Source organism: Spinacia oleracea, chromosome 6 (assembly GCF_020520425.1).
Source record: "Spinacia oleracea cultivar Varoflay chromosome 6, BTI_SOV_V1, whole genome shotgun sequence".
In the NCBI taxonomy this organism is placed as follows: Eukaryota; Viridiplantae; Streptophyta; class Magnoliopsida; order Caryophyllales; family Amaranthaceae; genus Spinacia; species Spinacia oleracea.
In genome coordinates this window covers 84,728,716-84,800,804 of record NC_079492.1, presented here as the reverse complement: position 1 = coordinate 84,800,804, position 72,089 = coordinate 84,728,716, and the positions used below count along the sequence as shown (strand labels likewise).

Here is a 72,089-nt window from a genome sequence, read left to right as displayed (position 1 = left end):
GGGAAGGCACACATCAAATAGTATGTAATCTGAATTATGCTAACTGATTATGTGCAATTAATTTGGATTCTGGCAATTTATGATTTTTCCGCATGCAATTAGATTGTTTATAACCCTACAAGATATGTGTTTTGGGGGTCTTGACTTAATCTTAGAGTTTCAAGTTTATTCCACTCTTTTATCTAAAGATTAAGGGTTTAAGGTTGTCCACTCTTGGGCTTGTAAGTCAATGTTCCAGTTCACTAAGCATTTGGTTTCAATTTACTTAAATGTAACACTGTATGTTATGTATTTATCTCCTCTTATGCCCAGAAATTCATTTCCTTTCATCATTTCTTTTTTAAATGTTTAGTGGGGATTTTTTGGAGGTAAAAATTAAAAAATATTCCACCTAATGGGATCGGAGGATATCGCCCGAACGGGCGCGTGCAAAGTGAGAGTGGGGGATTAATTTGCCCGACCGTGTGGGGGTTCGTATTATTGCACTGTTGTGCACGCCCGATCAGGCAGAGGTCGTCGACCGAGCGAATTAAGGATGAACGAGCGCCTGACCGGGCGGTGCTCTCCCGATCAGGCGAAACATCGGGCGGAGGCGAAAAGTCACGATTTTGCGGTTTTGCTTTACTACCTTTGGATTCCTTTTTTTTTAACAACCTTATTAGGTACATTTTAATCACCATAACCTTTGTGATTATGATGAGTTAAGTTGGTTCATGATTCCTCTTGATTATGGAGGTTATTAACCCTTCATTATCAAAGGATAATTACCTTGATTATGGTCATTGAATTCTTTTGAGTCCCGTGACTTCCTTGGGCTGTTTCACCGGCCTCCTTCACTAATCCTATAAATACTTATCATTCTGACTTTGTTGGTACACAGTCATTTTCTCTTTTTCTCTTTTGTTTCTCTCTCTTTTGGGCATACATTCTAGTAACTCAATCTCACACCCAAGAGTGTCATTATGTGTTGAGAGTAATGTAAATCTTAGGGAATGAATCGGTGAGTAGAATTGTGCACCCAGGTTCCACCGAATCTCGTTTTCAAGGCAAGGGTTTGGTTACCCCGACACAACAAGTTCTGTAAGTTCTTACTTTCTTGTTCTTCATACTAGCCTTGAAAGCATTTAAATACAACACTCCCTCTGCATTTAATTAAAAGATATACTTTCATTATCAGTCGTATTTAAATAATAGATACAATTACTATCATTGGGACTCCCATGTTTGCCGGCAGTAGAGAGGGAAAAAGGAGAATGAAAATAAATAACTGGTAAATAGAAAAGAAAAAATTAAAAAAAAAATTGAATTAGAACAAATAGTTGAATGACACGTGTATAGATAAACTGCTATATCAAGTTGGTGAACGATAGAGTACAATAAAAATTAACGGGGTGTAAAAGTTGGATTATTAGATAATAATCTAAAGGTTGGATTATTGACGGAAAATCGTCAAAATGTTGGATTATTAGAAATAAATTTTCCAACCATTTATGGGATGAAGGGCGTAAAATTGTGGTACTTCAGTTAAACTGTATTAAAATACGGATTTTTCATGAAATACCCCCGAGGTTTAACTTAATTCACCAAATACCCTCGTATTTTCAATAATTCACCATATATCCTTGACGTTTCTGAAAAATTCACAATTTGCCATTTTTGTCTAACACCGTTAAATTTTCCATTAGTTTACAACATCTTGTTTCTCCCTCCTTCATTCACACCTCACACACCATAAAACAAGATCTTTCTCCTCCCTTATTATTGTGTTCATCCAATAGACCTCCATAGCTCCATTCTCTCTCCACCTTCTTCGAATTTTAATGGAGAAATTAAACAAGTAATTTCAAAAAATTAAAATATAAAATCAATTAAAACCTATATTTCATGATTTCACAATTTCAAAGTTACAACCCACCAAATCACTCGTTCTCCATATTCTCTCCCCACTTGCAATCAAACTCCATTAATTGAAACTTCCTTAACCACTAATTAATATCCTAGCGTTGCTCGAACTTCATCAATTGAAACATCAAACTTTGTCTTCTCGTCCACAACAAGATTAAAGATGATTAAAGATGCTGATGATTGGTTGATATGGAGGATTGATGATGATAGAGGATGAGATGGTGAAGTGTTGCGAAGGAGGGAGCAAAAGCTCCATTGGTAGTAGCGAAGAAGACAAAAGGGAAGGAGGGTGTGATTGTGTGGATTTTGGAGGGGGGGGGGGGTTTGTTTTAACGCCCGTTTTTCTTTCCTTTTTTATGTGGATTTTGGAGGGGGATTTTCAAGCTATTGAGTTTTCCAGCAAATCGTCAATCGAATCTGAAGCTAAGGTTGATTATTCGATATGGGTTTACCAAATTATTTGTTCTTGTGTTTTTTTCATATTTTATGCTAATAAAATTTTGATTTCAAGTTTACTTGTTCTTATTTCTTTCTTTTGGGACAACTTAATTGAATTAGATCGTAGGAGCTTATTGGGTTTGTACTTTGGGGTATTAAAATTTCATTATAGAGAAGTTGCAGTGAAAGTATGAATAAGGTGGAGAGAGAAGATGAAGAATGAGGGACGAGACGAAGAAGATGCAACTCCTAAGTTTTAACGGTGACTTAACGGCAGGGGTAAGTCGTGATTTTTTTTTTTAAATCCTCATGGGTGTTTCATGAATAATCTGATTAAAATAACATCATATTAGCGAACATCAACGCCAACATTATGTACGAAAGAAAATGTAGGAAACAGATTCCCGAGTGCTAAATACTTAGGGGGCGTTTGGTTGGGGGTTTTCAGGAAAGGGAAAGGGAAAGAGAAAGGGAATGGACTGATATCATTCCCTTTGTTATTTTTGTTTGACATGTTTCACCATTCCCTTTACCCAATTTCATTTTTGGGTTACCCCAAAAACCTTCTACCCTGATTCCCCACCCCCCCTATACTTTTCCATTCTCATTCCCCCAACACTTCTAACAAACGTTGACCACCATTCAACTAACCTTGACCACCTTATAACACCCAAAGGTTACCTGAACCACCACATAGCCACCTGCACCACCCCCACACGGACCTCACCATACTCAACCACCACTACCTGAAACCACCTCCAAACCCACCAACACCACCCGAAAACACCCCCTGACCCAACCCCACAACCCGAAACCACCCCCTGACCAACCCCCACCACCCGAAACCACCCCCTGGCCCACCCCACCACCCGAAACCACCCCCTGACCCACCAACACCACCTGAAACCACCCCCTGACCCACCCCCACCACCCGAAACCATCCTCAGGCCCACCACCACCACCCGAAACCACCCCCAGACCCACCACCACCACCCCGAAATCCATCCCAACCCTAAAAATTTGAAGAATAAACAAGAAATAGAATGAAAATTTTTGTGCAAATCATGTCTTGAAATGGTCAAATTCGGCTATGGAATCTTCAGATCTGAGGATTTCATAGTCGAATTAGAACATTTAAACATCAAATTCACCCATAAAATTGTGAGAAAATAAAAGGTAGAGGGAGGGAGACGGAAGGAGGGCGACGGAGGGGGACGTATGGCGGTGGAGGGAACAAGAGAAGGTGGTTGGGTGGGCGGCGGTCGGGTGGGCGGCGAAGGGAGGGAGAAAGAGAGGCATTGAGGGATAAGATGAATGGAAAATGAAAAAAACATCACAAACAACTTTTTAAATCAAAGGGTTTCGTTCCCATTCCCCTTCTATCCCATTCTTGATTCCATTCTGTTTATCTCGTGTGAACCAAACGCCCCCTTAAAGGATTAGAAATGGGAATCATAGTGATCACTAATCAGAATACCATCTTTGTTCGCTAACCTCTAGGCAATAAGCATCCCCTTTTTTACGTGTTACACTTTTTGTTCTATATTATTCTTTACTCCACATTTTTTATTTTATTTTTTAATTTACCATTGTACAGTGGTGTATATCTTTATTAAAGTACGAATTATAGGGTAAATGATTTACACAATCCCTTATAAAATCTCAAAATAAATATATAGAGCATGTTATGTAATTGGCTCTTTGTTGGTATTTTTTTTATTGGCTTTTGACTTTTTAATATGGTCAAAGACCTAAAATTGTGTTTTGTTAATAGGCGCTGAAAAAGCCATATTTTACACTAAATATGAAAAGGCGACGTCACTTGCTTTTTGGGTTGACTTTTAGCTTCTCACTATCTAAATTACTTTTCTATCCTTGTTTTTTTCTATTTAATTACTACCCCCGTCCCAGATTAGTTGTTACACTTAACTTTGCACAAAGTTTTAGGTGATAAGTGGTTGTTTGGTTATCAAATGATATTTTATTGAAAAAGTGTATGTGATAGGAGTTAGTGGGGATTTTTTTTAATTGAATGAGAGAGGGTGTGGAGACAAAAAAAATTAGTGGGAATAAAGAGACAATATAATAATTGTTGGGGTCATTCCTAATTTAGAAGTGTAACAACTAATCTGGGAGGGTCGAAAAGGAAAAATGTAACAACTAATCTGGTACGGAGGGAGTAATAATTAATAATTTAATACTCCATAAATAAATAAATAATTAATTAATAAAATAATGAAATAATTCATGATTAAAAAATAATATTAAATAGTTAATAATTTATAAAATTAATAATTAAATAATTATTGATTAGTTATATTTCAACAAATAATTACAATTTAATTAATAAATAAATACGAGCACTGATATTAATGATTATGAAATAGAGAATGATTAATAATTATTAATAATTTACTACAACTTTATAAATTAACATTAATCATCAATAATGAATAAATTAAAAACACTCAATATTGCCCGAAATACTTATATAAACTAAACTATAAATGGTAACAATAATACTCTAATTAATAATTTATTTTTAATTAATAATTTATGTACTAGTTATTACTTACTACTCCGTACCTAATATTATTTAAAAAACAATAAAAGTCATAAAATTTCCTCAAATGCCATTTTAGATAGCTACAACCAACGACCAATAATTGATTTTACCAAACATATTTGTAAACATTCAATAGGCAAAAAAGCAACAAAAACCGCAAACTTAAACAAATAGCCAAATCAACCAAGTGAAACAACCGACAACCAACAGCCAACAACCAATTGTCAAACAAGACCGTGTTGTACGAAGTATTTCCTAAATTGGAAGTAATTTATATATGAATGAGTGCGATCTTGTTTGACAATTAGTTGTTACTCCGTAGTATTTAGCTGGTTTGACTAGTTGCGAGTTGTTAGGTGGTAGTTGTTTGTATTAGTTGATCGACTAGCTAGTTGAATTAGTTATTCATGTTAAATTATTTGGTAAATTAGTTGTTAACTGAACGATTTTGGCATAATTAACTTGGGTTGCTAATGGTTGTAATTTTAGATAATACACTAGTGGAAAAAGGGTCATTTGCATCGCACTTTTAAGCACATTTGCGTCGCACATTGTGCGTGGCAAAAGATCTCGATGCAAATGACTAAAAGTCATTTGCATCGCACAAAAGTGCGATGCAAATGACCCTTATTTGCGTCGCACATTAAGCAAATGTGCGTGGCAAATGACTTTTCAGGCACCATGTTGAAAAGTCATTTGCCACACACATTAGCTTAAAGTGCGTGGCAAATGACTTTCAGGCGCCAAAAAAAAAGTCATTTGCCACGCACAATAGCTTAATGTGCAACGCAAATGACAATTTGAGCGCCAAAAATTAAGTCATTTGCCACGCACAATAGCTTAATGTGCGACGCAAATGACATTTTTGGCGCAAAAAAATTAAGTCATTTGCCTCGCACATTAAGCTAACGTGCGTGGCAAATGACTTATTTTTTGTTTTTTTTAAAAATTGGTTTTTTAATATTTTATTGGAAATTCCGACATGATCGTCTTTGAAAGTAGACGCTTCCCAATACCGGGAATACATTTATAAATAATACCTGTCACAATAGTTTACAACGTAATTAACGTTCCCAATAAAAGGCAATTAAATTCGTCATAGATCAACCAACATGTTACAGAAGATGATAATTGCAAAGATGAATCGAACATGTTGCAGAAGATGAAGAAGCTTCATCTTGTAGAGCTCTACCAACAACTTGGTATTGATGAAACTGTACCAAATATAAAATCCAGAAAATTAATCGATTAATTTGTAGAAGTTTGAGAAATTTAAATCAGAATTTTTAAAGTATAAACAATACCCATAACATCTTCATCGTATGGCCTTTGAGCCTCTGCATATGCAGATCAACAAGTGAACATCAGAACAAATTAACCAAGTTTTGTTTGTTTTTTTTACCATGTTAACAGTAGTCAACAACTCACAGATTTAGATATTAAAGCTAGAAAATCATAATAGCTTGCAAGCATTACCAATTCAAAACAACCTAAACAATGTGAAAGTGACACATTTTAGAATATAAACAAGAAGATTTGTTGGATTTTGACCATAAAAGCAGAACTCTGGAAATCATAAAACGGGACAGGATTCACCATAAAAGCAGAACTCTGGAAACCATAAAACGGGACAGGATTCACATGAAATATGGTTAACATTATATACAGGTACATATCTAGGTGACATCCTCAGCCATTTTATGGAAATTATGTGCATGTACTTGGTACAAACTGAAGTGTTAATGCACATACCACTGTCATAAAGAAAAGGATCCAACATAGATACCACTGTTGAAATAAAAAGTTTAAATAACATGCTGGGTAGGCTTATAAATTAGAATAGTGGCATAATTACATTTAGATTCAGTTTATGTGATGCTTACACATCTAGAGGAAAAAGCTAGCAGTTTAGGACATATATGTACACCTGTTCTACCAGAAGGATATCTATCATGATATCTGGTGAAAGAAAAACTAAATCAACAATCTTCTCGGTGGTTTGATTGCTTCTAGGCATGCAGAAGTAAAAACTTCACGAAAGTGAAAAGGCATAACAGAAACATTGCATGCATCAATACAGGGAAAATATCAGTTATATAATCCAAAGAAAACAAAGGGTTGTATGCTGGTTTATGGACTGATTGCTATCAGTTATATAATCCAAAGAAAACAAATAGATGACGATAATAACAAATTAGCAATTATGACGATGTCTGCAACTATAATGGGGATTCACTAATACATTAGCGTGGACACTTGGAGACTAACAGTCTAGTCAATGTATCAAGATCGGAGTATTGAATCAGGAAGTCTAATCATTACTAGTCACTATTATCCATCTTGTGAACTTGTGTTCTATACAAAAAATAATTGTCAAACTTTGCAGAAGAGAGCCCCTATTGGGGCATGGTTGAAATTCAGAGACTGTAAGAATTAAGAAACAGAAGGGAAATGCACAAGCATGTACGAATAATCTAATACTACTACATATTAGACTTAGTTGCAAGCAGCTAGAATCTAGACCTGGGGTGAACCAGGGTTTGGTAATGACTAATCCATTGAAATTCAAAAGTAAAAGAACTCAAACCCCACTAAACACGGTTAACTACTAGGGGTAATTAGTCCTTATTATAATAGGCATTTAAAGTCACAAAATCTACTTGTGTTGTACTCCATCACATAAATGCAGGTAAAGCGGAGGACATTCCAGAATAAAATATAATTCAACCGTGGAGAAACCATGGAGACAAGAAAAAACATGATACCCTACGCTGAAGTTGGCTTAAAAGATTTCCCTCAAAAAAAGAAAAAAAGTACTTCCATCACAATACAATCAGAGTTAGATCCAACAAGAGTTAATGTTTTTCCTAGTCCAGATCTTCTAGGAACACAAAAGACGATAATGAAAAGAGAGATAAAAAGACAGATAATGCAATGAATTGAACTGACCTATTTTACTGGTTTCCATGTAAGCATCAGTAACTTTACTTATGATCTTTTGTCTTGAGCAGACTTCCATCAAGCACCATGGCCGAGCCACCAAACTGGATATTTATGTCATATTATCCTTGCTTCTCACCAGTTGGATCCTCAATGTGAAATTTTCGCTGCGAAATAAATAGATGTTAAACTTCAAATAGATAAAGAAAAAAAAAGACTACGCAACCAGATACAAGGAGCTCCTAATAAAACATAACACTCTGCAACTAGATTCCTAATACTAAACCAAAGCAATATATATTTTGGTGGGGGTAACAGGAGAAGAGAAGAGGAGAACATTGGTTGGATGCAGGGTGTTGGTTTGATGCTTGACTGCAATAGTATCCGAGGGTTTCAACCAGAAATCCCTAAAACAAAACTCACATATGAACTTTAATGGGGTTAGAGTTTCCGCTAATAAATAGATGGGGAATGACAGAGAATAATGGCTAACAACCATACCACCCCTTCATACCACCCCTTATTTAAACCACAAAAATGGCTAACAAACCCCAATTCACCATCCTAAAATAGTATTAATGATTAAAACTAAGTGATTGCGAATCCAGAAACAGATCTACGGCACCTCAAGGAGTAGTTCATCACATCTTGATGAACCCAACTGCCGTTTTTACACCAAATTATCATTATTCAATAATTTGTTGGACATCAATACCAACAGATCTCTTCTCAATTACAGTTTAAAGAAAGAAAAGAAAAACAAACACACAACATTTGAAGAATCCCCAGCAAAATTAAAACCCATAAAAAACAAACCTAGAAATAGAAATTAAAATCAACAAAAACATGACAAAAGAAAACTAAAAATACAATAACATACCTTGCACCTCAAAGCAGATGAGCTGAAGTCAGCCTTAACACAGTCCGGCAGAGATTCCAAACAAGCTAGAGTCCTTGAGGGAAGCAGATGACTTTCCCTATACGAATTAAACGTTCATAAACATTTGTGTAAGATTAGCCTATGTTCCTTCTGTTGTGTATACAAATGTGTATGCATTTTGGTTGTCCTTAATTGCCACAATAGCTGTCCAACTAATTTTACATTTCAGGTAATCCATGATTTCAAATTCTAGTTACTAACTACTAAGTAGTAACAAATCTAGCAATTCAACATCAATAAAAAAAATGTCACATTACATCAAATTCAATTCAACACTTAATTTATCATCAAATTCAAATCAATCACTTAATTTATCATCAAATTCAAAGCGAAACTCATAAAAAATTGAAAAAAAAATACTTGAATTCACAAACTAACCAACATAACTAAACCCTAAATTCAAATGAAAAAAACCAGAGAAAATTAATTGAACATGGAAATCAAGATACTCAAATTAACAATCCAAACAATCGGGCAAAAAGATACTCAAATTCACACATTAACCAAAATAATTAAACCCTAGATTCATAAGATTTTTTTTAAAATGTGCAAAACTAATTGAATTTGGAAATCAAGCAATATGACCCAGCGTGTTTCTTACCCTTCAAAAACCAAGCAATATGACCCGCCGGAAAATGCAAACCAATCGTATTGACATTTTCGCGGCGCCGACACCTAGGGTTTGCCTCTTCGCGGTAGTTTAGCATGTTTCTTAGAGGCAGTTCGGCGTATTCGGCGTTTCTTAGCCTTCTTCGCGGCAGTTCGACATGTTTCTTAGCCTTATTCGCGGCGCCGACACCTAGGGTTTGCCTCTTCTTGACATCGCAGATCTTGAATTTTCAGAGAAACCCAATTGACTATATTTGTGACAGCTTTGGTGAGAGGAGATGTCGAAAAATAAGGTTGATATTGTGTTGTTGGAGGAGAGATGAAGAGGTGTTGGAGTACCAACAATGGAGATTCTAAAAGAATAGATGAGAGAGAAAGATAGAGGAGGCGGAAAGTTTGCGGTGTTGGTGTGGTGTGCTGGGTCAAAGCGAGAAAGTACATTCCTAGGTGGACACGCATTACATCGTAGATTTACAAATCTGCGTGGCAAATGACTCTAGGCTCCTAGAGTCATTTGCCACGCAGATTTGTAAATCTGCGATGCACTTGATTGAGTCATTTGCCTCGCAGCTTTGTTAATCTGCGATGCAAATGACTCTGGGGGGCATCCTAGAGTCATTTGCCTCGCAGTTTAACAAAGCTGCGACGCAAATGAGTAAATTTTATGCTAAAATTTGTTATTTGCATCACATGTTCAGAATGGCGTGGCAAATGCGGGGATGCAAATAAGCCTTTTTCCACTAGTGATACTTTGTATTAGGATAAACGGGTCATTTTTTTTTTGTTCTACTACTAGGAGTTTCCACCGCCTTCGACGAGTGGACTAATCTCTCGCTGGAGTTTGCATGTGTATCTCCATGGGTAGCATCCCTCGCACTTAAATTTTTTCCATACCCGAGACTTGAAGTTAAACGGACCATTTTATGGTAACACATTCCTAACCAAACATTTCCATTAAATTTAAAATAGTCTACAAATCTTTCTTTTTTTCTTTAAAACTCTCCTAACCAAACCCTCGGCCTAAACCGCCGAGAATCAGAAGGTAACATAATTTAAAAGGATAATGCTATCCGTAATACCAATTCATTATTAATATAAACAGGGTGGGCTCAAATTCCAAAGCTTTAATATTTAGTGCCATTGACAAAGTAATTAGTTTAGATAATCTAACCAAAACTAAAACTTGATTAATTAATCGGAAAAGGCTATACGTACACATAGTGTACAAGACATTTGTAGACCTAGTGTACATGACATTTGTACACCATGCTTTTTTATTGGTTGAAATGACATATTTATTGCCTTTTATTCTAATTTTTTAGTGGGTTTGATGATGTGTCAACAAATTAATGGTGTTGTACAAGAGAATCTTATACACTAGGTGTACATGTAGCATTTTCCGATTAATTAATCAAGTTTTAGTTTTGGTTAGATTATCTAAACTAATTACTTTGTCAATGGCAAAAGTTTACTTTTATCGGAAGTGGGAATTCACAAAATGGGATTGAAATGACAATTAAGCATATTGGAATATTTTGACAATTTAGAGCCTCAAATTTTTGAAATTCCATATAGTACCACTATAAATGTTTTTGTGGTATACGTGTAATAGTTCTTATACCTCTTAATGATTTTATAACTCTTTTAGTCAACTATTTTAAAAGTATTACTTCCTCTATTCTTATTTATATGACACGATGGAATTTTAGACACTATTCACACAAACACCTTTGACTTTCTTTTGTGGTTTCTACATAAGAAAAAACATAGTCGTGTGGGGTTTTATTAGATTTGTATCAGTAAATATTATTTAAATATCAACTTTTCATAATTTTTTCCGATCCACAATTAGAGATATTAGTGTTTGAAATCGTATGTTAGCAAACGTGCCTAAATAATTGTGTCATTTAAAAAAGAACGGAGGAAGTATTACATTAATTCCCAGTGAATTTTAAAGCGTACTTTTAATTTCTAGGTAAATTGATTGTGCCTTATGTATGGCTTACACGATAAATAACCGCCTTTCGATCACAAATTATGTATGTCCATTTATAATTAGTAATCATACAATCACAAAATATTTAAGAAAATCTATTTTTGGTGTTAGCACCCGGTTCACCCTTAGGGCTAATCCGGATTCGGGAGGAGTTCTGGGTGTATAGGTTCCAGTCTCCTCCCAATTGTTATTACGGGGATCGAACACAAGTTCTCCCTACCAAGTTCAGCCCCAATCACCACTGAACCAACAGACAATTGGTTAAGAAAATCTATTTAGGCGATTCACCACTGAACCAACAGACAATTGGTTAAGAAAATCTATTTAGGCGATGATTACTTTGGTTAGCATTCAATAATACTCCGTAACATCTTTGTAAGCAATCTTTATATTTTTGAAAGCCAACTACGTAATTATACTCTTGCATTTTTGGTAATTTGCAAAAGTTTTCTTACATAAGCTCACTCTCCTAAATCTATTCAGCCCCAATTTAGAAATTGGGGTAGTTAATTTCGAATCTCCTCTCCCCATTTATCATTTGTATAGGTTTTTTGACTCATTTGTACAAAAAGAAAAAGAATAAAAAGACTATAACTGATCATGATGGATTCGAATAAATAAAGATATAATGCGAGTTTGCGAAAATACAAGTGTGAGCAATGAGAAAATGTGTTGAACAATGAATTTTGAGTTATTGAAAGAGAAAATCCTAAATACTTGAGCATGTGATTATGGTCATAAATCATTAGACGGAATAGAGTGTCAACAAATGAACAGGAAAACCCCCTTATTTAGGTATACTTGTGATCCCATTTTTTAGGTAGCGACAAGGCTTTTGTATACCAATATTTTCCAGGCTGCTGCCCAATCATTCTTGTCCTTTTCTCTCTCTTAGCTTGCTTCTTTACAATCTTTGTTTGTGCTAGCTCCATTTGAAATAATATGGACACTTTGACTTTTTACAATGATGGTTCCGTGAATTGATAGAATTAGGCCATAAAGGTTCTAGCTACACATCAATACGTAGTACGGAGTAGTTTCCGTAAAAGAGAGTAAGCTCTATGTCTAAAATAACATATACAAGTTTAAGATAAGTTGAGCTGAATAACAAGAAATTGTCAAATTGTCGTAGTATTAGGCTGTATTTTTTGGGTCTGAATGAATCTGAACTGAATTGAACAAAGAATTACTCCACTTTTTTTCTTTTTTTTTTTTGTGAGGGACACCACGTGTTGATGGTTTTATATAGATAGTAATATATATCATGTCATATATGACATGATATATATTTTGCTATCTTTGTTCAGATAATGAGTTTATTAAGGTTTTTTTACATGAAATCACATATGGAAGTCTGTTGTGGTGATTATCACTCTTCTAGGTTCATCACTCTCTTTGAAAATCGGGTTTTCCACCGCCGTTGTTCCTCACCGATGGTGGCTTTTATCCACGCTCCGCCCCTCCGCCCGCTTATTGGTGGTCTGCCATCGCCGTCGGATGCCTCGGCCCTGTTCGTCACCATTGTTCCTTCCACCGATTCGATGCCTCGTTTGTTTGACCGATCTCTCTTCAATGGTAGTCTGCCGTGAAGATTAGATCTTTGTCCCAGTCGGTGGTTCATATCCAGTTGCCAAGTGTCAGACGTTTGTTAAGAAGTCTTAGTTTAGTTATTTTACTTTCTTTTTTAGTTTAGTTTGTTTTAGTTTCTTTTTATTTTTATGTATTTTGTTCTTATCTATTAGCTTTTCCCTGAGATAGGGAGTGGCTTTTAGATCCTTTGATCTTTCCCTGTGACAGGGAGGCCTTAGGAAACGTGTACCTTTCCTTATTAAAAAAAAAAAAAAAATTACACAAATATATAATCCATTTGTAATAATATGATTGTGATACTTTAATAAAGTAGAATTAAACATAAGTTGAGAATAATGGTATCCCTTACCCTTTTACATTTGGACATACACTATATAATAGCATAATAAGTAAATAATACAGCATAAAAATAAGAAGAAGAAAACAACAGAAATTAGGTAAATATCGTTTTAGTAAGCTGTTTATGAAGTAACAACTCGAGAATAGTCAACAGAAGTTTGCCAATGATCTTCAAGTAACAACGAACATAAAAACAGTAAAAGTACTGTTCACCAATTTAATCTTCGATGCCAACTTGACGAACTTACATTTTGACTCTAATTTTGAGACAAGAATTCAAGGAGATGAGATGAGATGATTCTAGTTGTTGTATGCCCAAATCTCCACGTTTCGGCTCTTTTTCTTTTTCTGAATTGTTTTAGGGAGACTTCCGTTAATTAAAAGAGTCAACTTTTGGCATTGTGGACATCTAATCTATTGCACTTATTACTAATCCAATCCAAAAAAATTGGACTTGAATGTTTGAGTCTAAGTCCGAACCAAATTAATTTTGAGTCCGATCCACTCTGATTCATCCGAAAATTCTTGAGTTTGAATGCAATCCAGTTCAATCCGATCTATTTTAATTTTTAGAAAAAAAAAATTAATTTTATAAAAAGTTGAACTCAACGTTTCGAACATAAATGAAAACAACATGTTACCGGCTAAATCATCTACGCATAAAATAAAAAACATGAGTATTAAATATTGGGTATGAAATTTTTTAATACCTATAACTACAAGTCACTCTTCCATAAAGGGAAAATATAAAGTCAGAATTCACTTAAGTAATACGAAGTAGATATAATTGCAAATAACAATATGTCTTGCACATCTAAATACTTAGTCGAAATTAATGTTTCAGTTCTTAAAAAATCATAAATTTTAAAATACATTAGCCAACGAGAGAAAAGGGCCTTCACTCGATCGATTAATTTTTTTGTGTGTCAAAAAACGAGTTGTCGTCTTAGCCTTCCCTGACTAGGCTCTAGAGGCTCTAGAGAATATTTTTGAGTTATGGGTTTATTGTGCAGTGTAACATTTGGGTTTTTTTTTTTTTTTGCACATAGTAAATAAAGACCCAAAATCACATACTTCAATTTCACAATAGTTTTAAAATTACTATATAAATGAAATGTTAAAACTTTGGACTTAATTGGGTTTATGGACTCCAAAAGGCTGAGGCCAAGTCCAAAAATAACTGGACTTGGAAATTTGAGTACGAGTCCGATTTAAAAATTTCCAAGTCCGACAAGTTTGGACTGGACTGGATTGGATTTTGGAATTTTATCATTCCACTTACACCCCTATTGGTTAATGATAGTTATTATACGTATTATCCGGTGCAACCATGATCTGCGGTTGTTTAATTTAAAATTTTGATTATATTGTTTATGTACCTGCTTCTTGCGGGAGCCTTTTTGAGGCAATGGGGTAATGATAATGAAGATTGTTTATGTACTACCTTCGTTTTATAAACATCTTTACGGTTAATATTTACACAAATATTATGACAAAAATAGAAAATTTGGTTAATATAATTAAATAAGATAGTAAGAGAAATGTGTAACAATGTGGGTGTATAAAAGAAAGTGAATGAGAAATTACATTGTGGGGTAAGAAATGTAAGGTAGTAAAGTTACATGTAAAAAAATAGAATAAAACAAAGTGTAAAGAACATTAAACAGATTAAAACGAAAGTGTAAAAAAAATTTTAAAACGGAGGTAATAATATAGAGGACTAATACAAGGTAGGATACGGATTTTTTTTTTAAACCAACAAAATAGGATTATTTGGAGTGTGATGAACATTGGAATTGGAATATAAAACTAATACTCCCTCTGTTTCTTTTTGTTTGTTACGTATTTTTTTTAGGGTGTTTCACAATGTTTGTTACGTGAGAGAATATTTTCTTTCATAAACTTATTATACTGTCATTTTTTGTGCCAGCTTTTAATTTTAATTGGTCCAATTTTTCAACTCATTACTTTTTCAGTTCTTTTAGCCAATGATTCCTACCAACCCGCAATCTGTGTGCTTTTTCCATTATTGGTTCATTTTGATAAATAAAATAATTTTATTGGTTGTTGTAATGATTAGTGGATTGAGGTTTTAATTGGGTTTGATTTTTTAATATAAATGATGGAATCTAAAACATTTAAAATTAAAAAAAATACCTTTATTATACGTTAATAAACATGCAATAGTCCAAACATTAAAAAAAAAAAAAAAAAAACGAAGGGAGTAAATTAATGTATGGAGGAAAAAGAGGAAAGGATAGATAAAGAGTAATTAATTGTTACATCTTAGGAAAAGAGGAATGATAAATAAAGAGAAGTTCATTATAACATCTTAGGGGAGAAGAGGAAAGGATAGATAAAAGAGAATACATAGAAAATGAAATACCTCCGTTTCAAAATGATCTTTGTTCTTTTTGTTTTAGTTCGTTTCATAATGTTCTTTAAATTGTGTTCTATTTTATTTTAACATAAAATTTACTATCTTACCCCTCTTACCCCACAACATTTACAACTTTCCACTCACTTTCTCTTATTGTATTTACCTCTTACACCAACCCACATTTTCTACACATCTACCTTGCTTTATCACTATTTTATCGTATTCACCCACCTTTTATGCACTCTTTCTATTTTGACTTAATATTCATGCAAACAGTAACCGTAAAAATCATTTTAAAAGGGAGGTAATACGATTTAAAATTATATATACTTCCTCCGTTTCGGAAATATTGCACCATGGTTGACTTTTATTCCTCTAACCATTAGTTTGACTCTTAATATCTCAAATCGTGTGCAAATAAAAATTATAAAAAATTAATATTTAAAAAATATTTATCGATACGTATCTAACATGACCCTACATGACTAAAATTCCCTTATGTACGAATCACAAAAAATGACCAAAGTCGTAGTGTGAATAGTGCAAAAAACAAATGATGTGATATTTCCGAAACGAAGGAAGTATATAAAAAATACACATTAAAAAGAATGTAAAGTGTTATTCAAAATTTCAGCAGTATAGAACTTAGGCTCCGTTTGGTAGGGCGTAAAACGTTTTCATGGAAAACGATTTTCCCCTTTTCAATCATTTTACGTTGTTTGGTTGGGTAAGGGATGTAAAACAATTTTACATGACTCCCTCAAATGTGGAAAACCCTTTTCCATTTGAAAGGGAGGGAAACCCCTTTTCCTTCTTTCCTCCCTACTCCCCTCTCCTTTCTTCCCCTCAATCTTCACCATTTTCTCCCATTTTCCTTTAAGTTACCAAACAAAGGAAAACTAGTTTGGAATTGTGTTTTCCCTTGAAAATTGTTTTCCATGGAAAATCATTTTACGTTGAAAACGTTTTACGCCCTACCAAACGGAGCCTTAGTGCTCAAAATGTATACACCTGTATTTGGAAGTGATAGTCACATTAGGATATACGGAAACATAGTTACATTTTCTAAACAATAACTCGTACATGTGTGCGACGGATAGTTATGATCATCATATACTCTTACTTTGTAAAATTAAAGAAAATGGGTGTTGGTGATCATGGGGGCGTGCGGGTTGGTAGGAATCATTGGCTAAAATAACTGGAAAAAATAGTAATTAAGGGGGTTAAATAATTTTGAATGGGGGCCATGAAAAGTGTAAAAAAAGAAGATGGTGGAGGAGAAGGTGCATGGTGGTAACTGGCAAGTGACAGAAGATTGGGCATATACTGTAAGAAATAAGCAGGCAGATGGAACAAATAAACAGAAACATTGGGGGAAAAAAAAGGCAATAACGTGTTCCAATAATAACCATTAAAATTGTATCCCTCTTTTTAGAGCAATGTATTAAGGTGTCTCTTCAATGGGTGCACAAATGCAAATGCTCCCAGTTTCTGAGGCACCACCCCTTAAAATTAAGGACCCTCCCTCCCCTTGCTGCCCTCCTCTGCTTCTGCCTGCCACCACTTTGTAACTAGCACTTATCTCTGTGCACAACCTCCCATTTATTATTTTTTCTCCCTTGTTTGACAGTCTGCATTTCACTCTTCTCAAAAGCTCCAGTTTTCTTGTATTTTTCTGTTATTTGACAATTATTTCCATTGAAATACAAACAATCCCCCCTCCCCCACCTTCTACTCTTTTTTTAAAATTTTTTCAATGAAAAATGTCAGATTTTTTTTTTATATAAATCTCCATTAAGTTGCACTATAGTGCTACAGTGGTCAGTGATTCTGCTGATCATAAACATCAGAAAAATATTTGTGAGGTTGAGATGAACTCGGAAATTACTTTTCTGTATTTTTTTCTAGAAAAGAAAGTGGGGTTAGATGATTACAATATACAAGTGATAGAAACAGACAAGGATGTACTGCAGTAAGGCAGAAGAGAAATAATTTTCTGAAGCTAGAAATTTTTTTGGGAACAAAAGTCTATGCAGCATATTGTTCATTTCCTAATTAGGGTTGTTGGAGACTTGGAGGGAGATTAACAAAGACTGAGTTTACAGTCTTACAGATATTATAAGCTACAAGTTGAGTGTGTCAAAATAATAATATTACATGGCCTAAAGGATGATTAAGGAGGAAATTATTGTACTTAAGACAGATAACCCCCTCTGTAAGATGACGAACACGTGACTTCTTGTAGTGTTGAACTTACTGACACCCTGATCTGAGGGAAACTCTTATGCAAGTTGATGGTTGGTTTAAGTGCAGGATACGGTCATGCTTACAGCACGATGATCGTCTGTTCTTCTCCACCTATTCTAGTTTAAGTAGTCTAGTTCGTGATTAAATCTTGTTTAATGTTTTTTTCTAATCACATGTTAGCAATAACAAGTCACATGAAATGATTCTGCAAGCAGGGACACTGAGACCATCACAAAACAGGATTGTACAGTTAACGGATATGATCTAAGGAATCGATTCCATAATTCCTGAAGCGAAAGGTAGAATATGATAATGAAGAACATTCCCTTGATAAAAATATCAAATAATGTGCTAAATCCTGGAGCATGAAACAAGGGGTCTCCATCAAAGTTTCAAAATACGTAGAATTTAACATTTCAAGGATTCCCCACCACTTGGGCATATATTTCAACTTACATTCATGCATGAATTTTAAGCAAAACACTGCTGAAGATTCCAGCACCAAGAGAGAATAATGAAAAGGACATCACAAAAAATGTAGGGTAAAATGACATTTTTATCATACAAGAATAAATCCTAAACCAACAACAGCACATCTTGGTTGGCAAAGATGTTGAAATGGGGGAGCAATACTTCCCCGTATCCAACAGCATATGCTGCTGCTGCTTTTCTTACAACGATAAGTCGTCAATAAAGATAACTAAAAGAACATGGCTCGTTCTTTTTTTTCAAAGTGATTCTCCATTAGATGCTGGAAAAACTTGACCTATACAACAACCAATAGCAACAGTTGTACCAAGTGAAGATCCATTGTTTGTCTCGGCCATTTAAAGTGATGGGTCTTATTGTGCTAGAACTTACTCCTCTCCTAGTGGTATAACATGCATATCATGTCACTTTAACCTCCAGTATCCTGTCTATGTTTACGGTGTGTACCTCCATAAATACCCAAAATGATCCTCCGCAGTTAAAAATATATAAATAGGCAACATAATTATTGCTGAGTCTTTATGAATGTTTTCTTCCTAAAATGTTGTCTATATCTCAAAGCAAAGAGTGGCTGGAATCTTTAATTTTATCCATAACCTACTGAAAAGTTGTGTAGGGCTCATGGGCACACAAGTATAGTGGACGGCCTAGTGATTCCTTTTCCGTCACTGCATAATACTGTGGTATGCCCTCACCAACAACTCTTTCTGGCTCATGCATTTATCCTTTTACATACCGAAACATAGAGAAAGATCTTACCTCTATAAATGGCACCTACAACACTGCTCCCAACAGTGCATCAAGCAGAAATGTTTTCATTTTCCCATTTCTTTGCTTTTTTAAAAGTTACTTTTGTGATAGATTTTCTTTATTTTTTGCAAATACTCGATAATGTCTAGGATGTGTTTGATTGGACGAAATCAATTTCCTCCATATTTCTTATCCAGTAGCATTTTACCAAATCCTCTCAATTAAGAAAACATTGATTCTATTAGCAGAAAGGCGCTGATATCTTCCTCACTGTACCTAATCCTTATTATACCCACTTCCCCTCCAAAAGGGACCTGTGAGATATAAACAGATACAAAATGCAAAGTAATTCAAATTGCTTCCTGAACAAAAATAGAACTTCTGTGAGTAGAAACTTCAGTTTCCGATTGAAATAAACAAATTCGAAACAATTTTACCAGAAAACTATGTTCCAAACAGCACCTCAAAGAAAATACAGATTGAATTAGAAAATAAGTGAAACTGGAAAGCCAGTAAGGACTGCCTCTCTTTAATCTGAACAATAAAGTTCAGAGAATTGAAAAAAAAAAGGTTCAAAGAAATCAGTGCATTGATTCTTCATTCTATGTCATATATGAACACAACAATACCAAAAACAAAAAGCAATATAAAATCACTAATCTTAGCAACATGACGTGCCTTGCGTAACATTGGTTCCTATATCATACGCATGCAGCCACACTTGTGCAGCATACACAAATATCAAAGGTAGGTTTTAAAACTCTATGAATGCTTTGAGGTGTTATCCGCAAGGACGGTCCTATTTGATGTTATGAGCCTACATCTGAATGTATAAAATGCAACATGAAAATAAAAAAGATTCCATTCTTTGAACACCAATCAAACAGACATCTGATAAATAATGCAAAGCTGCAAACCCAATTATGTGTTGCATTGGTAATAACTGAACCATTTTCGAGTGGAACATGTTCTTATTTTATAATAAAATAAATGGAGGTATCACTATGTACAAATCTCATGATTCACAGTTTGCCATTCATATGCATGAATAGCTATACAAAATCGAAACACTGAAATACCTCATACATGCATCACACGAACTTTGGTTTTCTCAGTTCTTGATCGAGGCAGAACTAATATGGCCATGAGTCCACTAGCAAAGGCAGCAACTCCCGCTATAGCTATGGCTGGTGAGTTTCCCCCACCAAACAATTGATCCCATGGCCCACTTCCCAATGACACAATCACCTGCATGTTCACCAGAGCATTTATTAAGGCACAAAGTTTGACCATGAAACTTACATGGAAGCTCCAAAAAGAAAAAGAAAAAGCTAGAAATTCAAAGATCTTATAGCAATATTTTCTGTTGACAAAAGCCAATAGAGCACAAGATCTAGAATGTCAACAACAAAAGTTTCTCTAGAAGTCTACAACATCAAAGAGAAAAAAAAAATAGTTCAAACTAATTAAGAATAGCAACGTTATGGCACCAACAGGGAATTTTAATTTTCAATTGATATGATGCACCAAATAACATTATGAAACACAAAACAGGTGCTGTTAATCATACGAGAAATTTGCAATGAAGAATGGGGATAAATTTTCAGATTTAAAAAAGGTAATCAAAAAGTGAAACGGAATCGTACACACAAAGCTTTAAATCAAAAGGAGCTTATGACTAGTTGAAGCATCAGACTTAGTCCATCACCCCATTGGCGTTCCATCATTGTCAACTAATGATATGGATCTAAGATCCTTAGGCCTTCTTTTATTTTTATTTTTGTAAATTTAGCTTTTTAATTTTAGTGTTAGATGGATGAAACATTAAAGTGGATTGTTGAAAAATCCTAACATCAATTTTCATAAGCACGCAACTAGAAAATCCTGTAAACTATAGACGTTACACACCCCTATTATGATGCCTAACTGAATAAAACTCCTAACTCAACCATGCCTTAGATTTCTACTTAGTAAGTAGTGGTGATTTAAACCAGTTCATTTACCACCCTTTTAACACTTAATGGATACTCCACCTTCAATTCCATGATGCATACTCTCCTATCATACGGGAAGGATATCATAAAAGTAAAGAACATGCAATGATCATAGGTGTAATATCCCGACATTATAAGTTCCCACTGAAAACAAAAACCAATGCTAGTTTGCACACCCAAAGTCCGCACAAATAATCTATATGGCCTAGGAAGATCTTTGGTAGGAAATTTCTTCTTTCTTATTTTCCCCTTGATTAGGTCCATTCTCATTTCTTTAACTTTCGTTTCCGTTCTCTCTACTCCCTTAAATTATCGTGGTCCCCAGTTTCTATCAACTCAATAAGCACTGCTATTTTTTTGTTCACTTGTATTGATCAAATCTCCTCTATTAAGGTGCACTCTCTTCACCTTGAAAATAAATAAGTGTATAAGTTCTGGTAAGTTCACAATCATGTCCTATAAGTTCCAATCATGTCATATAAGTTTTCTTCTTCAAGTTAACTCGTTTAAAATCAGGTGTTATTAAGTTTCGATCAGCTACTATCAGGTCATTTAGGATCGATCATTAATACAATAAGTTACAAGTCTAGGTGTTATAAGGTAAAGAGAACGCACCCTAATACTCTCCTAAATACAATGCGCCCCTGGAAACAAGAAGCTTTTAGCATCTTCTATCATTCATGAAAACTAGTGTATTAAAAACTCAATGGAATACTAAGACAATAAGGATCCTGCTGTGCTACAAGTGCCTTGCGCAGTCTCATTAGAGTGAGGCGCACTTAATAAAATATAAAAAATATGGTGAAAAACGATGTTTTGCGCCTTAAGTGTTCAGAATTAGAAATTATATTTGGTAATGAGCCTTCTTGTTGATTCCTTAAGTATCTCATACATATACCTATAAGTGGAGATTGTAGATTTGTGGTTGCTTACTAGCGACCACCCGACAATCATTATAAGCACCGCTTAGTGGGAATCATGGGGTGGTAGTCACTTGGCCTAGAAACTACCCAGTAGTTACCATGATCATGGATAATGTTACCCTATGATGGAGCTTGGGCTTGGAGGCTGTAACCAACTGACGGTTATTCCAAGATCCATGCGCTCCTAGAACAAGAAAGCATCCTCCTAAAATACACGAGTCTAGTATGTAGTTATAGAGATTGGAGTGTGAATAAGATCAACGTATCATTTGTAAGGGAAGAAAAAAATCCTCCAAGCCTTGTATTTGCTAAGCTTGTTCGGAGATCAATAAAGTTACACGTCTTGAAGTTATTGTTGCTTTCTTTGTTCGTCGAGTGGTCACTCGGGCATTCGAAAAACCGGAAGGTTGGACCAAAATGTTTTTTCAAAGACATCTTGACAACCTTACACTCGAACAAGAAAGAGAGGAATAACATGGACACGACAAGGAATAATACACACATTTATTAATCTTCGTACATGCTTAGCTCCACCAATGATACTTAGTCTATTAGTTCTGGGCACAAGGGGTGTTAACTTGACTATTCCCTAGCCAACTACTCCCTCGAATTACTCGCCCCAATTTCCTTATAAAGCCGTCCTAATTTACTTGCCTCGTTTCCATAAATGTCATGAATTTACTAACTTTATATAATTTCTCTGACTTAAAGGACCCACATGTATTTTTACTTTCTAAAAAGCTTTGACAAATTTTGTGGGAAAATAATGTCTCACCATTTACTAAACATAGTAAAGTAGTTTACTATTTATCACAATTCAAATTATGTGAATTATCTACTTTTGCGTGAGGAATGTGTGCTTAACCATTCCTATAATTAGCTATGCTGTTTTTATCATTGTTATGCTATTATAAATAGCTTAGTGTTTGTTTAGAATTAATTTTACTACAACAACATTGTATATTATTCTCACCTTATTTATTAACATTCCCATTTCATATTTGTGGAATTAATATTGCATCTTTCACTAGTATAATTTTATCATCTTTATTAATTTCTCTTAATCTTTTGTTGAATTTATTGCTTCCGCGCACTCTGAATCCTACAAATTGGTATCAGAGCTTTATATATTCAACTGGGATTTTTTTTTTTTAATCATGTCTACAAAATTTGATATTGAGAAGTTTGATGGTAAAATTAGTTTTGCCATATGGTGAATTCAAATGCAAGCCATTCTTACCCAGAATGGTTTAAAGAAGGCTTTGGATGGAAAGTCCAAAAAGTCATCCACTTTGACAGATGAACAATGGGATGATATGGATGAGAAAGCGTTGTCTGTAATTCAGTTATGTTTGTCTCGTGAGGTGTTACGTGAGGTCATGAGTGAAAAGTCCGCTGCAGATATTTGGGCTAAATTATGACCAAAAGCCTTGCAAACAAACTTCGCCTCAAGGAAAGACTCTTTACACTCAAAATGGCAGAAGGTACTCCTATTCAAACTCACCTTGATGAGTTTAATTCTATTATTGTTGATTTGGAGAACTTGGATGTCAAAATTGATGATGAGGATAAAGCCGTTTTACTTATTATTTCATTACCACTCTCATATCGACACTTTAAGGAAATAATGTTATACGGAAATTATGTTACATTATTCTTTAAAGATGTCAAGTCTCACCTATTATCAAAAGAAAAATTTGATACTGATATAAATACAGAACATTCGGGTGAAGGCTTGGTTGTTAGAGGAAGAAGTTTTGAAAAAGGTAGTACAAGTAAAACAGGTTTAAATCAAAATCTAGAGATACCAAATCTAAATTTTGCCGTTATTGCAAGAAAAAGGGACACGAAATATGTGATTGCTATAAATTGAAAAATAAGCAAGAAAAAGAACAAAAGGGTAAACAACCCGAAACTCACGCTGAAGCTAGTGTTGTTGAGTCCGGGTCAGATGGGGATTTATTATTAGCGGCTGACTCCGAACAAAGATTTAGAAATGAATGGATTCTTGATTCTGGTTGTACATTTCACATGTCACCGAATAGAGACTGGTTTACCACCTATGAACCAGTTGATGGTGGTCTTGTTTTGATGGGCAATGATGCCCAATGCAAGGTTGTTGGTAAAGGTACGATCAAAATTAAGACAAATGATGGCATTACTAGAACTTTGACCGGTGTTAGACACGTTCCCGATTTGAAACGAAATCTTATTTCTTTAGGCACCCTTGAATCACTTGGGTGTAGGTACTCAGCTGAAGGTGGAGTGCTTAAAGTGTCCAAAGGTGCTCTTGTTATACTAAAGGCAAATCGATCTGGTAGTTTATATGTGCTGCAGGGATTTACTATTACAGGATCTGCAACTACTGCCTCATCCGATAATGATAATACAAAGTTGTGGCATTTGAGATTGGGCCACATGAGTGAAAAAGGAATGCATGTCCTTAACAAAAGAGGATTCCTTGGCAATCATTGTACTGGTAAGGTTGGTTTTTGCGAGCATTGTATTTTTGGCAAGCACAAAAGAGTTAGCTTTTCAAAAGGCGTTCACCGAACTAAAGGTACATTAGATTATATTCATTCGGACCTTTGGGGTCCTTCACAAGTTCCTTCCACAGGAGGACGTCATTATATGTTGACCATTATTGATGATTTCTCAAGAAAACTTTGGGTCTATTTTCTTAAGTATAAAAGTGAGGTATTTTCAACTTTCAAGGATTGGAAATCTTTAATTGAAAATCAAACTGGTAAGAAATTAAAAGGCTAAGAACAGAAAATGGTCTTGAATTCTGTTTAAATGAGTTTATAGGTTCTGCAAGAAAGAAGGTATTGCAAGACATCATACCATTCCAGGTACTCCACAACAAAATGGAGTTGCAGAACGAATGAACAGAACTATTTTGGAGAGAGTTCGTTGTATGCTCTCTCATTCTAGCTTGAAAAAGGGATTTTGGGCTGAAGTGGCAAACACGGCAAGCTATTTGATAAACCGCTCCCCAAATAGTTCACTTGATGGTAATATTCTAGAAGGAGTTTGGTCAGGTAATCCTGTTGATTATTCTAATCTTAGAATATTTGGTTGTACTGCTTATTCACACGTTAGCGAGGGGAAATTCGAACCTCGTGCTAAAAAGTGCATATTTTTAGGTTATGGTTCAGGGGTTAAAGGTTATCGTTTACATGACCCTGAGTCTCGTAAAACCTTTTATAGTAGGAACATAACATTTAATGAAAATGAAATGTTATCTTCTAGAGAAGAAAATTGTGTTTCTCCTACCATTACAGATTCTGAAAATATCGGAGATAAGGTGGAGTTTGAGGTCCCATCCTCAAAATCAGAGGAAGATGTCCCTACTTTCTTAGCTCAACCTGATTGCGATGATAATATTGTTACGACTGAAAATATGAGTCCACAACGTCTACCACAAAGACGAGGTTTACCAGATCCATGGTCTATGGCTCAAAATCTGCCCGATCAAAGACCAAGAAGACAAAATCAAAGATATATTGGTCAAAGTGCTAATATTGCTTATGCTTTGGTTGCTGCACAAGAAATTGATGACTCCAATGAGCCTAAAAATTATTATGAGGCTATATCTCGTGCAGATTCAGCAAATTGGATTGCAGCGATGCAAGAAGAAGTTGAAAGTCTTCATAAAAATGAGTCTTTTATATAATTATTACTCTATGTTGATGATATGTTGATTGCTGCCCAAGATAAATCTTTAGTCAGCAAGTTAAAGACTCAATTGAGTAGTGAATTTGATATGAAGGACTTAGGTCCTGCCAAGAAAATTCTTGGAATGGAGATAAGCAGGGATCGTCAGGCTGGAAAACTCTTTTTATCACAGAAAAATTATATCGTGAAGATGCTTGACAAGTTCAATTTGAAAGACAGTAAACCTGTTAATACTCCTAATTGCTGCTCATTTCAAATTGTCCTCTGAACAATGTCCACAAACAGACGAAGACAAAAGGCGCATGATTCATGTTCCTTATTCTAATGCAGTTGGAAGTTTAATGTACGCCATGGTGTGTACTCGACCAGATTTGGCTTATGCAGTAAGTGTTGTTAGTCGATTCATGCACAATCCAGGCAAACAACATTGGGAAGCTGTAAAATGGATACTTCGATATCTTAAGGGTTCTTGTGATATTGGTTTGATATTTGATAAAGGAAGAGCTGATCCCGGTGGTGTAGTTGGTTATGTGGATGCTGACTATGGTGGTGATTTAGATCGGAGAAGATCACTCTCATCTTATATTTTTACACTTTGTGGCTCTGCTATTAGTTGGTATTCTTCACTTCAAGCTATTGCGGCTTTGTCTACAACTGAAGCAGAATATATTGCTGCCGCTGAAGGTATGAAAGAGGCTATATGGCTCTGAGGTTTGGTGTATGAACTTGGTTTACAACAAGATATTCTTGTCGTGTTTTGAGACAGTCAAAGTGTTGTCCACTTGACTAAGACTAGTAAACATCATTCAAAGACCAAGCATATTGATATCAAGCACCATTTCATAAAAGAAATTGTTGCCACAGGAGAATTAGTTGTCGAAAAGATTCATACAAGCGATAATCCTGCTGATATGCTTACCAAACCACTTCCCACAGCTAAGTTTGATCATTGCCTTAACTTAGCTGGAATCACCCGGTGATATGGCGAGCCAAGGTGGAGATTTGTGGGAAAATAATGTCTCACCATTTACTAAACATAGTAAAGTAGTTTACTATTTATCACAATTCACATTATGTGAATTATCTACTTTTGCGTGAGGAATGTGTGCTTAACCATTCCTATAATTAGCTATGCTGTTTTTATCATTGTTATGCTATTATAAATAGCTTAGTGTTTGTTTGGAATTAATTTTACTACAACAACAAACATTGTATATTATTCTCACCTTATTTATTAACATTCCCATTTCATATTTGTGGAATTAATATTGCATCTTTCGCTAGTATAATTTTATCATCTTTATTAATTTCTCTTAATCTTTGGTTGAATTTATTGCTTCCGCGCACTCTGAATCCTACACATTTCCCACTAATTATTATTACTCCCCCTGTCCCTTAATTCTCGCCCCGGTTTGACCGACACAGAGATTTAGGCAATTTAATTGACTTAATAATTTCTTAGGTGGTAGTTGATAGTGGGACATTTTTTTTTTAATATAGGTAGTGGGGAAATGTGTCAAACTTTGGAGTGGAAATGTAGGTGGGTCTTTGATTAAGTGAGAGAAATGATATAATATTAGTAAACTTATATCAATTATAGAAACAGGATGAGTATTAAGGGAGGGTTTCATAAGGAAAACGGGGCAAATATTAAGGAACAGGGGGAGTAAAATAATATTCCACTATCAACTACCACCTAATTAAATATGAAGCCAATTATATTGTCTAAAACCATGTGACAGTCAAAGCGAGGCGCGTAAGTCGGGACGGATGGAGTAGTTGTGTATGAAATAATAGTCTTTATTCCCTAATTATCACTTACGTTGCACGGGATTAGGGGCGGACACCAATTTTTTTTTTTAAGTTCAGAAAGCATACAATGTGAAAAAAAAAAAAGTCTTCTTGGCTACCAAAAGTCTGAGTCATGGTGAAAGACACGTGCAGCAATGGCAATGTAGTTGTAGTTTAGACTCAGTTTTCATGAAATACCCCACGGTTTTCAATTACTCCCTCCGTCCCTTAATACTCGCACCGGTTTGACCGGTGCGGAGTTTAAGACACTTGAATTGACTTATTAATTTAATGGGTGTTAGTTGATAGTGAAATATTTTTTTAATATAGTTAGTGGGAAATGTGTAAGCGATGGAGAGTGGTGAGTGGGGTATGTGAATTTTTAAATGATTTTTTGTAGGGAGTAGTGGTGTAGATGGTTAGTAGGTAAGTGTGAGAAATAATATAATATTGGTAAAAATTTCCATTTATAGAAGCGGTGCAAGTATTAAGGGACGACCCGTAAAGGAAAGCGGTTCGAGTATTAAGGGACGGAGGGAGTAATTCATGAAATACCCATCAAGTGTTCAAAATTCACCAATTGCCCTAAGTTCCAAATATCCTTCCTACTAATAGAAGTCTAACTCCATTGACATTATCCCCTAATTAAATTTTTTTCTTATCTTTTTTCTCTCCCCTTCCCTTCTCTTTAGCTTCCACGGTAGCTTGAACACCATGGTCGTTCTTTCTCTTTCCTCAGCACTTATCAATGGCAACCGCCCCTCTCCCTCCTCCTAGGTTGCATTGAAACGGCTACGGGAACGGGTACTGGGACGGGTACGGGGACGGAAAACGGCAAACTCAAAATTGCAAAAAAAAGGGTACGACATGGATTCGGCAAAAAATCAAAATATTAAAAAAACTCAGAATAAAAAAATATTCACCTACTGTGTTCAATGTATAAAATAAATAAAATAAATACATGAATAACCAAAAAAATATAAATAAAGAAAAATAAATACATGAATTACCAAAAAAATTATAAATAAACAAAAAAAAACAAAGAAATCTAATGCAGCCCCAAAAAGGATAACATCTGTCCATAAATAAAGGAATCTTTCTCCCTTTAAAAAGGACAAAACAACCTAGCTGTACATTCTACAGTAAATAAAAGAAAAATAAAATAGTAAAGGGAATGGGCCTTGAAGTCCTTAATCACGCCGGTCTTCTTCGTCTTCTTCCGCCAGTCTTCTTCATCTTCTTCACGCCAGTTTTCTCTTCCACCGCCATTGTTAAAATAAAAAGCCATCTTCTTCCTTAATCAACCGGTGACGAGGGGTTGCAACGGCCGACAAGATCTTGACTGCTGGTTGCTACGACCGCGGCGAGATGAGAGATCTTGAAAACCCTAAAATGTGAATTTGGCCTCAAAAATATCATAATACTTGTTGGGTACGTCCATTCGTATTCAAATACGTACCTATGCCATACCCGAGTTTACCTAAACCGTAGCCATAAGCTACCCGCGTACCCGCCGGTTTGGATTCGTCATGGGTACATATCCCGGGCGTACCCGTACCGTATCCGTACCCGGTACAGGAAACGGTACCCAGGAGCCGTACCTGTACCTGGGCTTCATAGCCCTCCTCAATACAACAACATAGATCTCCCCGTACAATGACATCCTCCATGCCAACCTCTAACAGCATCGACAACCGCTCCCAGGATTACCAGATTCGCGGTTTGCTTCGGGTACGGGTTCGGGTTTTAGGTTTGCTTCGGGTACGGGTTCTTTTTCCCCGACTTTTTTTAAAAGATGTTCAAAATATCATATATTATAGAAATTTAAATTATGCTCAAATAACGTGTAATTCCATCTCAAATAAAAACCGTTAACATAATTTGTTTCTCCGGACCTTCAAGAGCTCAAACTAGGGCTTCGGGTCGCTAGAGAACCCGATCCAGTACGGACAAACCATATTTTTTGACAACCCTAGCCATCAAATAAACCCCAAAATTCGGTGACTCCCTTAGACCCTTCCCAAGAGTGCATTGGCGAGCAAGAAAAGGAAAATTGCAGCGACGAGCAAGAGGAGGTAGCAGGGGTTCGCGAGGATGGAGGAGAGAGAAAAAATATTTTCAATTTAGAGGAGTATTGGAAAAGGGAACAAAGTTGTATTTGCTTATTTTTGTATTTTATGGATTTACAGCAAAACTTAAATGAAATAAATCAGAGAAGTAGGCAACGATGATTTGTATTAGCTCAATCAAGAGTAATTAAACAAATTACAAACCTCCTCACTTTAGAGAGGTGAGAATTCTCTCCTCATACTACTCTTAACAATTTAGCACTGCCTTTCTCTTATTATTACATTGCCTTATATAGCAAAAGCGTAACTAACTTCCTGACGATAAGGACTGATATTGTCTTGCCCTTGCCTCTTCTTTTGTTGTAGGTGTGTATGAGAGGGGTCTAGTTCGATTCCTTGCATTACCTTCCTCCCAAACTGCCACCTTGTACTCAAGGTGGAACTTAGGTAACCTTGTGAGGTAACCTTGTGAGTCAGAAAGTGTAGTCTTCACAAGTAGCTTTGACCATTTGATCACCACCTCTGTGTGGACTTGGGTGGGGAGCCGCACATCAGGCACAACTTCAGGCTGCACCTCCATAACCGAATAATTGTTCTGGAATTGAGGGAGAAACCAGCACATCCCCTACTGCTGCCTTCAATTGTGAGACATGGAAAGCACATCCCCTACTATTGCCTTCAATTGTGAGACATAGAAGACAAGGTGGATCTCCTTGCCGTTGGAGGTAACCACTTCAAATGGACCATAGATTCTGGGAGCTAGCTTTTCTGACATTCTGGTTGCCAAGGAGTGTTGTCTGTGAAGTCACAAATACACAAAATCTCCGATCTGAAATTCTATTTCCCTTCTCTAGGAATCCTCTAAAGCTTTGGGGCATGTCAAACACCTGCTAGACTATCCAACACAAACGTGGGTTCACCTCCCTCCAATCTGTCCTTCACGCACTCTCCCTCTAACATATATAAATCCACCACAAATCCACCCCCTTCCTTCCTCAAAGTTCTAATCATTGCCTTCAAAGAGATGAGAGTTCCAACCAAGGAGGGGTTTCCCCTTAGAGTCACGGTCTCCCCCTGACTTTGAAAGGTAAGGGTTTGTGTTTTCCAGTTTATGATCATGGTTCCCAAATTTTCTAATCACTGTATGCCCAAAATATGTCGGAATTGCCCAAGGTGAATGGAAGAAAATCCTCCACAACTTCGACTTCTGGGAAAGACAACTTAACTCCCTTGCATTCACCTTCAGCCCGCACTGCCTCCTCTGTTCCGAATGATACATCGAAGGATTCGATGGCAATACAGTTACACCCGATTTTTTAACGGCCTCGAGAGAAATAAAATTATGGGTGGCTCCTGGGTCCACCATCACTACCACCTCTTGGCCGTTAATAATTCCCACCATCTTAATGGTTTTTGGATCCGAAATCCCCATCACAAAATTCAAAGAAATATGGGGTTATGTTTCCGACAAACTGTACTTGTTGTCGATCTCCTGCATTCTCATCTCCCTTATTTACATTTGTGCCCGATCACCCATTTCTCATCACAACGAAAGCATAGCCCCTTCTTTTTATTCTGCCATTCTTTATCACTCAACGTTCTTATCTCTCCAAAGGGTTTAGGTTTGCACTGATTGTACGTCGGAGTAGTTGGGTTTGAAGGGCTGCAAGTGTTTAGGCTTGTGTTTGAGTTGGGTTTAGAATTGTCAAATAAGGTTGGCTCCCTTATGAGGAGTTGAGTTTGGCCCACTACTTTGTTTAACACTGCTAGCTCCATGGCTTGATCCAACGATCTGGGGCTATGTAACCGGAGCTTCGTTTTAATTTCTGGATTTAATCCACTCATAAATTGGCCAAAGGGCCACCTCCTCATATTCTCCATTCAATGGTGCCAACAACTGCACAAAACGACGCCTATATTCCATCAGGCCCACTACTCATGGAGAGATCCAGCGGCGTTAAGGCGAAATCGACACAGCAACATCGACTTCATCTCATCCCATGAACGCAAGGGATGCCGTTCATTCTCATATTGGAACCAGAGAAGAGTGTCTCCGTCAAGCGCCACCTCGGCTGCTTCCAGCTGGTCCTCTTCGCTTAACCTATAAAATCGAAAATATCGCTATGCTCATCCACCCATCTGGGTTGTCTCCGTCAAACGTGGGACTAGATCCAGCTTCTTATGCCTCCATGATCCTCCCTAATAATTGTTCAGCCCACTAAATGCACTACCGGTTTCTACGTCATCACCATTAGTCATTAAGGATATTTTGTGTGTTTGTTAAGATTTTGAGGGTATTTGGTGAATTTTGTAAACTTGAAGGGCATTTCATTAATTAATTGAAAACTAAAGGATATTTCACGAAAAACCGTTTGGACTAAAAGAAATTTTAGTCGACTTGTTAAAGAGAGATTTTATTTTAGGTTTGAAATAGAGTTTTTGTACAGTATTTTAGACGGAAATTGTTCTTTTTTTTCCACGTTGGATATATTAAGTTATTTGTTTTCTTGATTTATTAGTTTGTTGGTTTCGGTTAGTTATCTTGATTATTAACATAAAATAAACCATATTTATTCCCCCATCTACTGAAACCTTTCAAGCCAAGACCAACGGAATAGTAAATAAGAATTCCTTTTTTGGCACAGCTGTTTACGGCATATTCTAAGCAAAGAACATCAAGGCTTGTATTAGATGGAGTACTTATAACTTTTTTGAATATGGTGTATGCATTAGTTTTATCAAAGGAAAACAAACATACTAGCAGATTAGGAAGAAAAAGAGTGACATGTGTCTTAGAAGTAATACATAAAGACATTTGTGATCCTTTCCCAACAACTTCTTGGACTAGTGAGCAATATTTTATAAAGTTGATGGTGGATTAATCTCAATTTTGTTCTTAGTTTTAAAAAGCGCGAAGCGCACAAGGGCCCTGGAACCTAGGCACAAAGCGCAAAGCAAAAGCGCACGCTTTTCGTAGATGAAGCTCACCGTCAGTGCCAAAAACCTTTACAATCATTTCTAGAACATATTTGTACTTAAAACAACATGATACTTATATTATAAATTCACAAATTAACATAGGGAAGCATAATTCATTACTAGACACCAAACCGAAATACCTCTAAGAGGCTAAAGTACTACCCAAGATTGAGTAAGTGACAAGGTCACAAAAGTCACAACCAACATAAAACAAGTAAGTAGAAAGACTAGAAAAAGGAAAAAGAAAAGCAAACCGGTTCTTCAAGCTTATAATCGCCCCTAAGCTGAAGAATCTGGGGAGAAGGCCGGAGAAATCCGGCAAGAAGTGATGAGAGAAATCCCACGAGAAGGTGGGGCGGATGCTTGCCGGAGAAAACCTCACAATTCTCACTAGGGTAAATAGTGGAAATATTTTCTCTTTCACTTCCTCGTAGAAAATAAGTCACGTGCTTTTTTTAAAAAAAAAACAAACATGTGATACTTTAAAAAAGAAGGAAAAGTCACATGGTTTATTAACTTTTTAAATGCTGAGCTCAGATTATAGGAAGCCCACGCCTCCATTGCCCTTCGCTTCCCCAGAAGCGCTTGGAAGCGCGTTGTAGTTGCGTTGCTTCTGCAAGACGCTTCTGGGATCTCATCGCTTTAAGCGCGCTTTCTAAAACTAAGATTTTGTTACCTGTATTGTTACATTGTTACCTATATGTGATTCATGACAAATGCCATGCACGGGATTCGTTCAAATCTTTAATGGCTGAAGGGGAAAAAAGACTGAAAAAGTAACGTGGTGGTGAATAGTAGGAAATAAATAGATACGTATATAATTTTTATTTTTATTTTGAAGGAAAAAATGACACATCCCGGACCGTTTGCTAATTTAGCAGAGGAATGTTACATCTTCTCTAATCATTCCAGGAAATCTGTAACTGAATGGTGCTTCTGAATGAAGAAATAGAACATTAAAGGATATGGTAAGAAACCTGATTAGTCATACTACCTTACCAGATTGACTCCTGAACTCTGTTACTAAAGTTAAGTCCTTATGGGTACAAGTTCTATACTTCTATGATCATGCTAATAATTCAGTGGTCTGAGGTTTCAACATTGAAAAAAAAGAATTAACTATTAAGTTTACAACACTGTTAGTCTGCTACACTTATGATCCCTCATTTGGTAATGAATGTTCTTTTATACAAAATTGAGGATGAATACTCCATTGCCTTTTATGTCAAATAAATAAGACCAATAAAATAACAGGGGTTAGAAACTGACCTGAGGGATGACAATCGCAAGATTTAGCACACCCATTGATAATCCTGCAACAAGGAATTATAAGCACATGCAGTTGCGGTAAAGAGAAAAATAAGATAATATACAGCAAAATTTACCCTGGCCAAGACCCAAAGACTCAATCCTGGAAGAAATCAGTGCATAGGGGACACTATAAGTGACCTGCAATCAGAAAGAAAAAATTATCCCTCAAAAAAAAAAGAAAGAAAAAATTAGATCAACTTACTGCACATTGGCCACATTGTTCAGAGGAAAAATCAATCTAAACTAATTCACAGCATAGATACTGTCAAGTGATGGAGAACCAATTTTAATGAGATTCTAATATACATGCAAATGTCCCTCGCTTGCTCCCTTCTTCAGATATCTACAGTAATTTTGTCTGCAATTTTTTTCCTTCTTTGATCGCTCCTGCTGTCAATATTTTTTTGTGATTCACTTATAACACCCTAAATATTTGATATTAAAGAAAATTTAATGCCACCTCTCCACACAAATATAGCAGGATCCACGTTCACCAGCAATAAACTCAGTTCCTAAGATGCAGACATATTCAGTTCATCACTCTGATAAACCTGATCTCCAAAAGACCACGTATATATTTCCCCACCACACCACCTTTATCATCCCCTTTGCCCCTTATTCCCATTTTATCGTTAACAAATTTTGCGCATAATTGTTAGAATTGAGCACAGTTAGTTCACTAGATTGTTCAACTAAAGATTTAATGTGTTTCATGCTCAAAGTCCATTATTATACTTCTTTTTGTGCACACCGCTGCACGCCCACACCCACACTGAGATATGTATAAAGAACTTTACTTACCGCCAGTGGCATACCCAGAATCGTGAAAACAACCACTGCTGCAATAACAGCTCCATTTGGGGGCCTCCCAGAACCAAAGGACTCTGTTTTGCTCACTACAAATGATATGACCAGCATTGCAACAAAACACAAGGACATAATAATATTTGAGATGCCCCATAAAATACCAGAACCCAACTTCCTGCAAAGCTTTTCCATCAACACCGAAGTTATACCCAGAATAACTGACTGCAACATTAGGCCAAGAGCACCGGTACTGACTCCTTGATGGTAAATTTTACCTTCATCTGGATTACCACCATAAACCTCACGACCCATCCAGTCCGTGTCAAAGAGAAGGAAGGGAAACCACCCGATCCAAGTCAGTGCGGTAACAGAAAGGATTAACCAAACTGCTCCAGGAAGAAATCTAAAGGTTCCAAATAGCTCCCAAAAGAAGGCCTCCTGATCATTGCTAGATGGTTGAGATCCTTCAGATATGTTGGTAACTTCATTACGAGAACTTAAAGGAACTTCGTGGGAAGCCGTGATGCTTATATATGTCGTTATTACTATAAATATAATGTCTATGAGGAAAGCTGACTTGAGATTGGCACAACTTTCCTTGCAGGCATGAGTGAGAGTGAATGGAAGAATAGTGTACCAGCTATTAAATGAGCCTGTGGCAAAGCCAAGGATATTTCCAATAGCCATAAACAAAGAGTAATATGCATTTGCCACTCTGTTCCTTCTGTGATCCTTTCCTAATACAAAATCAATATTACAAAGATAATCCATTAGCTTCTACACATATTCTTAATAACATCTACTTCAATTTATCAGTAAAAAAAAGGTAAAATTATTATAACTTATGGATCTTAAACAGAAGCCACACAAAGAAGGAAGTTAACAGCAAAAAACCAGAAACATTAAACTCAGACAACAGTTAATAGGGCTAGGTTTCTTATTCTTTGCATTTTAGTTTCATATTTTCATTCCTTCTTTTCTCTCCCTTTTGTCATCACTCTGTCATAGACTTTGAGAAAACAATTATGACTTCAAGATATAATTTCCATATGTAAGCCCAAAATGTGGAAGAAAGAGAAAGCGTGCAAATTTACTCATGAGCATGTTTTGTTCAAACATGATTTTGGATGCTCAATAGGATTGGGTTTGTTTTCCTCTTTATTTTTTGTTTCATATAAGTAATCCTCTTCGCCCTTCTTTCATCACTCTCTCACAGTGGCTGAAAATCAAGTTAAAAGATGATGAATCTAGTACATTACTCCAACTAGATATGTTCGTCATCTTCACCAATATAGGCCCAATAATGTCAATCATCCTAAGGTAATATCAATTTTATTACTATCTATCCTATATTACAACCTCCCTGGAGATTTCTACCTCTTTCATTTTAATACTTGATTGCAGAGATATGCAAAAAATATTTTCATGCAATTTATGTAAATGCATTAAACTAGTTAACACATGAAACCACATCCATTAAATGAACCCACATCCATTCTACGGCCTAGGAGGGCTAGAATAACTGAACTTCTAGTTTCTTTAGTTATGGGTCGCATCCTCCAATTTTCAATATTAAATATGATACATCAATGTATAAAAATGCTCAATGCGCACAAAGGCGATTGGGAACTCCTCAATACGCCTGATTAAAAGCGTATTTTTTAAAAACTACGATAATGTTAGAAGCGGGGTGGGAAAAACAAAGGCACTCAATATATATTATATAATCTCTTAATGTGTGTGTTCCAAAAATAAATTACATATTTCGTTTATATAATGCTATTGCAAACTAATAAAACAATGATATTCCTAATACTTCACTCATTCTCACATATTAATAGTTTTCCTTGATTTTCTCCTTCTCATGCAGCATATTGTCAAGTTTATCAAATTTTAAGACTCCCCCTTAAACTCGACTTACTCACTATACCAATTAACTTTTGCATCCTATTAAAATCTTTAAACTTCAGCGGTTTTGTAAAGATGTCAGCAATTTGATCCAATGACATTACAAATTTCAATTCAATTTCTCTATGAAATCTTGTGTCAATATGTTTGCTTCGGTCATGAAAGACTGGATTTTTCACCAAAGCAAGAGTTGACTTGTTATCAGTCATTATCACAGTGGGTTCTATTTGTAGTAGTTGAAGTTCAATAATCTACTTAGTCTTAGCCATATCGAAAGACATGCAGCAAAACCACAAATCGGTTGTTTCTTTGAACTCCATGAGACAACATTATTTTCTAGTAAAAACACAAATCCGGTTGTACTCTTTTGATCATCTATGTCTCCAACAAAATCATTATCACAATATCCCATAAGATTAAAATCTTATGAAGTTGAATATAACATTCCATGATCCGACGTGCCTTTCAAGTAGCGGAGAATTCTCGTTGCTGCTTTTAGATGTGAAACCTAAGGATTCTCCATAAAGCGACTTACTAGCCCAACAACAAATAAGATGTCTATTCGATTACAAGTTAAATATCTTAAACTTCCTACGACACTCTTGAATAAAGTTGGATTCACCTTCTCTCCATATGGATCATTCCTTGACAATTTCACCCCACATTCCATTGGAGTGATGACTGGATTGACATTCTAACATATTAATTTTCTTTAATACTCCTATTGATATGCTTCTTGTGAGATAAAGATTCCATCATCACTTTGTATGACTTCAATTCCCAAACAGTAGGACATGGGTCCCATATTCGTCATCTCAAATTCACGTGCCATTCCTTTCTTGAAATCTTCAAACATTTCAATACTACTTCCTGTGAATATTGTTGGTAATTATAATGCAATACGGACCCCTTTAACATGATAATGTTTGTGGGCCGTTTAAATGTTTGTCGTGGGTATTGGTTTTGGAGTATTTTTTCGGAGTTGCGGTTTACATCAGATTCCTTATAAATACTCCTTTATTTATTCCAGGAAATATACCCCGACACAGAGAAACGAAAAAACCCTAAAATATATTATCTTTGTCATTAATGTCAAATAGAGATCTGAGCAGTTCTTGAAGTAATTCCAGCTTTCCAATCGGGGTACAGAGTTGGAAGGTAGTTGTGTTACCCTTGGGGAGCCATCATCACTGAGAACCTTGTACCGGTGGTGGCGAAATATGCTTCTAGGGCAGGCGTAAAACCCATCACAACTTTTGAGATCAATTATTGAGTATTGTGTTCTTCCCTATTATTTTATTGTTAATTTTCATGCTTACAACCTATTATTTACAACAATCTAGAAGCGTATTTTGGTTGTTACCATAATTAACGATCGATTTTGTGACTTTTGTCTCGTATATTTATGTGATTTCGGTTGCGGCATAAATATTTATTCTTTTGATCTGCTTCCCATACTTTGGACTTGCCGCTAGCTATTGAGTTTTGATTTTGGTGGAATCTCTATGCTTGAATCTTATTGAAACCCAAACAGTTACTATAGCCAAGTCATGTTCGTCTTGCAAAAGTGTGGAAACTGAATCTACAAGATACGAATTGGACGGAGGTAAATAGTTGGGTGGCCGAGCTTTTTCACTCAATGATGATAATACTGTCTAGTGGTGTACTATGACAAAATTAAGTGGAGATATTGAGAGGGGTTGTCTATATCTTTTTTATGGTTATTCCTTATATCTCTGTCAATAATACAATTGAGAAGGTCTGGTGGGATCTTCATCAAATTTGAAGGAAAGTCAGTGAACTTCATGTCCTGATCCTATTAATCGGGAAATACAAATTTATATTATCTGTCGAAAATCTCATATTACATATTTATTTGATTATTGTAAATTAACAAATCAAGGTGCTTTCGTTGGGAGCTGAGGATAGATTTGGAGGGACTATTGTATTAAGGTAAAAGGGTTTGCAAGGTATTCAAGTGGATACAACCACAGTCTACTTCACGGCTTGGGTGTGGCCAAATCCTCTTGCCGCGGGTAGGTTGTGGCTCGTCTTATTGTGTCGCGAGTAAGTCGTGGAGTAGGCTGCCCCATGACGTATTTGTACGAGAATAAAAGCAGAAAGCACTCTACAAGCATGGGTTAAAATCATCGGTTGAGAATGATCAAGTTCGTATATCCGACCTTTGCATTCCAACAAGTTTGTGCGGAAAGAAGGGAGTTCCTTATTTTAATTCACCTTTGTAGAACTTTAATTTATTTACATAATTTATTTTATGTACTCTTTTGTGCAAAAGTGGACATTGTGAGGGTTAAAGCTAAAGTTCGAAGACTAACAAGTGTGTTAGTTGTGATTTTGTGCGTTGGACACTAACAAGGTTGTGCAGGTTCATTATACTTGGACGCGTAGCTAATGTGAATACCTGTTTGCAAAGCTAGCAATAAAAATGAGGATGCTCGTCTACTACTTTGGAGAGCACTATCAATAATGATAGTGTATCCATCATGATTGATGTCAGGGAAGTTTCTTATCTAAATTTATGTTGGCAAACTCTAACTTATTTACATAATATGTAGATATGTCCCCTCCTTTGATGTGTGGTACATTATTATCTGATACTTTGTTGGTCAATGTGGGGGTGTGAGTTAATGTTTGAGGCCAGTGGGCTAGTTTACTAGCTAGAAATGAGGAGTATGTTGGAAAACGAACACTTAAGCATTGGTATGAGTAGTTTTATTAAAATAAATTCATGCTATTGGTTTTTTATGAGCATACTTGATGCATATGTGTGTGTTCCTATATGTGGTTGGCTTTGATAGTGTTCATATGCCTTGTGTGAATCATATGTTGTTGCATGGTACACACGTTAGTGCTTTAAATGAAACTAAAGTTTCTATTTACTCAATTTAAGATAAAAGACAAACTGAGACAAATGAATCGGTAAAGGTACGTCCTAACTACATTTGAGTTTGTAGAGGCTTTTTGGTAAGTACCAATTCTTAATTGAGTGGCAATTATACTATTGTTTTATCCTAGCATATTGTGGAAATTTATCTAGAAATAGTTTTTCATAAATTGAATATGCTAACATGCTTGAAGTTCTAATATTGTGTGATTAATTCATGACTTGATGATGCTTGTGTTGTAAGCATACCTTATAGATAATCCTATATTGCATAGGTGGAGAGCGTGAAAGTGATCTTCATTGTTCACCAAAAGGTACAATGGGAAGAGGATCAAATAAAACGAGTAGGTTTGAGATGCCCATTGAGTCAATATGAATTTATGGCAATATCATTGGATCCTACAAGTCAAGATTCATACAATTAGAAAAGGCTATTGGATGATGACTCATTGTGGGGGTAAGTAATTTTATCGCATCTCTTTATACTGTCATTCACTAGTTACTGTATGTGTGAGTTGTCAGGTACAATGAGTTAATTGGCAAAGTGAGACACATTCGTGCAATTTAGACACGGAAAGATACAATTATTGGTGAACGTGATACCTTCTTTGAATATGTGAGATTAAAGAAAAATATTGTTTAAGTAAGGTCTTGGCACGAGTTGGTGTCAAACTAGTTACGAGGAAGGGTTTCTAAATCTATGTTGTGCTCAATTTCTACGGAAAACACTTGTTAGGATGAGCTTATGCTCTTAATAAATCTATATTCCAAATTTGGGTGGTTCTATGAGAGAACTTGATGGATTCACCTTTTTGTGTGAGGTTGAGTATTTTACTCTTAATGTATCTAGCCTTATGGTCCCCTAGAATGGGTGGTACTATAAGAAGCCTTGATAGTTACACCGCTTTATGATTGGGAAGGTTAATCCTTGTTGCTCTTATGAGTCCATAGTCCTATTGTGTGGATGGTTCTTATTATTGAACTTGATGGATTTAAGATTAAAGTATCTAGCCTCATTGACTTCACTTACTAAGTGATTTCATGAGAATGATACATTGTGTAATTCGTGAGGTTGAACAATATGTTCTTAATATATCCATAGCTCCTTTGAGTGGTCCTAATAAAACGGACTTGATGGATATACCGATGGGTAAGGTTGGACGTTTAAAGTTCTTAATGTCTTGGTATCCCTTTTGGGTGGTTTATGTGGTAAAATAGACTTGATGAGACAATTATGTGAGTAAGAGGGGATGACATTCTTCTATGAAAATCATGTTTGTTGTTTTTCTGATAATACTCACTAGAATCCAAGGGAATGTTGGCCTCGTATGACGTTTCATGCGGTCGCGGAAATTTTCAAGCTTCTAAAGGTGAAGCGTGTGGTGTTGGGTTTTTTCAATAGTCGTAGTGTTCAATCTTCGGATACTTTATTGGTTGTAGAATACCTCGCTCCACTAATGTGTTAGTTCAAGTCTTTAGACACTAACATTTATGCGCTAAACCTTTCATTTACTGCTCAGGTTTCAAGATCTCTTGTCTGTATGCATTAGCGGGGGATTGTTGGTAATTATAATGCAATACGGACCCCTTTAACATGATAATGTTTGTGGGCCCGTTTAAGTGTTTGTCGTGGGTATTGGTTTTGGAGTATTTTTTCGGAGTTGCGGTTTACACCAGATTCCTTATAAATACTCCTTTATTTATTCCAGGATATATACCCAGAGACACAGAGAAACGAAAAAAACCCTAAAATATATTATCTCTGTCATTAATGTCAGATAGAGATCTGAGCAGTTCTTGAAGTAATTCCAGCTTTCCAATCGGGGTGCAGAGTTGGAAGGTAGGTAGCTGTGTTACCCTTGGAGAGCAATCGTCACTGAGAACCTTGTACCAGTGGTGGCGAAATACGCTTCTAGGGCAGGCGTAAAATCCGTCACAGCTTTTGAGATCAATTATCGAGTATTGTGTTCTTCCCTATTATTTTATTGTTAATTTTCATGGTTACAACCCATTATTTACAACAATAAGATCATCCACATAGATGCATACATAGAAAATATCATTGTTTTTCTTCTTCACATACAGTGCACACTCGTGAATGCACCTTGAAAAACCATTTTCATGCAGGTACTTATCTAGCAAACTATTTCAGGCTCATGGTTCTTGCTTTAATCCATACAAAACTTTCTTCGGTCCAAGTACCTTACTTTCATGCCCCTTTACGACATAGCCCTCTGGTTGCTCATTGTACACCTCTTCCTCTAGAAATCCATTTAGAAAAGCAGATTTTACATCCATTTGATGAATCTTCCGTTGAAATTGTGTTGTTATTAAAATTAGCAACCTTACCGTCTCTAGTCGAGCAACTGGGGCGTATACCTCTTCGTAGTCAATGCCTTGCTTTTGCTTGTAACCTTTAGCAACAAGCCTTGCTTTGTATCTCTCTACATCACCCTTGGCATTCTTCTTGATTTTGAATATCCACTTGACTCCTATTGCCTTCTTTCCTTTTGGAAGTGTTGTCAATTCCTAGGTTTTATTTTTCTTGATGGCATAAATTTCTTCAGTCATTGCTTCATTCCTTTCTTTCTGTCTCTTTGCCTCATCAAAGCTCATTGGCTCAATATCAAAGAATAAACAAAATAGAGAAGTATTATCTTCTAGTCTTTCAGTCACTTCATAAAACTTCATAAAGATCAGAAAGACTTTTATATTTCTTTGGTCGTTAACTTGAACTATCCACTTGAATGCAATAAAGGTGATGACGTGTGAGGAGAAGGCGGTGGAGTAGCTGGAGCCTGGAGGAGTCTCCAACACATGGTTAACTGAATTTTCTTCCTCAAAATAAGGAAGAAAATTATAAGATTCTTCTTCTTCTTCCAATCCCATATCGCTTCTTCATCAAATTCTACATCTCTGTTAATTACCGAATTACCGACTTGTTCATGCTTGGATTAAACAACTTATAAGGGTGAGTTTATCCCAAGTCCTAAGGTGAGTCTCGAGTATAAGTCTTTGGATAATGTGGTAAAAGACTACAACAAGTCTTGAAGTTATTTTGAAAATCCAAGACTCACTTAAGACTCCACTTCTTCTCCAACCAAATCAAATTATACCATATCATCATACTTTATCCTATTTAATTATCTTTTTTTAGGAGTTTAGTCGAGTCTAAGCCGAGTCTAGGGATAATGTGTAAAAAAAGGGAGAGTCTTATGTAAGTCTGGATAATGAAAAAGTTAGTGGAAAGCTGATGTGGAAGAGTTTGAAGATTGGGGGTGAGCCTAAGGGATAAGCTCACCCTAACCCTTAGATTTTTCATCATATCAAATGAAAACTAATTTCTCGCTTCGATCATCGAGTTTGGACCTTACTTGCTTAGGAATCTGTGCATAACCAATAGATCCAAATACTCGAAAATGTGATACACTTGGTTTCCATCCACTCCAGGCTTCTTTGAGGTGTCACATTCTCCAAACTCTTAGGGGAACGATTCGATAAGTATATTGCACATGAAACTGTTTCAGCCCAAAATTCCTTTGGCATTTTCTTATTTTTCAACATGGATCTAGCAATATTGAGAATGATCTTATTCTTCCCGTCAGTTACCCCGTTTTGTTGTGGTGTTCTAGGAACATTAAGTGGTCGGCGAATTCCATGGTCTTCACAATATTTGTTAAACTTATTAGATGTGAATTCACCACCTCTATCTGTTCTTAATGCTTTTATTTCATAACCACTCTCATTCTCTACCAATGTTTTGAACTTCTTAAAAGAATCAAAAGCATCATATTTATTTTTCAGAAAATAAACCCATGTCTTCCTCCTCTAATCATCAATGAAAATAATGAAGTATGAACTTTTACCGAGTGATGAGGGTTTAATAGGTCCAAATATGTCCGAATGCACTAGTTCAAGCGGCTTTAATGCTCTTGTGATAGATTGTTTTGGAAATGGCGTTGTAGAATGTTTGCCAAGCAAACATGCTTCACGGAGCTAATTAGGATGTTTAATACGTGGTAATCCTCTTACCATTTTCTTGTGTCCCAATTCCTTTAGTCCTTCAAAATGAAGATGACCAAACCTCATATGCCACCTTCAAGAAGGATTTTCGACACAATTCTTCAAACACATTAGACCAACCGTTGGTAAATTTATTAAGAAACATTCTATTTTTCGTTATAGAAACTATAGCTATGAGATTTGAGTTTCTATCAGGAAGCCATAGCTTTTGTCCCTCCATTAAAATCTTGTAGCCATTAAACTCCAGAAGTTGTCCTACACTCAAGATGTTACTTCTCAAATTTGGAATATAATATACATCTGGAATTATTTTCTGACTGAAATCTTCCGGTTCAATTATGATTGCACTTTTTCTTTCAATCAGCCATCGCCGAGAGTTACATCACCGGTTACACAAGTATCTAAGATCAACAAATTTTTTCCTATCTCCTGTCATATGGTTATATGGTTCCTTGCTCCATTGTTAACATACCATGTTTTTGTTATCATCTTTCTTATCTTCAACTTTGAGAGTTAATTACATGGTTCCTCTTCTACGTTTTCCTTATTTTCAATAAGATTTATTTCTTGCTGCACCTTTTTTCCATAACATTCCCATGAAAAATGCCCATATTTATCACAATTGTAACATTGAATATTATCCTTATTGCTATTTCTATGGTAATTATTTACTCGTCTGCGTTTGGGAGTTTTGGTCTTCTCTCCCTCTTCCTTGACCACGTCCACTGCCACGACCACGACCTCGATGGCCGCCTCTACTATGTGATTGATACATTTGTTTATCAAGCGTATAATTAAAAGAATCTTTGGCTTGCAACACTTGTTGCTCATCTTCCTTTTTTTCCCTTTTAACCATCCTTTGCTCATGGGCACAAAGAGAACCATTTAATTCATCAATCATCAAAGAATCTGAGTCTTTATTTGACGCTTCAATAGCAACCACAATATGGTTGAAATCAGAATAGTATTTTTTTAACTTGCACGAGCATCTTGCATTGACTCACCTAGCCTTTGCATTTGATTCACAATGTATAAAACTCTTGTGAAATAATCTGAGATGGATTATTTCTCTAACATCTCAACTTTCTCAAATTCCCCTCTTAGAGTTTGAAGCTGAACATTCTTAACTCTACTTACTCCTTCAAATGAATTTTGAAAAGTATCCCATGCTTGTTTGGAACTAGATGTATTAGCAACTTTCTCAAACATATCATCATCCAAACCTTGATGGATGATAGTTTATGCACATTGATCTTTTTTCCTCTCGCTTTCCAACGCTTCTTTCTCCGTATGGGTTAATTTTGACTCATCTTCGGATTGTGTATAGCCATTCTCAACAATCTCCCAAACTCCTTGTGCACCAAGAATTGTTTTCATCCAAAGAGACCACTAATCATAATTTTCTTTTTATTTTGTTAGTCTAGGATATTTAAAAACTACAACATTATTTTTTGTTGCCATATTTTATAACTAGCTCTGGTACCAATCTATTAGAAGCACGGTGGGCTCACACACAGTAATTTCACACAAAAAAATAGAGACAAAAAAAGACAAAGGCACTCAATATATAATATACTAGTTTTATATGCACGCGATGCGTGCGAAAATATATTAAAAAAAAAAAAATTATAATATATAGAAAAAGTATTCGAAAATTTCTCTACCGAAAACGTGAACATCAATTATAGTGGGTATATTTTTATTAAGGAGTATATTTTTTATTCAAAAATTTTAAATTAAAATATGATTTATTTGTAACAATACAAAAATGTGACTAATAAATACTTGAAAGGAAAAAATAAGTAAGGGATTAACAAGGAGTATATTTGGCTACGATTAAGTGTTTGATTGTGACTTTTTTTTTTATATATATATTTGACTCATTGTCTGTTGTGATTAAATCCAATTGACTAACTATTTTCTTTTATTTTACAATTAATGTTAATATAATTGATAAGCAATATTAATTGATTAATTTCCTTTACTTACATTTTTTTATTGGTAAGCATTATTAATTGATTAATTTTCTTTTATGTCTTTTTTAGGGAGGGGGGAAATAGATGATTTAAAAGGTCGACGAATAGAAAAATGGTATTATTAGAGAGGGACCCATGAACCGCTACAATGATGCTGCAAGTAGCCACGTATTGTTCCACCCTCATCCCAAAATTTAATCAATCAATTCCTTATCCAATTAACGTCATCATTATGCTCTCACTCTTTGCTCCCCACCCTTTCTCTCTCCTACCCTTTTCCTCTCAACTCAATTTCTTCAACCCAATTTCTTCAAATTTAACCAAAAATGACGTTCCCAATTCCTGCTCGATAATTTTATTTCTCCCCCTGATTCAACCGCCATTTGGATTATACACCCGGGTGAATAATGCATCCCGATGAACATTCATTGAGAATCTAATGAACATGGACAATGATTTCAATGTACATGTACAAGTGAAATATTTGAACTATATATTCTTTGAATTTGAACTATATGTTCGTTTGCTATATGTTCTTTGGATATGAACAATATGTTCTTTGTATTTGAACTTTATGTTCATTTCAAATTAGGGTGCACGATGAGCATTGTGCACCCGGGTGCATAAACCATATTTTGTAATTCATCTGATTTGTGAAATTCGGAGTGATCCTCTTCATCGATTTTAGCACTCCGATTCAATTGATTTGTGAGAATGAAAATCGGAGCCTATAAAGCGACAGTAAACGAGGGAAACGGCGCGCCTAGAAGTGTTGAGAGAGAAGAGGATTACGAAGATGAAGAAAATGGCGGAGAAGCGTAGCCGCTGGATCTCCCTGGGCCATGGCGATTATACCGAGATCTTCAGTGAGTTCTTCTTGCATTAGTTTTGTCCAATTCGTTAATTGTCTAAGGGAAATGATTGGGTTTTATAGCTCTTTGATTTCTAAATGTATTTTGTAATATACTCCTTAATTAGCATAATGTAACCGTAGAATAATATAGTCAGTAATTAGTTGGCAATTAGACCAATCACCTCCTTGATTATAAGAATTAATCTAGGAGAATATTATGTATATTAGCTTGATTTCCATTAACTGTAGCATAATATAGTCAACAATTAGTTGGAAATTAGACCAATCACCTCCTTGATTCGGATTTATTGCAATTGATGTAAATGTTATGCCAATCAACGTCCATATTTAGTCAACGTCCATATTATTCTGTAGCATTAGTTAACGTCCATATTTAGTTAACGTCCGTATTTCATTCATGATCTTACAACCCCATATACAGAATACATGGGGAATAATATGAGAATAATATGGCAGTTGTTATGCCAATCAATTACGTCAATGACGCTAACTAAATATGGACTTTGACTAATGCTACAACATTTACATCAATTACAATAAATCAGAATATCTTAATTGTTTCTTGATTTGTGATACTTTTTTACTGACTTCTTTGTTTGGATGTTTGCTAGACTATTTTATTCTTTATTTTTTAATTAATTATTTAAATTGTAAAGTAACCGAGGGTAGTTTAGTCTTTTAAATAACACCAACTGAAATGTTCACAGCTCCTAAAGATAATATCTTAATGTGTGTGTTCCAAAAATGAATTACATATTTCGTTCATATAATGCTATTGCAAACTAATAAAAGAATGATATTCCTAATACTTCTCTCATTCTCATATATTAATAGATTTCCTTGATTTTCTCCTTTCCATGCATCATATTGTCAAGTTAATCTAATTTAAAAGATAAATTATTATTCTATGAATATATCGCTTCAGCTATGAGATTTTCGCTTCCCCTTGAAAGCTTTTTTCCTCATCACTGCTGAAAGATAGGAATTTTACTAGTTGTCGGGGTACTTTCTAATAATTCCATTTCCGTAACTAAACTAACATCTGCTTTTTACAATAGCAACTAGAGTATGGTTCAATTTTTTTAACTATTTTTAGTATTTAAGAAGCGATTTTTTCATATCTGTCAATGGTTATGTTAAAGGAATTATTCGTATAATAAGAATCACCTATCAAATTATCTCATAGGTCTAGGAAGCAGCATGACTTCCCAACAAAAGTTTTATCACAGCAATACCTATGCCGCGATGTTGGATTACTCTTGAGCATGTTTGACCTTAAAATAATAGGGAAAAGAAAAATGTTTTGACAAGTTACATTTGGTTCGACACTGTTCATTTCTTTGTAAAATGGAAGCGCTAAGAAACACTATAAGATGCAAAGCAAGGTATCGATTTCAACAATAGAGGAAGGTATGACTAACAGGCAGAGCTCCATAGTCAATCTGTGGACTATGGACCATGGTGCACAGTGAGCATGGTGCACCAAAAGAACATATGACACTACGACAAAAGAACATGCATTATAATAATTCACTTTTTTGTTATAAAGAATATTATATAATTTTCACTATTTATTAAAAATATAAAAAAAAATATATTCATGTTCTTTTCACGTAACCAGATGTTCTTTTGATTATAAACTAGTGTTCTTAAGGTGCACCATGCTCACTGTGCACTATGGTCCACCTTCTAAATTGCACTCCATAGTCCCTCCTGAATCAATGTCAGCAGATCCTACTACTAAAAAGACTAGACTAAGCTCGTAATGTCCACATAAATATGGAACATAATTGGATTTATGAGATAAACGTCCTAAAATACTCTGTTTTAGAGAGACAGAAAACTAATGTAGACTATTCGAAGCACCCTTGCACAACGTGTGTAGGATGATTTATTCCAATGGAGAAACTGGTTGGTGTTTGTTTTTTGTTTGGTTACAAAAGAGTAACAAGTTTCCAGTATGAGCATTAGAATCCCGCAGTCAAATGCAGTGTCGTAGTTATTGTGATTGGAGATAAATATGAATACCTCCAAATCCAATGGAGACAAAGCTTCAGTGTTGTTCAGGATTTTTATGAGAAAAGATCAACCAAACCCTTGTTTAATAAGGTAACTAAACTTGCCAATTTCTATTATCAAAACCACATATTAAGACCCTTGAAATCAAACCGGTCTCACACAAAAATCACAAATCCGATGAATTAACTCCTGCACCACGAAACCCCCCCCCCCCCCCCCCACGGTCCCAGCTGCCTTAACTCCCTCGTCTGGGGGAAGTAAGTTGTCGTGGTCTTGCTCTAAGGCCTCTAACAATTAAATTATTACGACTCAATAAAACGGACCCCCTTCTTTCTTTCAACCGGAAATCACCTCAATGGCTCATTATGACAAAATTAAAGACTACATATATCCAAAAGCTCATTTCCTTGCCTAAACCAGACGCCACAAGAGAGACATTGGGGTAATGTTGATGTTCTGGTTGGATAAAAAACGAAAGAACTTTTAATTTTGCGGAATATTTCTTCACACAGCTTCATCTTGGAATGGAGGGCTAAGCTTCACTTAGGGCTGATCTCTTAGTCAAATAAAATATGGAGTTCTCTTTGGAATTTGTGCTTTTCTGGAAGACTTTTGGTCTTTCCTCTCTGTAATTTACCCTTTTTTCTCTCTCCCCCTCCAACCATCCCTCTCTCCGAGAGACCCTCATTCCCCTTGACAAACCCCCTTCCCCACAAAAAATTAAAAGGGAAAAAGTTCACTTTTAGCAAGCAAATCATATCAAAAAACACCCTTTACCATCGGATCACTTGTAATCTGAAACAAATTTCAAAGGTGTGCTTGAATATCAACTTAAAATTAGAGGCATTAAGAAAATGTTATATATTTCCTTTTTTTTTTTTGGCAACAGTGCCTCATGACTCGCACTTTGAGGACAATTTACTCCCATTTAGTGTGCCAACTTTTTTTCTTTTATCCCAATTTATTTTGCTCCTTTAAATTTTTGGCAAGTGACCACTATATTTTCTTAAGAGTTCTTTCTTCCCACTAGTAAAAAGTTAGGGTTTCATATCCTTCCTCATTCAAATAAAATAATACCCCACTATCTCCCATCACATCCACATTTCCATTAAAATAACAATTGAGAACAACAATATAACTTATCACCTAAAAGGCTAAAACCATGTGTCAAAAGAAAGAGAAAAGCTATTATGGAAGGGAGGGATAGGACGGACGAAGTATTTTCCTCTGAGACACGAATAACACGAAAACATTACCATTAGTGGAAACCTATTTGGAAAAGTTTTGATCCTCCAGCTTGTCCGCTTGGTAATTTACCCTTTTCCATCCCTCCATCCATTTTTTGTCCATCCAAAAGGGACGATTCACTCTTTACAAGCAAATTTCATAGCAAACTCATTACCAGTGGACCAATTGCAGTTTAAAACACCGCGTAAGAAAAAGCATTAACTAAAAGGTGTATTACACTGAAGGCTCTTTTTCGGTGGGGATGAAATCGCATTAGAAGTGTTAGTTCACCGTAGAATATGTCTCTCCTTTACATTAGAAAGTAAGAGAACAATATCCACTAAGTTTCTGCATAAATTTGTGGGTAAATATCTTATCCTAAAAAGTGGTCTTTTGTAATATGGGTAAAATATGGCTAGCCATGTCTCTAGGACTTGTGAATCTGTACTCCTAAATTGAGCTCACATTTTTATATATATTCCACAACAAGATTAGTATCACAGAAACTAAAGGAGCAACTAGTGGCAGTGATCTAACAATAATAATGTTACTTTATGTGCATCCCCTATCTCTCTATGGCAAGTTGGAAACACATCTCTATTATATAAGTGGGTGTTTGAGATGCTTAACTTTTTGGTGTTTCTCCCTGAAATATCTATACCCTTATTAACGTATTAATTTTGTTATAATAAAAAAAAATTATCCATTTCTAGAAAAAATATCATTTTAAACCAAAAGTATCTTTCCACCCCTTTAATAAAAATTAGAATCTTTCCATTTACCTAAGCATAAAAAGTTCATGGCCTTTGCTTTATAAACTTACAATTTTCATATAAAAGGTCACTCATGCATCGTGTGCATAAACACAAATTTTGTGCAATACAAGGATATCGAGAACTCAATCCTGCTTTAGAAAACACAACAATCACAAGCCTTAGTCCCAAATGGATTGAGGTCGGCTAACATAAACCGAAGTAGGGAACCGTGTGCAGAACGTGAAGTAAGAAAAGTAAAAGATAAAGAGAGTAAACACGCAAAAATGGGAAAGTGAAAGTGAGGGTAACGAGGCACGAAAAATTGGGAACAAAGAAAAAAATAGATTGGTTCAAAGAAGAGGGACAAATATATTTTGAAAATAATAAAACTTAAAATAGAAAATGAGAGAAGTTTGCAAAGGAAAATATATAACAGAGAAAAAAATTAAAAAAAAAAGAGAAAAAAATAAGTGATGTAGAGTCATGGGTGTATATTATCTCCCTCCACTCCGCCGTATATAACACCATATTTTCTTAATTCCCAATAATAAACTCATATCACTCTCTATCACCCTCTTCCATGTTCGTTTTGGTCTTCTTCCCTACCCCTTACAATTCCATCCGTTTGTCACCCTTCTAACCTTTTAACCAGCGCATGTTACAGGAGAGGCAACCTCTCTTGTAATTCAAAGATAGAAACACATTATTCTGGGAATTCTGATCCTGATCCAAAAGGACCAAAACAGTGGAGAGAGAAAGAGATAGAGAGATGAATAGAATATGAGATAAGAACGAATCGTGGTTACTGATTTCTTAGATGATCATTGCAATGTATTGTTGATCCTATTTATACAACAATCCCTACTAATGTTAGAAACAAAGTAACAAATTTTCCGACCAAAATGCTCAATTACAAAAGTCAACACAAGTCAACTTTGTCCAATATTTAAACCAACCCTTTATCTAAATTAACCCGTATGATATCCTCCTCCTCAAAAAAAGACTTGTCTCAAGTCTTTGGAATACATTCAAAATCAGGAAGTTTGTGCTCATAATCTCCAGCATCTTACTACTAGATATGAGCCTTGTTCTGAAACTATTCAGGTCTAATCACTTTCTCTACTAGCTTTATGACTTGGGCAACCTTCCCATCGAACTAAGCCTTGCAAGATTTGTTTCAGGTCTAATAATTGCATCATCATGTTTGCCTTGCAACCAAACTGGAATATGAGCAACCACAGGAAGTGTTCTTAGAAACTTCTTCTAACTCAGATACTTGGAAAAATCGTGTCTTATCTCTGTGATGTGTGTCAATTTGTAGGCTACCTTCCCAACCTTTGAACGAACCTGAAATCGGACCATGGACCATAATATTGAGCCTACTATTAGCATCTGGTCTATGTTTATTTGTGATTGCATTCTTGACTGAGCTCTTGTTATATGAAATTTAATTTCACCAAGAGCCTCTATTGATGACTCTCTTGGTAGATAGGGAAAATGTAAGGGTGGTGGTTGATTGTAAGCCACTTCATAAGGTGTGAACTCCAATCCTGAATAAAAGTGGGTGTTGTTAAAGGTAGCCACATAGACCACTCCTTGGGTTTTTCACTACACATGCACCTCAAATAAGTTTCTAAACACCTATTCACCACTTTTGTTTGGTCATCAGTTTTAGGATAGTAAGCAGAAGAGAGGAGAAACTCTATACCATGTAAAGAGAAATGACCCTTCCAAACTAACTCAGAAATATAGCATACATGTCATTCACTATGCTCCTTAGAAAAAATGTGGAAATTCATCAGAAAAAGAAGTGTAACTATTATTAGAAAAATAGAAAGTAATTGTGAATTGTTTAGTTATGAACTGAACTTTGTACCTTTAATTGCACTTAACTTCATCTACTTGAACTTTTTTCGGAAAGGTATTTATCTGAACTTAATCAACCCTAAATTTAATTTTTACTAACCTATGTTTTAGAAACATGTGAAAAGAATGTAAAGAGAAGAGAGTAAAGACCAACTTTTTTATAGACCAACTTTTATATCGAACATTTCAAAAATAGAAACATCTCACCCAAAAAAAAACACTACCATTTTGAAAGGCTAAACATCTCGAAAATATAACATTAGTTTAATATCTACAAATCTACACAATCTGATCTGATAATTTTAAATGACAAAGTGATGAACACTGATTCAACAAAATGCATTTGCCCATGAAATAAAAATCAAATAATAATTCCTTTGTTTCCCAACTAAGGAATACTATAAAATAAATATATTTGCCACACTCGTGACATCCTCTAGGACACTATGCAATAGCTTATCTAAATATAAAAAAGAGGTTTTGAAATTAGAATTGTCGGTTTAGCTCTAGTAGCCCCATGTCAAAGATAACATAAAACTAACTGATTAAAACAATTCAAAAAAATAACAAAATTATTGGTAGAATGTCAGCATCAAAGAGACAGTGACAATGGACAAACAATTTATAAATGATCTTGAAGGGGGTAAAGTTATCTTTCTGACTATTAGAACAAATTGAATCGTTAAGACAATCTTTTGTACACCGTACACCCAAAGAATTTTTTTTGACAATGATATTACTCCGTAATATTCGAGTCTCTGGTTCACTACTCTGCTGCGCAATTCTTAAGTTGGTACATTTATACACAACGCCTAGTATCAAAAACCTTATGTCTCTCCACCAAACTACTCGAACCCGAAATCGAAAAGAAATAAAAATATCTTTTTATTTTTATATTTTTTAGTCAAATAAATGATTGGCCTTAATTTAATGCTAAATATCAATGGCCTACATATATTTAAATTATCAAGTATTTTAGTAATAAAGATTCCAGAATAAAGGTGTTTATTTTTATAACATAAACGAAGAAGCAAATTGCTAAAGGAGGAAAAAAGCAGTGTTCTCCGCCACCTCCCTCTCCTTTGATACGCTGACACTCAAACCAGCAAAAAACAACATTCGTCTCACTCATACTTTCCAGTTCTTTTTTCTGCCTTTCTATTTAAAAATTCAAAATTAAAAATTAAAATTAAAAACAAAATACTAGAAATTTAATCGAAAAAAATTAACAAAGGAAAAATCAAAATTTGTGTAACATACCAGTAAGATCAGCAAGCAGCGCTCTACAAGGACCTTGGGTAGTATTGTTAGCCACATCAAGCAACCAAAACCCGATGACGAACGCGACGATTGCCATCGGCCGTTTTCTCTCTCCTAAATCAACTTTATCACCCATCAAATACCCAATATCGGCGGAAAATCCAACAATTAAAACGGCAACAATGATCATCACCGCCCCTATGAGGATGTAGGGACGGCGGCGGCCGAACCGGCTGGTTGAGCGGTCGCTGAGGTGACCAACCAGCGGCTGCACGAAAAAGCCGGAGACGGGACCACATAACCATATGATGCTGGCAAAGGCGTGAGGGATACCCAGCTCTTGAACGTAGGGAGTGAGGAGTGAAAGCTGTAGGGCCCACCCAAACTGAATTCCGCCTGCTACTGAAGTTACTTTTAGTAGCTTTTTGAGTGGGACTCGATTGGTGGGCCGGGTTGTGGTGGGCTGTGGTGGTTTTTGTCTTGGTCGGGTGGGGGCGGTGGTGGTGGTTGTAGGCCGGTTTTGACGACTTGATTCGGGTTTTCTCTCTCTAGTGATCTCGGATTTTTTTTCTGCGTGGGTTGCCATTTTTGGGTTTTTCTTTTTTTTGGGGAGGAGAAAAATGGAGAGTTTGGGAGAGGAAAAGGTGGCAAAGAATATGGCGGAGACAGTAGGGGATGATGATGTACGCTTGCAATTTTTTGGAAGGGGGTAAGGTGGGGCCGTGTGTGGGGTCGGGGTTCGGTATTGCTGGAAAGTGGAAGTGAGTGTTGCTGTTGTCCCTTTCGCTTGAGGAGCTTACCGAAAGTATGTGGTTAAGAGTTCGATCGGGGTAGTAGGATTATTTACAAATTTAGATAAACGGTTTGTTTTTTAGTTACTTCCTCCGTCTTTTAATACTCGCAATGTTTGGACTTTTGCCACTATTCATATAATCTACTTTGACTATTCGTAATATTTTTTATATAAGATAAAACATAGTATGTGGGATCTTGTTAGATTCGTCTCAATGTGTATTTTCAAAATATCAACTTTTTATAATTTTTGCATAAAGAGAATTTAAGATATAAATGATCAAAGTTGTGCATTGGCATGCGTGAAACTAACAAACGTTGCGAGTATTAAAAGACAGAGGAAGTACATAACTAGTAGAGTACTCGTGTGATGCACAGTTTATAATATAATTATAGATTTAAATGAAATATAAACTATATTGGTATATAATAATCATCAAAATATAGGTTATAGATATTTTCCTTATTGGTATATAGAAATCATTAAAATATAGGTTGTCTTATTTATTAGGCAAAATTGTCAAAAAGTACCTTCTTTTTACCTCACTTTGTGAACTAGTACCTTATTTGTTCAGTTTTGTCAAATAATACCTTGAATTAAAAAACTGTATTAAAAATGGCACCTTAGAGTAACAATCCGGCCAAATTGTAAACTTTCCGGCCATTGACTCTGTTTGTTGGCACACTTTGAGTGTGAAAAATACGCGTGTGAACACTCTCTCAGCAATTAACCACATTCAAAATTTTGGTTGAGAATTCCAACGCTCTTTCTTCTTCCCATTTACTACACTGCTCTCATTACTTCACTCAACCACCATTTTCAGTAAAAATAAAACCTCAACTCTACAATTTATCTCTTTCATTCTGATTTTCCTTTCACAATATTGATAAACTTGTCATGATTCAACAAAAGACGATTCCAAACAGATAGGTAATCTGGATACAAGTATAACCAGAATACATTTCCATTTGCAAAATCTCCTTAACACGAGCCATAGACTGATCCTTCATCCGAGAAATCAGATTACCAATAGCTCTTTTGCTGAAGCTCTGAAGGAGTGGGATATGAGATTATTGGTTGGTATTGTTGTTCTTATGAGATTGCTGGTTGTTAGTGTTGTTTTTATGATATTGTTGGTTGGTAGTGTTGTTCCCACCAAAAAAATCAGTTTATTTTTCCCCAAAAAACTTCAGATGGATATGAGATTGTTGGTTGGTAGTGTTTTTCTTAAAAGAGTTCGAGAGGCGCGTGATTTTTTGGTTTGTTTTTTCACACGCACAATATTTTGGAGGGAAGCATGAGTCAATGGCCGGAAAGTTGACAATTTGGCCGGATTGTTGCTCTAAGGTGCCATTTTTAATGCAACTTTTTAATTCAAGGTATTATTTGACAAAGCTGGACAAATAAGGTACTAGTTCACAAAGTGAGATAAAAAGAAGGTACTTTTTGACAATTTTGCCTATTTATTAAAATAAAAATTAAAAAAGGGTACATAAATTATATGCATCCTCATTCATAACCTGTGTCAAAAATAAATATATTTTCATCTACCAAACCTTTCGGTAGTCATATCTACTTAATAATTGTCTCATCTGCCTTATTATCCAACCACTTAAACCCCATCATTTACTTTATTTACCTAAAGATGAATTTGACGCGGGGCGCGACCTTTACATCATATCCGCCTAAAAAATTCCATCCCCATCCCCGCCACTAGTGATCAGAACGATAATCACCCCTCCCAGTGCCCCTCTCGAGGGGTAATAAACAAAATTCATCCCTACTCCACCACCCACCCGTGTATCCACATCCGCCTCAAACCCTCCCCTAGACTCACCTATTTTTTTCGGTAAGAGAGTTTTGTATTTTGAATTTTTTTTCTAGGGTATTCGACAATTCGGTTATTTGATTAGTGTAATTGAGTAAATAAAAAAAAATATTATGCTACATTAAGTAGGATTTGGCTTATCTATTATATTTAAACACAAAATTATTTTAATTGAATGAGAGAATAAGTGATACCTTAATTTTTGATGGTGAGAAGAGAGATGTAATATATTCTTGAGTTCATGCCATAAAAAAAGTATGAAAATTAAATTGATCGGTCGAAAAAAAGAAAGTGTGACGATTAAATTTGAATAAAAGGAGTAGTAAAAAAAAGGTTGATATATTTAAATGAATTAGATGAAGGATAGTCAAGGAAGGCAGGTCCAATCTAAAATCCATCACTGTCTCATCACCCGTGTGTGATACATTTCTTGACCATATCACCCACCAAACTTTCCTCCATCCCCGCTCGACCACGAGACGAATCCGCGGGGGGATCTCCTAAAGAACCCGCCTCGCTAACAATCTAACATCCCTATATTCGGTAGATAATTTACTGTTGACCTAATGTTTTGATGATGACAAAGCAAACTCCTAACTATTTGTTAAATTATGTTGCAAAATAGGTTCCAAGATCCTTAGAGGGATAATGCTAAGTTAGGGAGATCCTGAGTTGGATAAACTAAGCAAAGTGGAATATATGCAAGTCACTTGATCCATGTCAGACACTACGTTGAAGAATTAATCATTTGGCAAGTTACGAAGGCGAGATCCTCATATATTATGTGGATCCTCGATGTTCCAGAGAAGGAACAAACTGTGAAGTCTTCCAGTGAAGCTTCCTAAAGGTGCAAGCATGAAGACTATAACATATGAGACTATGTTTAGGATTTATGTAAGTATTTAATATTGTTTATACGTAATTTGGAACGAAAGGAACATAAGTATTTTGGTACGTTTTAAATGAAAATATTAACTGTAAATATAGAAGAGTTTTAAACAAGAAAATCTTTGTTAAATAATAAAATGAATTTAATTAATAAATATAAACATAGGATTCTGATTTACATTCTCCTTGTTTCTCAAGCAAAAGATTTTCCATGATCCTTAAAACTCTCCCCAGTATTTTCATTTAAACGTGCAAGTAGTGTTTTGATTTGGTCTCCCCTGTTTCTCTCCAACTATGCCCATGTTACTGAGCAGTAACAGTTAGTGGGTAGTTGAGGGTAACATGGGTATCCAACCTTAGGTAAAACTCCTCTATAAAAAAAAGAGTTTTTGTTTTTCAAAACACAACTGATCTCTACAAAATATATCTTAAAGAGCTTAAACGTTTTAAAAGAATCCGTTTACAAAAAGAGTGTTCCTTGAGTTCCTTATTGCTATAAGCTTTATTATGTACTAGAGTTTTTCTATCAAATTGTATTTTGGGTTTGAGGGTTGAGTGATCCTTGAGTGACTTAGAGTTAAGTCAGAGAGAGAAAGAGTGACTTAGAGTCAAGTTAGAGAGAGAAAGAGTGACTTAGAGTTAAGTCAGAGTGAGAAAGAGGAGCACAGTAATCGACAGGGATTATTGTGGAGAACTTGTGTTCGAGAAGAACTCGAGTTAAAGAGTGTATTTGTAATAGAGGTATTACATTAATACAAAAGAGTTGTGAGGTCCTTCTTGATTAGGATTGTAATCCCCCGTAAATTTATAAATTTTATTAATATATTTTAACGTATATTATTTATATTTAAATAGAATTTATGAATTTTAAGTAATAAATATATAATTAACGTATATTTATTTTATTTTAAGTACGTTCTAAATATTTAACGATTTTTGAACTTTATTATATTTATATATCAAATGTATATTTAATTTTATTTAAATATATTCTAAATATTTTAACGGTTTGTGCAATCAAAAATAATGTTTGAATTTTAAGTTGAAAAGAATTCGAATTACGAAAATCGATTGAATTTAGAAAACGATCCCATTCGGTTTTAAATTCAAATCCTAAAACTAATATCCTAAGTCTAGCCCAAATGGGTAAAGCCCAATAGTATAAACCAATAACCCATACTCCCTTCCTCTCATTCAACTTCACGTGAAAACTAAAACAAAGCAAAAACCTCCTTCTCTGTTCTTCCTCCTTCACGTTCGTTTGCTCCTCCTTGCGCAGCCACCACCTCACCACCGTCGGACGCCGCCTCCGTCGCTGGTAACCTCCTTCTTCTTCGTCGTCCTTCTCCTTCCTCCTCCACGCAAGCACAGCATTCTCTTGTTTCGGTTTGTTTGCGGCAGCCACCACCACCGCACGCACCACCAGGCCTGACAACCTCCGCAAGCCGCCGCCTTGCCGCCGCCGTGATCTGTCCGCCTGCCAACCCTTCCCTCTCTCCTCTTCTCTTTTTGGTATTTCTTAAACCCTAAGTAACTAATTATTTTAATTTTGTTTATTAAATTAATTTATGTTTCTTGAATTAAATTTATGATTTTTATGATTAAGTTATGAAATTTCAGATTATATGTTGTTGACACTAATTTAATTATTTTCAGATCTGTTAATTACGTTAAGTTAGGGTTTTAATGGAGTTTTAATAATTTAATTCATGTTTCTTGAATATAAATTATAAGCTTTTATGATTAAGTTAGATTTTCAGATTACATACTATGCTTAATTAATAATTTAATTTTCAGATTACATAATTGAATTGAAAAAAGAGTTTTTAATTATTAAAGTGTGAATTTTTAAGGTTTTTAATGATTAAATCATAATAGAATGACTATATATTATTAAAGCTATTATTTTTACGATTTTAAGAACGTTGATTATGTTTTGTGGACGTTTGAAATTATTCTATATTGCTGGAAATTTTAAAAGGGATGTTTTATTGGAGTTTAGAACGTTTTGGGATCATTAGTTTAATAGTTATTATGCTTGGAGATTATTTAATTAAGTTTCGATATTGGGGAATGTTCTAAATAGGTTTAGGATGTATTTAGAATACGTTAGTGTTGCTGTAAATTATTAGGAATTGATTTGGGTACGTTTCTTGATTATTTTAGGCGGAGAATTCTTTGTGGGCGACTTTTGAATTCGTTAAAGTGGCCTATCAGTTTGTTTACACAAGGTACGTACATACCTGTGTGCTTGGAATGTGTGTGATTTGTGGAAACCATGTTGAAATGATTCATGAACTTCGTTATGTCGAAATGATTAAGGAACTTGGTTATGTTGAAATTGTTGATGAACTAGATTATGTTGAAAGTGCATGTTTAATATTGTTGGATGGACATGTTAAGCATATATATTTCGTTATGAGAATTATAGCATGTTGGTATGGATGATTGATGCGAACATGTTGGTTGTGAACATTAAATTATTATATATGTTGATTCAGATCGATTGTTCATTGTTCCCTTTTAGCTTTTCACTACTTTATAAGGGCCGAGGACCTTGTTTAGTAAGTTGAAACCTTATACCCATATAGAGGGGTTTATCAGTATTAAAGGAAAGGTTGAATTAATTGGAATAAGTCTTGTGTGACGTCTCTGTGATCACTTGTTTAATTCAAAGATAAAAGAAGTTGCGTTTACTTGTTGAATATAATATTTATGTTTGATGAGTCATAACCAAGTATTAAAAGTTAAGTCATGTAAAGTGAAAATGAGTAGCAATAGCTTTAGACTGTGCACGTCTAAAGTGTCGGACAATCAGGAGTTGGGGTCATGGGTCGCCTATGGCTTTTTCTGGGGCCGGATTGATCACCGGTTCTATTTTATTCAAAAGTCCCTCGATATCGCAGGTCATTGGGGTTTACGGAGTCGCGCCCGTACCTCGTCTTCCTTAGTGAAGAAGAAGAAGTTTCTAGTAGACAACTCAGTTCATTGACTATTTCAATTAAAATAATGTTAATGATACAAAGGTCTAGTTCAGTCAAATATAGTCTTCAAGTCAATATAATTTGATTATCCTTGCTTATGTTTTAGTTAGTACCATGTTAGGATTGTTCGTTTAATAGAATCATGTTAGAATTATTATTGATTTAGTATGTAGTACTCAGCTTTGCTGATTACGTGCTTTTGCTTGTGCATGTTGATCATGGCTATGCCTTATTGATCCTGTGATGACCCAATCTTTGGTGAGCAGTCTCTAAGGATCAATAAGCATTGTCCATCTGCAGGTTTGAAGATGTTGCATCATTGGGATCGGGAATAGAGAGCTTGTATTTAGTTTTAATTTGCTAAGTTGACTTGAGTTTGTTTAATTTGACTATAAACTTGTCGTACTATTTATATTTCCTTATTTTCTTTTATTGGTTTTTGGGATTAAACCTGTAATCGATTATTTATAAACCTAAAGTTAGTTTTATGTTTTCCGCTGCAAAATTCTGAATAAGCCGTTACGTTTTCACACGGGCGATAATGCTTTGATAATTCTCTACGTTTTATATTAGAAGATTATTTTAGAAAAGAGAGAATTGTCGGGGTGTTACAAAGTGGTATCAGAGCTAAGGTTTTATTTTAATAAATTTTAGGCGCCTAACTATCTAGCTATTTAAAATAAATTTCTTAAAAATCGAGCTTCTACGGATTATAGTGTTAAAAAATTGGTACTTTTTTTTAGGGGGCCGATTTCCTTTTATCATGTTTGAAAGTATATAATATTTCTTATTTAAGTTCGAAATCAAATTATTATTAAAGTTAAAGTGATACTTTCGACATTTCTATTTTTCTTATTATTTATTATTCAAAAAAAACAAAAAAAAAAAAAAAATTAGTACATTTTTTTTTGGTTGTTCAAGAGTTAGAATTCGTTATTAGAAAATATAAATCTTTTCGAATTAATAACTTTATTTTCTAATTTATTCGCTACGCATTTCCTTAATTTATTTTACTTTATTTATTTTATATTTTTATTTATGTTATTATATTAGCGTCATCTTACCTTGTTATTTAAATTATTTCAATGCTTTAGCTTATGAGAGATGGGTAGTATAAGAAGGGCATATAAGATAGAATTATATGTGCATTAGTGGCTAGTCAACGCTAGCATTAGAAATTGATTGTTATGTACGTGCGTGTGCTAATTGTTTAAGTGTTACATTTACATGTGCATAAAGAATTGTTTGATTCCACCAAACTTATTGCGTTATTGAACTTTGTTTATGATTTGGTTGGAAAATCGTTAGTGAGACATGGAATTGTTTATTTCAGGAATAAAATGTTTCTTTCCAAGTATACCAACATAGGATCCTTCGAGAAACTTGATATAGAAACCCCTGATATTTACGTGAAGAAAATTGTGTTTGGATGTGAATATTATGCTAAAGTTCAAGGGCAACCTATCTTAATGAGAAAGGATATCATAGCAGCCACTATCATTAATTGCTTACCTAACAAATTTCCATACCTAGAACTCAAGGAAAAGTTTAAAGACATGCATTCTGATAATGGAACTCCAAACTTGACTAAGTATGGGACTTGGGATGGTAGATGGAAATATGATTCAGAAATTCTGACCACCATTATTGAAGCGGCAGAAAGTGGGTTTAGAGACGGTAAAATCGTAGGGAGTCATGTTGGGGATTCAGCTACAGAAGAACCTATGGGAATAAGTGTAAATAATGACCTAGAGGAAAATGATGTAGCTGTGGAGAATGAGAATGTAGGTGTTGAGGCAGAGAATCCTAACCTAGTGGCCCATGAGCCAATCATTGAAATTTCTAGTGATTCAGATGCAGAGCTCGAAAGTGAACAGCAGGCGGCAAATGAGCCTAATCAAGATGAAGATATGGAAGAAGATGAAGACCCTGAAGAAGAGTTCGATGATCTTGAGATCTAAATTTCACTCTGCAAGTTTCAGGAGCAATGATTAGGCAAGAGGCCACAAATATTTTGAAGTCATAAATAGTTAATTAGCTCTTTCATGTTTTAAAGAATAAGTAGCAAGCAAAGCTACAACTGTTTAAGGTTTAAGTTTATTGAAGTTTGAGATGTTCTTTATTATTTTCAAGGATGTAATAAACCTCTATGGAGTTAGCAATAAAAGTTAAAGTTTTCAAGGAATTGTTCTTTATTCTATTTTGAGGATTCCATAATACCCCAACCTCTAGGTAGTACGTCATGGATTAATTGTTTGCATACTCAATGTGAATTGTGGATCAATTTAATTGCCACAATAATATTAAATGATGAGTACATAAAGGAAGTGAGGGCCAATCTAGACCCTCATGACCAATATAATTCAAAATGTTATGCCTTACGTGCAGTGTGAATGTCTTTCGTGAACTATTGAGGATGATTTTTTTTTTTTTTTTTAATGATTATTGCATCTTGTAGACGATCGTTGCACATTTGTAAACGATTGTCGTGCCTTCGTAAATGATGTGTATTAATGTGAACATTGTTGGTTGAGGCGATCTTTATGGCCAATTCAAGTATTAAATTGTATGGGATAACGTATAGGTGATGATTCAAACCTAAAGTAGAGTATACTAATTGCAGGTCGCGTTCTAGAATGGCCAACAACCATGATCTAGCTGCTGCGATTCGCCTCTTAGCGGAAAAGCTAACCCAAGAGAGAACTGAGCGCCCCGATTCTGCAGGGGAAATGTTTGAAAGACTTTCTAAGGTTAAGCCACCGTATTTCAAGGGACAAGCAGACCCTACCTTCCTGGAAAACTGGATTAGGGAATTTGAGAAACTATTTGAGGCTGTGAGTTGCCCTGGGAGTATGAGAGTAAGTCAAGCTGTTCTATACCTAAAACATGAAGCCGACCTTTGGTGGAAGGAAAATGGAACTAGACTAAGTGCTGTTGAGGGATTCAATTGGGATTCATTTATTGTTGCCTTGAGGGGGAAGTTTTATCCTCCTTTTATGAGAAAGCAGAAAGCGCAGGAGTTTATCAACCTTAGGATGGGGAATATGACTATTGCTGAATACTATAGCAAGTTTATAACTTTATCGAGGTTTGCACCTGAGGTGGTAGCTACTGAGGAGCTAAAGGCTCAAAGGTTTGAGCAGGGGCTGACTGATGAAATTCAACTGGGTTAGGTGGTGAAACTTTTACATCCTTAGACATAGTGTACGGGAGAGCTGCTCATATTTATGGGCTACAGTCTAGAAGGGACAAGAAAACTGTGGTAATTGGGGAAAAGAGAAAAGATTTTAATGCTGGGGGTAACCAAGAAAACTTTAAAAGGAATAGAAACGGAAATGGGAATGGAAATGGAAATTTCCAAGGAGGAAACAATCAGGGGCACCACAACAACTCGAACTCATCTGAGAGAGTGCATCATTGCAAGATGTGCAGTAACAATCACCCTGGTAAGAACTGCAAAGGAGAATTAGTGACCTGCAACTATTGTCAAAAAAGGGGACATAGGGAGTATGAGTGCTTCACTAAACACAGAAAGGAACAAAATAGTAATGGAGGTGGAAACCAAGTGAGGTTTAACCAGTCTGAAGGTCAAAATTCAAAGCCTGGAGGGGCACAAAACAATCAAGAGAACTATAATAAGCCTGCAAATGATAACAACAACCCGAATAAGGCTCCAGGAAAGTTGTACATGATGAATCAGAATGAGGATGAACGATCTGCCGATATAGATTCTAGTACTTTTTCTATTTACTCCGCGCAAGTTAAGCATTATTTAGTTCGTGGGTGACTTGTTCTTTTGTTTCGTCATCTGTTGTGAAAAGTCTAAAGTTAGTAGTTTTAATGAAATAGGAATTTTGAGAATAGAATTCGTCGAAATAGAATTTTGGTTAGCTATTCCCTGAGGTGAGTTACGAGGGCGTAACTCGTTTTCTTTAAGGGGGTAGAATGCGATAGAAATTCGCGCTTTTCACCTATTTTATGGCATTTTTATGCATTTGTATGCTTATTTTAGCAAATTTTACAAGTTTAGGCAAGACAAATAGACTCTCCGCATAAGAAAAGGTGTTCATGAGTAACACAAACAACTTTGAGTTGGCAAAAGAGTGCACATAGGTGGCACAAGTACTTCTCTAGTAAGAATAAGTTAAAAGCTTTTGGGGAAAATGTGGGAAATTTCGTGTCAAGTTTCGGGACGAAACTTCTTTTAAGAGGGGTAGATTGTAATCCCCCGTAAATTTATAAATTTTATTAATATATTTTAACGTATATTATTTATATTTAAATAGAATTTATGAATTTTAAGTAATAAATATATAATTAACGTATATTTATTTTATTTTAAGTACGTTCTAAATATTTAACGATTTTTGAACTTTATTATATTTATATATCAAATGTATATTTAATTTTATTTAAATATATTCTAAATATTTTAACGGTTTGTGCAATCAAAAATAATGTTTGAATTTTAAGTTGAAAAGAATTCGAATTACGAAAATCGATTGAATTTAGAAAACGATCCCATTCGGTTTTAAATTCAAATCCTAAAACTAATATCCTAAGTCTATCCCAAATGGGTAAAGCCCAATAGTATAAACCAATAACCCATACTCCCTTCCTCTTATTCAACTTCACGTGAAAACTAAAACAAAGCAAAAACCTCCTTCTCTGTTCTTCCTCCTTCACGTTCGTTTGCTCCTCCTTGCGCAGCCACCACCTCACCACCGTCGGACGCCGCCTCCGTCGCTGGTAACCTCCTTCTTCTTCGTCGTCCTTCTCCTTCCTCCTCCACGCAAGCACAGCATTATCTTGTTTCGGTTTGTTTGCGGCAGCCACCACCACCGCACGCACCACCAGGCCTGACAACCTCCGCAAGCCGCCGCCTTGCCGCCGCCGTGATCTGTCCGCCGGCCAACCCTTCCCTCTCTCCTCTTCTCTTTTTGGTATTTCTTAAACCCTAAGTAACTAATTATTTTAATTTTGTTTATTAAATTAATTTATGTTTCTTGAATTAAATTTATGATTTTTATGATTAAGTTATGAAATTTCAGATTATATGTTGTTGAAACTAATTTAATTATTTTCAGATCTGTTAATTACGTTAAGTTAGGGTTTTAATGGAGTTTTAATAATTTAATTCATGTTTCTTGAATATAAATTATAAGCTTTTATGATTAAGTTAGATTTTCAGATTACATACTATGCTTAATTAATAATTTAATTTTCAGATTACATAATTGAATTGAAAAAAGAGTTTTTAATTATTAAAGTGTGAATTTTTAAGGTTTTTAATGATTAAATCATAATAGAATGACTATATATTATTAAAGCTATTATTTTTACGATTTTAAGAACGTTGATTATGTTTTGTGGACGTTTGAAATTATTCTATATTGCTGGAAATTTTAAAAGGGATGTTTTATTGGAGTTTAGAACGTTTTGGGATCATTAGTTTAATAGTTATTATGCTTGGAGATTATTTAATTAAGTTTCGATATTGGGGAATGTTCTAAATAGGTTTAGGATGTATTTAGAATACGTTAGTGTTGCTGTAAATTATTAGGAATTGATTTGGGTACGTTTCTTGATTATTTTAGGCGGAGAATTCTTTGTGGGCGACTTTTGAATTCGTTAAAGTGGCCTATCAGTTTGTTTACACAAGGTACGTACATACCTGTGTGCTTGGAATGTGTGTGATTTGTGGAAACCATGTTGAAATGATTCATGAACTTCGTTATGTCGAAATGATTAAGGAACTTGGTTATGTTGAAATTGTTGATGAACTAGATTATGTTGAAAGTGCATGTTTAATATTGTTGGATGGACATGTTAAGCATATATATTTCGTTATGAGAATTATAGCATGTTGGTATGGATGATTGATGCGAACATGTTGGTTGTGAACATTAAATTATTATATATGTTGATTCAGATCGATTGTTCATTGTTCCCTTTTAGCTTTTCACTACTTTATAAGGGCCGAGGACCTTGTTTAGTAAGTTGAAACCTTATACCCATATAGAGGGGTTTATCAGTATTAAAGGAAATGTTGAATTAATTGGAATAAGTCTTGTGTGACGTCTCTGTGATCACTTGTTTAATTCAAAGATAAAAGAAGTTGCGTTTACTTGTTGAATATAATATTTATGTTTGATGAGTCATAACCAAGTATTAAAAGTTAAGTCATGTAAAGTGAAAATGAGTAGCAATAGCTTTAGACTGTGCACGTCTAAAGTGTCGGACAATCAGGAGTTGGGGTCATGGGTCGCCTATGGCTTTTTCTGGGGCCGGATTGATCACCGGTTCTATTTTATTCAAAAGTCCCTCGATATCGCAGGTCATTGGGGTTTACGGAGTCGCGCCCGTACCTCGTCTTCCTTAGTGAAGAAGAAGAAGTTTCTAGTAGACAACTCAGTCCATTGACTATTTCAATTAAAATAATGTTAATGATACAAAGGTCTAGTTCAGTCAAATATAGTCTTCAAGTCAATATAATTTGATTATCCTTGCTTATGTTTTAGTTAGTACCATGTTAGGATTGTTCGTTTAATAGAATCATGTTAGAATTATTATTGATTTAGTATGTAGTACTCAGCTTTGCTGATTACGTGCTTTTGCTTGTGCATGTTGATCATGGCTATGCCTTATTGATCCTGTGATGACCCAATCTTTGGTGAGCAGTCTCTAAGGATCAATAAGCATTGTCCATCTGCAGGTTTGAAGATGTTGCATCATTGGGATCGGGAATAGAGAGCTTGTATTTAGTTTTAATTTGCTAAGTTGACTTGAGTTTGTTTAATTTGACTATAAACTTGTCGTACTATTTATATTTCCTTATTTTCTTTTATTGGTTTTTGGGATTAAACCTGTAATCGATTATTTATAAACCTAAAGTTAGTTTTATGTTTTCCGCTGCAAAATTCTGAATAAGCCGTTACGTTTTCACACGGGCGATAATGCTTTGATAATTCTCTACGTTTTATATTAGAAGATTATTTTAGAAAAGAGAGAATTGTCGGGGTGTTACAAGGATCAAGAAGGTTCCTTAGTTTCATATCTTTCTCCGCTTATTGTTCTCAGTCTCTTTATTGTTTAAATTCCGCAAGAAACTTACCCAAGTTCCCAAGAAACAATTCACCCCCCCTCTTGTCAAGTGTTCCTACTGAACTATCATTTACTTTATTTTCAGCTAACTTTTGAATGTATTGATATAAGTTTATTACGGGTATTAAAATTGATTATGTTGATAAGATTATTTAAAAAAGTAACATGCATAATTAGGATTTAGTGAGTGTTTCCAAATTCAATAAATTTAAACTCGCTCCATCACAAAGGTGGGTACATGATATCTTTAAACCCGCTTATCAACACCAAACGTCTATTTATTAGTCAATATTAGTCAATTATCTATGTCTATCTTCGTCATAAGCCCAACCTAAAACCAAACTCGACCGATCATAAAGTGTGATGCACGGTTTACATATCAAAATGTTAAATTTGCACGAAATTTTATATATAAGTGATATTGCAATCCTTTACATTAACATATTCAAAATATTTATGTTGTTTCAAACATGTTAATATATAATAATTTTATTGTAATACTACCACTGTTTTTAAATAGTTGCACAATTAAATTTTTAGTTTGAGAGGTATCTGAACATTAATTTTAATTTAAGTTTCTATAGAAAATTTTATCATAAGTTATTTTTATTGATTATTTACTTAATTTCTTAATTTTCTAAATTTTCAATCGAACTTATTTACTTTGCTTAATTTATGTCTATTCCTTAAATAAATAATTACTTTCTTACCCAAATGATTTTGTTTGAAATGACAATTTTATTGAATGCAATTTATAATAAATTATTTCCTTAATTAGTTTCATTCACAGTCAATAACAATTAATAGTCAATTCATGTTAGGTTCATACATGTTAGGCTAGCTTCATTTACTTGAGTCTATACATGTTAGGTTCTTGCATTTTTAGAATTTTGTCGGATTGCATGTCTTTTGAAATTTATTGTTGGTTCTAAATTGCGGAATTTGAGGGATAAATTAAGTATTTTGTTATTTACACTGTAATTTTGACTCTGAAAACATTAGTTTTATCATGTTTTAGAAGGAAAAAAATGTAATACGTATTAGTTTTATCAACTTTTGTCAACAAATTATTAAGTACATATTGAGATGAAATAAAATGAAGTTTGTAGTAAAATAAATGCATAAAAAATAGTAGAATTTGAAAGTAATAAAAAAGATGAAAATTAATTGTACGCCCGTATTTTCATGAATTTGTGATGAAAATTATTTTTACGCCCTTATTTTCATGCAAGTTAATTTTCCATAATTTATTATATAATAGCGTAGATATCGAAATATTCGTGCAATAATTACTTAAGGCTCTGATTACATGCATAAATAGATGTCCATATATTTTGCATAATCTTTTTATCTAAGTCAAAATAATATAATGACATGGATTTTTTTTAATTAAATAGAATATAAATAGCTTTTTAGGTTTATGAGAAAATATTTAGCATAATATATGAATCTTTAAGAATGAGATTCTTGGTAGTTTGCAATTTTATTATGTACATAATATTTTAGGGTATTTATTATCAACATAATATTTAAGTTTTATAATGGCAATCGATAATATCTTTTCTAATTCTTCCCTGATAAGACAAAATAAATTTAGACTAATAATTATTATTTTTAAAATTAAAAGAGAGAACAATTAATGAGTGTCATTTGTCATCACCACATTGATTTTCTCTCTTTTAGTATATTATATAGATAGTATATGTAGATATATAGATTTAGATATCCTAGTTTTTGAGTAACATATAACATCATCGATCAAGTGTTATGAGAATCAACAAAATGTATAACATAATTGAAATAAACAAAATGTTTGAAATACCCTGCAAATATGGATAAAAAACATAAACTTATTTCAGTTTTTAAATCTTCTAATGCTGAAAGTGCAACAATCTCTAATTGGGAATTTGATCAAAGTTCATGTAGACTTGCCCTTGCAAAAATGGTTATTGTTGATGAGCAACCTTTATCTATTGTTAAGCGTGAAGGATTTAGTTCTTTTGTAATGTAGTTGTTCCTCGATTTCACATTCCTCCCTGTTTCACTGTTGCGAGAAAAGTTAAGAATTTGTTTATTTATAAGAGGGGGAAATTGAAGAATATTCTAAAAGGTTTAAAATCAAAAGTTTCTCTCACAACTGATTGTTGGACATCAATTCATAATTTTAATTACCTTTATTTGACCGTACACTTTGTTGATGATAATTGAAAATTGCATAAGAAGATTTTGAATTTCCAATTAATGGATAGTCATAAGAGTAAAGAAATTGGGAAAGTTGTGGAAGCTTGTATTCTCCAATGGGGTATTGAGATAAATCGACATATGCTTAGTAGTTGATAATGCTAGTTCTAATGATGTTGTTGTGGGGTATTTGAAAAGAAGCTTTCGTGACAAACTAGTTTTCGGAGGTGAATATTTCATATGAGATGTCAGCATCCAAATTCAATTCCAATCAAAGAGATCAGTTATTTAAATACCCGGTCTCTTAAATTAAGTTATTATTTTCACCATGCACATGAAACCCGTAGAGAACAATTGTAATAATTTTAGGTATTTGATTGTAATATGAATATTTATTAATTTTGGGACGATACACTTTTTAGTATACATTGTTTGTTATGGAAGATCACCATACACATCACTCTAAAAATCCTGGATACGCCACTACCGACACCCCGAAAAAAAATACTAGCTCCACCACAAAGAAGAAAATGGAGAGCGATAGAGAGCAAGAGAAAAAACTATCGAGTGAAGAGAGCGATCTCCTCCGTAGACCAAACAAGAATTGCAAAAGGAACTTCGGCGAATCGGTAGGGCCTGAAGGGCCTCAATGCGATGGGATGCAGGATGAGGACATGGATACGGAAACCTACGTGGCGGAACCCATTGATTCAGGTCTTAAAACTCAAGGTTGAAGGAAATAATGCCCTTGGTCCAAGTATGCATTCAATGTTAAGTCTAATAAATGCGGTTCAGTATTAATTAACAAGTTAATAATTCAGTAAGATCAAGTGAGCTGAATGCCTAGCTAGAGGCGGCTTCAGTTCAAGTGGAATTAATGATATTAATCCACAGCTTACTCTTGACTGAACCCGTAGGGTCACACAAATAGTACGTAAACGGATCAAGTATTTAATGGCATTAAATACTCCATCTATGGATATTCGGAATCGACGGATCTTGGTTTCAGTGGGAGCTGAGATCGTCACAAGCAAGAAATGAATACTCCGGAAACGATGATATTGCCGGAAACGGAAATATGGATCGTATCGGAAATATAAATATTATCCAAGTCGTAGATTTTGCCGGAAACGGAAACATGGTACGTATCGGAAAATATTAATGGAAATGGAAATATTGCCGGAATCGGAAATATTCCCGGAAACGGGAATATTGTCAGAATCGGAAATATTATCGGAATCGGAAAATAATTCCGGAAACGGAAATATTAAATATTTGTTCGAAACGGAAATTAATTCCGGAATCGGAAATATTAAATATTGTTCGTATCGAAAATAAATTCCGGAACCGGGAATTTAATCGGAAGCGCATCGTGCGAATAAGCATCGGACGAGGCCTGCCGGACGAAGGCCCAGCACGAAGCCGGGCCATCGCCCAGCAAGCCAGCGCGCCACAAACGCCCCAAGCCAAGGCAGCGCCCAGGCCCACCGCAAGGCAGGCCCAGCGCGCGCCAAGGCCAGAGCAGCGTGTGGGCCTCGTGGCATGGGCTGCGAGCTCGCAGGCCGCGCGCGCATAGGCGCCCCTCGTGGGATGCCGTGCGTGTGTGTGTTTGTGTTCATACACGAATCCTAAAACTATTAGGATTTGATATATGATTAAATTCCTAATCCTAAAAGGATAAATTAATTAATTAGAGTTCTAATAAGATTCTAGTTTAATTAATTCGTATCCTAGTAGGATTCCACTTCCCTTTCCATACCTCTATAAATAAGTGCCTAGGGTCATTATTTAGAGACACAATTGAAGTATTCTAAAGGTAAGATTTTGAAGAAAAATCAGCCACTCTCTTGCCCCTAACCAGCCAAAAATCTATACTACCTTAAGGGCGATTCTAGTTGGTCAAGCTTAAGGCGGATCCGGACGTGCTGTGGACTATCTACGGAGGGACGACACTTGGAGTCCTAAAGACTTGTTCTTGTTCGGGTCGGGCGCAGCTAGGGAGGGCACGCAACAAAGTGTATGCACCTAAACTATGCTAAATGATTATGTGTAAATAATATGCTTTCCTGGCTTTATGGTTTTTCCGCATGATTTATGTTTTGTCATATGTATCATAACCTTTCAGTGGTATCACGAGCCTCTTATTATTTTCATAATCTAAATTGCATAAACATGGTTAAATATTACAAATTTGCAAGGAATTAAAAGGGGTGATTAATTTTCGTAATTGTTAATTAATTGCAAATTGCGTTTATTTAATTATATGTACCCAATTTTTTCGGCAGTTTCTTCGTTACTCATCCAAATCGAGTGATTTTTTTTGTCAATTCTGCATGTAAAAGGCATTCTAAAATTTTGACAAAAACAGTATTTTTCGGCCGAACCCAGAATTCCCAAATTCGAAGCCTAACTATGACTTTTCGGAGGTTTTAGTTTTTCGAACGCAAAAGTTTGTAAATTTAAGATGTTAAATTAAATATTTGCGATTCTTGTTGATAAATCTTGAATTTTTGATTGACCTACTGTATATGTTTAACAAGTTTGAATGCCTAGCCTTGTTAATTATGCAATCTAATTTGTAATTATGATTAATTTGCTGAAATTCGAATAATTTAGAATTGATTTGATTTTCATAATTAATTAATAATTTAATTAGATACCTATGATTAAAATCCACCATAAAAATTGTTAATTTGTGTTAAATTTTAAATTTTTATGACCTAGATTTGAATCCATGTTAATCGGAAATTAATTGAT

General features: G+C 35.1%; 1 protein-coding gene across 1 annotated transcript; it reads right to left on the bottom strand.

The window, feature by feature from the left end:
- Positions 1–20,033: 20,033 nt before the first annotated feature.
- Positions 20,034–54,220, bottom strand: LOC110792284 (sucrose transport protein SUC4). The gene is made up of 5 exons (XM_021997103.2): positions 53,555–54,220; positions 34,736–35,478; positions 34,009–34,072; positions 33,893–33,936; positions 20,034–20,437 (listed from the first exon to the last, which is right to left on the bottom strand). Exons 1-5 carry the CDS (start codon positions 54,138–54,140, stop codon positions 20,270–20,272), a joined length of 1,605 nt encoding a protein of 534 aa, XP_021852795.2. The 5' UTR covers positions 54,141–54,220; the 3' UTR covers positions 20,034–20,269.
- Positions 54,221–72,089: the final 17,869 nt, after the last annotated feature.

Coding starts and splice junctions, on each gene's coding strand:
- LOC110792284 (XM_021997103.2), bottom strand. CDS start 54,140: ATGGCAACCCACGCAGAAAAAAAATCCGAGATCACTAGAGAGAGAAAA. Junction 35,479..53,554: donor GCTGCTTGCTGATCTTACTG/GTATGTTACACA, acceptor ATTTTGTATTAG/GAAAGGATCACAGAAGGAAC. Junction 33,937..34,008: donor GTCTTTGGGTCTTGGCCAGG/GTAAATTTTGCT, acceptor TCCTTGTTGCAG/GATTATCAATGGGTGTGCTA.